The sequence below is a fragment of the Astatotilapia calliptera genome, chromosome 1, assembly GCF_900246225.1.
Source record: "Astatotilapia calliptera chromosome 1, fAstCal1.2, whole genome shotgun sequence".
Taxonomy (NCBI): domain Eukaryota; kingdom Metazoa; phylum Chordata; class Actinopteri; order Cichliformes; family Cichlidae; genus Astatotilapia; species Astatotilapia calliptera.
This window is the reverse complement of record NC_039302.1, coordinates 12,336,810-12,394,156: the sequence shown is the minus strand read 5'-3', so window position 1 is coordinate 12,394,156 and position 57,347 is coordinate 12,336,810. Positions and strand designations below refer to the sequence as shown.

At 39.4% G+C, this 57,347-nt stretch overlaps 5 protein-coding genes across 7 annotated transcripts in view; 1 reads left to right on the top strand and 4 right to left on the bottom strand.

The window, feature by feature from the left end:
• Positions 1–2,221: 2,221 nt before the first annotated feature.
• Positions 2,222–6,287, bottom strand: mnx2b (motor neuron and pancreas homeobox 2b). The gene is made up of 3 exons (XM_026163085.1): positions 5,489–6,287; positions 4,143–4,303; positions 2,222–3,263 (listed from the first exon to the last, which is right to left on the bottom strand). The coding sequence occupies exons 1-3, from the start codon at positions 5,919–5,921 to the stop codon at positions 2,847–2,849; spliced, it is 1,011 nt and encodes a 336-aa protein (XP_026018870.1). The 5' UTR covers positions 5,922–6,287; the 3' UTR covers positions 2,222–2,846.
• Positions 6,288–27,245: 20,958 nt separating this feature from the next.
• stk16 (serine/threonine kinase 16) lies at positions 27,246–35,345 on the bottom strand. Its single transcript, XM_026164592.1, has 8 exons — positions 34,602–35,345; positions 34,106–34,231; positions 32,909–33,128; positions 32,692–32,825; positions 31,372–31,459; positions 30,671–30,799; positions 30,431–30,552; positions 27,246–29,025 (listed from the first exon to the last, which is right to left on the bottom strand). The coding sequence occupies exons 2-8, from the start codon at positions 34,189–34,191 to the stop codon at positions 28,887–28,889; spliced, it is 918 nt and encodes a 305-aa protein (XP_026020377.1). The 5' UTR covers positions 34,192–34,231; positions 34,602–35,345; the 3' UTR covers positions 27,246–28,886.
• pcnp (PEST proteolytic signal containing nuclear protein) lies at positions 34,720–37,579 on the top strand. Of its 2 annotated transcripts, none has more exons than XM_026164611.1 (5): positions 34,720–34,782; positions 35,369–35,595; positions 36,307–36,381; positions 36,476–36,531; positions 36,618–37,579. In XM_026164611.1, the coding sequence occupies exons 1-5, from the start codon at positions 34,737–34,739 to the stop codon at positions 36,727–36,729; spliced, it is 516 nt and encodes a 171-aa protein (XP_026020396.1). In that variant the 5' UTR covers positions 34,720–34,736; the 3' UTR covers positions 36,730–37,579. The 2 variants fall into 2 exon arrangements, with proteins under 2 accessions (XP_026020396.1, XP_026020388.1); XM_026164603.1 differs by having other exon boundaries at positions 35,366–35,595.
• Positions 37,580–38,791: 1,212 nt separating this feature from the next.
• On the bottom strand, positions 38,792–53,975 carry LOC113020531 (interleukin-18 receptor accessory protein-like). Of its 2 annotated transcripts, none has more exons than XM_026164568.1 (12): positions 53,757–53,975; positions 53,425–53,617; positions 51,644–51,794; positions 51,394–51,562; positions 44,923–44,985; positions 44,664–44,775; positions 44,417–44,577; positions 43,880–44,017; positions 43,537–43,644; positions 43,318–43,458; positions 43,127–43,242; positions 38,792–39,214 (listed from the first exon to the last, which is right to left on the bottom strand). In XM_026164568.1, exons 1-12 carry the CDS (start codon positions 53,836–53,838, stop codon positions 38,990–38,992), a joined length of 1,659 nt encoding a protein of 552 aa, XP_026020353.1. In that variant the 5' UTR covers positions 53,839–53,975; the 3' UTR covers positions 38,792–38,989. The 2 variants fall into 2 exon arrangements, with proteins under 2 accessions (XP_026020353.1, XP_026020362.1); XM_026164577.1 differs by having other exon boundaries at positions 38,792–39,142.
• Positions 53,976–56,300: 2,325 nt separating this feature from the next.
• Positions 56,301–57,347, bottom strand: part of LOC113028555 (uncharacterized) — an 18,596-nt gene continuing 17,549 nt past the window's right edge. Inside the window, exons 25-26 of the mRNA XM_026178976.1 lie at positions 57,345–57,347; positions 56,301–57,246 (exon numbers count right to left, since the gene is read on the bottom strand). The exon at positions 57,345–57,347 is cut by the window's right edge and continues 150 nt beyond it. Coding sequence (XP_026034761.1) covers positions 56,888–57,246; positions 57,345–57,347 — 362 coding nt within the window. The 3' untranslated portion in view covers positions 56,301–56,887. The remainder of the gene's footprint in view (positions 57,247–57,344) is intronic.

Genomic DNA, 57,347 nt, shown 5'->3' with positions numbered 1-57,347 from the left:
TATAGAAAGACGCGGGCTCTCTGCGCATTATTGGGGAAAAACAGAGAGAGGCAGGAGCCCGTCAGCACTTTTTGTTGCCGGAAAGTGACAGCGTTATCAGCGGTGAGTGTAATTTACGCGAGGGGGGAAATTTTTTAATCAACACGCACAGTGTATTCAGATTAAATTAGAGGAGAAACAGAATCAATGACCTCCATATATTCCTCCGCTGCCTTATCAATTAGCTGTGATTTTGTGTGTGTGCGCGCGCGTCCTGTGTCAGAGGGCCCTCTGTCATAAAATGGGCCAAATGGCATTCGTCATAGAGCTGACAAGTCACACAACTAAATGAGCTCCTATTGATTCGTGAGATTTTTCATCAGCCAAATTAAAAGCTGCGGTTTGATAGAGGCTCACTCTGCAGGCGTGTTACGTTCACTCCTATTAAATCAAGTCAAAGTTAAACGAAAACTTCTTTGGAGTTAAACACTGGCTAAATAAATAAATAAAAAAGCGGATTTGATGCTGCTTCAGGTTAATCATCATTTCGATCTTAACCAGATTTGTTAAAGCCCTGACCACGTGTTAAAACTCGTATCCTTGTGTGCTTCCACCTTTCTTTATTTGATCCCTTTCGTTATAAAACCTTTGATCTTCTGTGAGGTCTCTCTGAGCAGAGATTTCCGCTGTATTGCCACTAAGAAGGTCCTCATAGTTTACCACAGCCTCACCTCAGAAGCTCTGGAGGTCTTTTTTTTTTTTTTCATGAAATTGATCCTTTACTGTCACTTAAAATAAAACTTGCACAAATGGCATGAATGCTTATGTATTTGCACTGGAATATTTCAGCAGAGGTCTCATAACACAGTTTTATGAATATGTTATCAGATTTGTTTCGATAAAGTTTGATGTCAAGGTGATTCTTTGTACTTGATGTCAGCTGTAATTATTCTGTTATTTATCCTACGCAAACATATACATGATTTTCATATTAAAAGTATATTTTTTAACAAGTGATGCTCTTAAGGGTCTCTTAAGTTTCTTATATATATAAGACAGAACAGCCAAGAGCCTCATAAGGGTGCTAAAAGCACTGCTAAATCACTGCCACCAGTTAAGAATGCATTTAATCACTATATAAATATGTGACCGTGGTCTGAGAGAGGGTTAAGTTTCACCACACTGCATGTCCTCCAGTCTGCTCCTTAATCACAGCCCTTACATAGGGGTCCAATAAAAAGCCTCTTGCGGTTGCACAAACTCATCATGCCGTTGCTCTTGGAAATTAAAATGGGCCTATGTGACCGCTCCCCATCAGGCTTTTGATTGCTTTACTTCCTATTCATTAGCTTAATTATTTGGCCATCAGTAAACCTCACCAAGTAATTAATATCTGAGAGCCTCTGCAGTAAATTAAAACTGTGAAATGAGGCGTACTTGTGCTTTGGTTTACTACCAGAGGCAGCAGGGATGTGAGCTAATGGGTGGGAACTGAAAAAGACGCAAACATGAACAGTGAATTGCTTTTGTAGCCAAGGAGCATTTTCACGGGAGTGAGATAAAGCTGTTTGTGTTTTTTTCCTTTCTTTTGCACAACAACTCTCAGAGTGGTTATCCAGCACTTTGGTCCAGACTGAAAAACACATCATAATTACATTCTTCTTGCTTTCTGGATTAATTTTAGTTGTGCAAATGATTCCCTGATTTTTCAGAAAGAATTCCATAGTCTCTCTCTGGGTACTCCAGCTTCTTCCCACAGTCTAGAGACTTGCTTGTTAGACTGATTATCAATAGGTCTTAGGTGTGAATGTGAGCACAACAGGTTGTCTCTCTCTCTGTGTATTAGCCCTGTGACAAAAATTGAAATTGAATTAAATAATAGAATAAATAGAAGTATATCTTATCCATCCACAGCAGCTGTTAGCAGACGTTGCTTTGTAGACTTCAGCTGGTAATTTAATCACGAGGCAGCAGGTAAGCAGCTCCTTCAACGCTCAGCACCATCCCTGTGTGAGTTCTTTTATGTATTTTAAAAAACAATTGAAATCAAATGTATTTGTCCATATATATATATATATATATATATACATTTCTATCACATCAAATGGAAATAATTCACTTCTTTTGTTGCCATTTTCTTTATTTCACATTTACACCACACAAGTTTGAGATAAATACACGTACGATTCATCCTTCAATCATTCAAATAAATTAAGTTCATTTATTTACATGTAAGTGACGACAACCAAGTCATAAATATTATTGAAAAAAAAATCTGAATATTCACATTAAATGCACAAATGGAAATGCGCTACATGGGATGTTGTGCAAAGTCTGGGAGCAAAAACATCTGGAACTGCAGCTGTTTCTGAGCCTTTGTCCGTTCTGTCAATGGTCACACGGCTCGTGCGCCTCCTGAACCTCATCAAACTGTTTGAATGTGTTGTAGTTCACTCCTCTTAACATTTAATTCCTAAAAAATGTGTTCACTGAGTGGAGCTCAGGCTGTGAGTGGATGGAGGAAACAAGTTTGCCACAGAGGACCACTGGCGCATTAAAAAAGAGCAAAATTAGGGAAAGAAAGAAGCAGTTTTTTCCAGCATGCTGCAGCAATGTAAATTACTTAGTGATAATTCTATTCACAAATAGTTTAAGCACTATACACGCGTCATAATCCTGCATTTGTTTATGTGTGATTGTGTGAATGAGTCCAACAAATGTCTTGATTGGAAAAACCTTCTCAGAGCATACGAGGTGAAGCTCTTTAGGTTTGTCCTCTCTCACAAACACAGACTTTCCTGTTGTGACTTTGCTGAAACACTCAGGTAATTCTCATGTGTTTTTAAAACCTTTTTCTGGGTGTGTATTCACAGTCCTGCCCCAATTTTCCTGTCACCCCCACCCACTTCCACCCCATCCAGCTCATCATCAGAGAAAGGGCTGTGGGAGCTGTAGCCAGCTTCATTGTTACGCTGCAAGAAGTCCGTGGTTTGCTGGATCCCAACTAGGTTACCCGCAGAAAGAGGAAAGCCACGCTGGGGCGCCTCCGCTACTTCTTCCTCCTCATCCTCTCCATCTTCTTCCTCTTCTCCATCCTCCAATTCGAGAGCTATCCTTCGGTCGTCCGGGTTCAAAGCTCGTCTGCTCTCACTGGATTTGTCGGAGCCTGTCTTTCCCGAGCTGCGTAGTCTCTCTGCCTCAGACTGGGTGGAGGCAGTGGCCTGCTCCTTTGCCTTCCGACTGCGCTTCCACTTCATCCTCCGATTTTGGAACCAGATCTTCACCTGCGAAGTGATCATAGTAGAAGAAGAACGCATGTTTAAAAGAAGAAACGCAACCTGGGGTTTGTCTGAACAGAAACAAAGACAAATTTAGTCACAGCTCCAGAAGCTCTCTCTTTCCTATTTCTTTTTTCTTTGTTAGATAAAAGCTGCTTTATAAATTGTTTATTCTATTTTACCTTCATTTTTAAGGTGATATGTTTCATATTGCATGTCAGTGTTGGGGAGGATAAAAAGTGTTATTTTGGGGTTCATGCTGTGGTCATCATTAACGACATCACTCTTTATTATCACAAATTTTTTATCCCTCCTCCTCCTACCAGAGGTATTAGCATTCATAACACTGAAACAATCAGCGACAAATAAATATTAACAGAAACATAAGACATGTGAGTCTTACACACATGAATATATGAAGATAGGTAAACAATGAACACTGAAAACTGCCACAGATGATTGACAACACAACATCTGTGGACATGAGAAGCAGTTTGCTGATCAGCTAACTGCAACAAGAATGAAGATACTTTAGTAAAGTGTAACATTTAAAGCTGATCTAATAGAGTGCTGCTGGCTGTTTTCATGGTATAAAAATGGTTTGGTCTTATTTAAGGCTACAATAAAAAAGAAAAAGGAAGATGAAATCTGTTGATTGGTTGTTTTCTTTTTATTTTCTCCCTATTTTGATATTGTGGCTCATTTAGTGTTATTAGGTGATGGGTTTCACACTCCTTTAACTCTACCGAGTTATTCTTATTAAGAAAATAAAAAATAGATATAAATGTTATAACTGCAACTACACACATACAGTGTGCTGGCATCTGTTGAGCGCCGTGATCTGGAGATGTAAAGAGGAGCTCTGCAGTCTCTGGTCTGGCTCACCTGTGTTTCGGTCAGCATGAGTGAAGTGGCCACCTCGAAGCGCTTGGGCCTGGACAGGTATTTGTTAAGCTTGAACTGGTTCTCCAGCTCCAGGAGTTGCTGGCTGGTGAAGGCGGTGCGGGGCCTCCTGCATTTCCCCAACAGGCCTGACTGAGCACCCGCTGGAAGAGGAACAGCAAAGTTATCAGTTTGTGTGTGGTCCCATGCAAGATGACTATAAGTGTATATTTTAAAAACCTAAATCACCTAAAAACAGGATGAATATGTGCATATTAATATTAATATTATAAAGTTATTTCCTAATTATTTGGATTCCTTTAAGGCTCTATCCAGGAATATTTGCTCACTGGCTGCCACCACTCTTATTTATATACTGTAACATCAAGGACATCAGAAGTTCATGGTAATGTTGTGGGTGGGAACAGACGCACATATGCCGGCACTCTCCGGCCATCATTAACTATAATAGCTTTACTCCAGTTTATTGTTGACGGGCGGGACACGGCAGAAGCGGGCGCAGGGGCCATAAAAACACAGGCATGCCATTAACTTAATGAAAATTCAATGAAGGCTTTTGGGATTTTATTGATGAACTACAGAACGTTTTAGGTGTTTGTTTATAGTTTCTTCGTCACACAAAGACAGTTTTCATCGGGCTGGCGTTTATAGAGAAATAAATGGGGCAAAATTAAAATATGACAGAGACGCAGTAAAACAGGTGCCACTGTACTGTGAGGGACGATGTATGACTGCCATTAACGCGACATACAGGACTTAGATAAAAAACAACAACAACAACAACAACAACAACAAAAACAACAGAAGGCGCACAAAGCAAAGCTAACCGAAGGCTTTAAATTACGCTGCCAGTGAAATGTATTTATGAATAATAAATAAACAAATCAAAATGCTGCCCGTTTCTTTCTCAGATTATTATTAAATATTAAGGTTTTTAAATGTAATAAAACTTTGGAGAATAGAAAAAAATCTATGTCAGAATCGTTAGTCCGGTTTGTGATTTAAACAATAAATCTGTGCTGTGTGCTTGATATCATGAAAAAATAAGCAAACATAAAAACCCCGAAATGACAACTATTTAGTTATTAATTAAGCATAATAATAATAATAATAATAATAATAATAATAATAATAATAATAATAATAAGATTAACTTGACCAGTTCCGCCTAAACTCTTTCTCTTTTAGTGTAACACACAGCTGTCTGAAAATAAAATAAATTAACAGATAAATTCTCCTGTGAAATTAATTTATTTTTATTTATATATTTATTTATTTTAAAGTTAGATTATTCTGGACCTCTGCTTATCTAATGTCATCACACTTACAGCTGTAATCCGGCAGTCGTGGCACCATGAGCCCAGCGCGGATCCAGTGCTCCAGGGGCAGAGATCCAGCCATGGTAGCCACCTTCAGGTGCTCTGGGTAGGTCTGCGATAGGTGCGTGAAGCCAGTGTAGGCGAACGCAGGGTGTTGTCCACCCAACGCCGACAGTGGGTACATGGGTGCAGGATACATGCCGGGAATCGCTCCCTGAGGCAGCGATGCAAGCCCCGGATGGGGCAGATTGAGGACACTCTGCTTGGGGATTATTCCGGTCTGAAGGTGCGCTCCTCGCGGGGACGGAGTGTCCCCACGGCGGCATGAGACCGGGCTGCCGGCCGGGCTGTCACTGCTCAGACCGGGTGAGAGGTCTCGACCACACCGATTGGTCTCATCGGCGAGAAGAGCGTCGATTCGAAAGTTTTTCGATTTCTCCATGATGGCTTCAGCAGCAGCAGAGAGAGAGCGAGAGAGAGCGGGACTGAGGAGTCTTTAGAAAAAACAAGTCGAGCTCTCTCCAGGTGCGCACCTGTGCCGTGCTCTTCAGTCACAAAATCATAAGCTCTCCTTTCCCCCTTTTATAAAGAAAAATAACCCGAAACCTGTATATTCGTTTAAAAAACACATTGGCAGGTTTTTCCCTCGTTGTACTTGTTTCAGCTAAATGCCACTCTAACTGACACCCGCGTGTGCGCGCGTGCACCGGTTTCTTTAAATTGCGCCTTTATGTCAGTCCGCACCATCGAGTCTCTTGGAAAACTAACCCACAGAGGTATTTTTCCCTCTACATCAGCCGTCCTTCTCCACCCCTGGAGGCCTCTGCCAGCTGGGGATTGGCTGGAGCTCGAGCTGCTCTGACGGGCCTCTAATCAGCTAATTACTCGCTCGTTTCTCCCCCCAGAAAGCATTCAGAGTGAGGTAATGTCCAACCCTTGTCCCGCCTGCAAACACCTTCAACTGCATCAAAGCACCGAAGTACATTAGAAGATTGGGCAATTGTATTTTCAGTATCTATCTTACTGCCAGCTCATCGTACTCTCCACAGATTGCGGCTACCTGGCTGCCATAAACAAAGAATTATACGCTGCTTTCATTGTCCAGACTAATTATTAGTGCTGCTAATATCCTCCACACCTTAGAGCCAAATACTGGCCTGTTTTCCACACTAATGTTATTGGTTACCTCTGATTGGTGTGACGTTAGAGACGTTGTGTACGGTATTTAAATCATTAGTATTAATGGTTTGTTTCATTCCTATACCAAGGCCATACCGATGCTATTAAAGTTTACGATCAGGAATTGCACACAAACCGTATAAAAGTGTAATGACTTGGCAGAAGAGGCTATAAGTTAATTGGCCCTCTGCTTAATGTGAACTAATGCAGTTTTAAGACTGGAGAAAGGCGGCGTACATCCGTCTCTCTTCGTCTCTGGTACCACAGACATCGATAGAGATACAGTTTATCAAAAATTATAAGTCACAGAATAATAAGTGGAATCTGCATGTTGCTGCACCAGAAGGAAAACTCCATCTTTTGATAATGCGACATTACAGATCTCTATCCAACCCAACAATAACTATAAATAATGTGATTTTTTCCTGTGCAGTTGTGGCTTGTGTAATACTAACAATCTAATATTTATATTTATTTGTTTTATGTGTTCCCAAGAATATGTTTTAGGCTCTAACACCTTCACTAACAAATAGTCATCTTTTCCTCATGTCACAATATTACATTTTCCACATAAAAGCACACGTGGGCCTTTGTGTGCTTCGTTCTGCTGATGTGAACAAAAACGCCACCTGTTTGAGGACACCCCCTTCTTAAATCTGTAAAATTGTGCGCACACGTGTGTATGTGCGGTGCAGTTGACCTCCAGGAAATTGTTAGTCCGCCCATTTCTCACTCTCTCTTTCTCCTTTACCGTGTTACTGCGGTGTCTCTCATCCTCAGCTCTCTCTCTCTCTATCAGGCAGATTGGTGTCTGTCTCCGGGGCTGATATAGAGGTAATTTGCTCCTGGGTAATCAGTGCTACCTTCTGCCTGTTTCTCGCAACCTCTCCCCTCTTTTCTTTTGCCTTTATTATTTGAAAGTATTTAAATAGCCAGGCCACCGCTAAACCTGTCACTTGAGTCTGCCAACAGAGGTCCACGAATTAAATTAAATCAGCGCCTGCTTCCAGTGTCTGGTGCATTCTTCTGACGATGGATGGTCTTTTCCTCCTAAAAGATGAAATTTTGCTGCTATATGTACATAAGTCCTGCTAATCCTAAATAAGTTAATAATTGAATATAACAGCTGGAGCAGAAGCTTTAAGAACTTATAATACAAATCTTATTAATGAAGAGAAGACTGATTAATATAAATGTCTACAGACAGAACAGGTGGAGCTGGTGTAATTGAGATGGGGTCTAAAGAGCTTTAATAGTTTAGAAGAAGAAGCTGTTGAGGTTAGCTCAGCAATTTCTTAAGTGCCTGTTTGATGATATAAATTTGAATGTTGTTGGAGAGAATGCTATGATTTTTATTTTTTATTTTTGCAAGATGCTCATGAATTTAATAGTAGAATAAATCAAAAGAAACTCTAGTGATTCATTGAGGTTTCCAGGCATTTGTTCATACGCAGCCCTCTTAAGGTCCCGCCACAGGGTTTCAATCAGGTCGAGGTCTTTGGCCCGGACTTTGACCAGGCCATTACAAAACTTTGATTCTTTTCTTTTTTGGGCAATCTGTTGTAGATTTTCTGCTGTGGCTCATGGCTTCAAAATAAGCCCCAATCGTCATCCCTCCACCTCCGTGTTAGACGGTTGTATGAGGTAATTTGTGTTCACCAAATATACTACTTTGAATAATAGCCTAACATCTTCATTTTGTTCTTGTCTGTCCAAAGGACATTGTTCCAGAAGTCATGTGGTTTGTTCATGTGCAACTTTGCTAACTGAGGTTTGTAGAGTTTGAAATGTAGCTCTTTCTTGCAATTTCGAGCACTGATTTCAAGCACAAATTCTTGGTTGCAGATTTTACCATCTAGCTTACAGTGCTGAATATAGTCACATGGCTTCTTGTAAAGCTGATGGCTTCTTCTTCTTTGTTTACTTTGAAACTATAAACAGCAGATATAGTAATGCGATCTGTCTTGTGATTAGTTATGGGCAAACCTCTCAGAGGTCAAAACTAGGTAAAATGCAGGACAATGGGAATAGCATGATAGCTTAATTACACTGTTGTTAAAAATGAGTCAGTAAGAGCAAACATTACTCCAGGCTGCAGTTTGCAGGTGAAATATCTGACAGCAGGTGTAGCTGAAAGTGTCTTATTTTAATGTGGTGGAAGGCTTAATAATAAATGTTTTCAGATCTAAACTATCATTACTTCCTTTCCCTTCTTTCCTTGTGACACATGTCCTCACATGCACATGCCCCCTTGAACCTTTAGTGAAACTCTCCAAAAGCAGTGCACACCCTTCTCTCTGTGAGAGGACAATTGGTTCAAAGGAGCCGCGAGCCCTTGACTACAAAGCCAGAGTTTATCGACGAGTTATGCGTCAGTAAACCTAGCGGCTAACAGGAGTTTACTGAAACATTAAAGAGCTTATCAGCAATTACAGGCATATTTTTCAATCATTACCACAGCTCTGAGACAGCTCACCCTGTCCTTAAATTAAGTCAGGTGTGCTCTTGTTCTATCTGCATGCTGGACCAGTCATTATGTTTTTCACCTCCACTGGGTCAGTGATTCTTGGCGGTTTGAGGTATTGATAAGATCTTTCCTGCTGCTGATAGAGCAGAAAGTTCAGGCGCTTCTATAGTTCGTCAGAACAACACAGAACATGGAAAAACATCAACAAAGCAATGTAACGGACATTGAAAGATATATTTTCTTTGATTCGCTGTCATTGATACAATACCTAGGCACTGTGATTAATCCTAAACCAGTTTACTTTGATTGTGTGTGCACATTCCTGGATCTGCCCTCTCTTCAGGCATGTTGTGACACACAAAGGTTTCAGGGACGCTGTTGACCAACACCACCTTTCCCACCAGGCCTGGAGTACAACGACCAGACTGCTGCTGTGATAAATGGTTGTGGTGCACAATGGGCTTACTGTGAAGTGAAAATCAGCTCTCCATAGCTCTGGTAATTAGACTAATTCCCACAGCGTTAAAGACAGATGATAAATCAACTCACTTTTCTGCCAGACCTTGAGACCAAAATTAATGTTGTCTCATTAAGGAGATAAAAGTAATTTATTACTTTTACTTCTCCTCCTTGTCTCTGTATCCTGTCCCCCTTCATTTATTAACCAATATTGAGCTTTGCCATATGACATCTAGCCTGCTGGATGTGAATCTTTCGTTGTCTGTCTTTGCTACTTTGGCCCCTTCGCTCTCCTCTCTCTCTCTCTCGCTTTCATTGTGCATTAGCATGTTTATGAGCGTCTAGCAGAGAGATAACACAGGTGTTTGCCAAAGCTGGAATGCACTGCAATGATAAAAAAAACTTTGAACTTTTGGATGTTTCTGTGTGAAAGATTTGTTTTTATGCAAACTAGTGTACACTTTATATACCATTAAGACAAGAGTAAAAGAAGCCAAATGAAAAGACGATCACATCCTCGGCTGGTACAGAAGGTGCAAACTGACCGTAATTGGAAAGTTAGCAGGGCGAGTGTGTGTGAGGTACTTCCTGCTCGGGAAACCAGGAAATTTCCCCAATTCTGCAAATGTTTGACAACCAAAAGGCTTACAATAACCTAAACCTCTTGAAATGGTAACCAATTCAAGTATTTTCTTTATTAATTTATACAATATAAAGTCTTTATTATCAAGCTAGGTTTGCTGTTAGCCAAATTTACATTACTCATGTTGGTTTGCTAGCCAAACTCCTGACCAGTGTTGGTCAAGTTACTTGAAAAAAGTAATCAGTAACTAATTACTGATTACTTCCACAAAAAAGTAATCCCGTTACTTTACTGATTACTTATTTTCAAAAGTAATGAATTACTTAGTTACTTTTTAAAAACAAGATTTACAACCTGAAGAAGTGATAAAGCGATAGATCTTTCAGCCCAATTCTACTTTTTCTACATAATCCATCATACAAAATGTAATCAGATGGAAAAGTCTCTTTTTTTAACTTGTTTTATCAGTTTTAATCTTTTAACTTTATGCATGAAGCAAAAATTTAATTATATGCACCATTCTCTGACTTGAATAAATTAGTTTAACATTTAAACCTATTTTCTGCACATTCCAGCACATAAAATAAAATATTTTGTGTGTTTACACTCAGTCTTTCAAATAGATGCAAGTAAAACACAGCAGAAAATAAATAAAGTCAAAGACTCAGCGGTCCTTTTGCTCTATTTTCACCTGTAAAGCAGGAGCAGGGTAGGCGGAGGTTTACCCTGGTGCAGGTGTGCCGCGGTCAGTTGAAGAATCCGCGAGTTTCTCTGTGAATTTCCCATTACATCATTGTGCACTTGGTGCTTGTTTAGGGTTTTTTTCGCTGTAAAAAGAAGTTTTCTTCCCACGCACGATGGACGCTAATGTTTTTGTCACTTTTTATGGAATCAAACTCAAAGTAAGGTCAGTACTTCCACGCTTTAAACGCTGCACGCTCATACTCTCTCCCACAATCGATATGTGATGCATTGTTGATCTGCACACAGCTGTTGTCACTAACAGCTCACTCGCTTACATCACTGTCATGAGACATTCTCGCAAAAAAATCACGGTTTTAGTAACGCAGTAACGCAGCGTTCCTACAGGAAAGTAACGGTAATCTAATTACCGTTTTTGCAATAGTAATCCCTTTACTAGTTACTTGAAAAAAGTAATCAGATTACAGTGCCCATCTCTGCTCCTGACTAAAGCTAACTTGGTCAGTTTCATTCATCACACAAACAGACCCAAAATATTTAATGTGACAGCATGTACGGGTTTGCTTTGAGCCCTATTATCTCTCTGATAAGTGCAATAAAATGCTCTTAATGGTACCAATACCACAGTTCAGAGGTTATATAAGGTGAGATTAAGAACTCTGGACAACTAATGGCTTAAAATGCTGACCTTACACCCTAATATAATTTGACCCAGGGAGTTGTAAGGTCATATATTTTTCTACTGTATATTTGTGCATTTTTAACACATGTTATTCGGTGTTGGCCTGATTTTGGAGATCCTCAAGTAGCCATTAGCAGAACTGCATCTTTTAGCACTTTCACATTTTCTTAAAATGTTCAGCGTCAGAGGATGCTGTTAAGCTCCCACTGAGAAGAAAGATCTGCATTAACTATGACAGGTGCAAAGGATGAAAGTGATCAACAAAGTCTGCATAAGTAGGAGGCTGCGCTGGAAGCCAAGCTTTGTTTCATGTTACCAGACGACAGTATGCCATCACCATAACTGTTCCCTAGAAAAATACTTATTTTAAACCCCTGCTTTTTCTAAACTGATCCATTGCTTTAAGGCCTGAGGTCTGGGTTATGATCAAAACTAGTTTATACCAAAATTTTTCCACAGGTCAATGTTTTCCAGTGGGCAACATTTAGACTGATTTGGGATGAATCACAGTGCAATTATTGGCTCTGCTCTCACCACTTCACAGCTGACCAATCCCAGCACTATCAGGTTAAGAAAAGTGTGAATGCAATCACATTCAATCCACTGTTAGAAACTACCACCCATCTGGACCTGGATAATGAAAACTCTCCATATTTAGATATAATCAGTCTACAAGAGGCCTTAAATACATGGACCACAGATTAATATGATTTGACATGTGATAGCTCTAACACCATTATCTGGCTTTTAGGTTAGGTAACACCTTTTGAGCACCACATATGCAAAATGTGCAACATAAAGATCTCTAAAAATAGATAATAATAATTACAGCCTGATCTGAATAGCCCCTTTGCACCATTCCAGTTTGATCTTAGGCGATTAATGGCTTGAAATGCGGAGATATCTGATAAAACAACAAGAGACATCGGCTTCAGAGGCTTAATTCATGAAGAGTCTGATTCGGGGAATTCCAACCTTATGACTCTTCAGTCTGTTTCCCTGCTCACCTGTTTCATTATTCCACAATGGAAAACAAAGCTTCCTTTCACATTATCCAGTCCAGTGCGACTTTTATGGCCATTTAATGGGTTGTTCCATCTAACAGCCCCATGTTTTACTATCACCCATACAAGGGCCCCATTGTGCATAGATATGGGAGATAGGAGATAAAGTCACCTTATCAGCCACAACAAGACATCATTACTTTCACCCTGCTATCTCACCAGCCCTCTCCGCCGTGCATTATCAGGCCACTTATGAGGATATTCAGCTTTGAAGATCTCCGCCAGCTGGCGGTTTGTGCTTTTGGTTTTCCGCCTCTACAGATCAATTCAGTTTCAACTATGTTATAAATTTTTGTGTCTTTACCACCACTGTAAGCAATTCTCTGTTGTCGAAAGTGACATATAAATCTACATCTAATTGCACTTTTAGAGATGCAGCTCATTGCTCCTGATAGCAATTCTTCTGCCATTCTTTCCGCTGTGAGGAAGCCGCCTGCTGCCATTAACAATCAGGTAATAGCTTCTTATTGCCCAATTTGCATGTTAACTGTAACCAAAGGTTATTGAAGGCGAACCGCAGAAGAGCAGCGGGAGATATGAGAGCAACATACCGGATACTGAAGGTTTTTTCATTTGCAGAAAATGTATTTGAAATATGCTAAAAATATTAAGTTGACTCTTTTTTTTTTCCATCATGCTCTTTTTTTCGGTTTAGATATTATGAATATTAAGCAGTAATTCTGCTGTTCCCCTCTCAGCTGTTAAACCATTTGTAAATGCCAGCGTCCCATAAACCACCAACAGCCATAAGCGACCCTACACCATGTTTGACAGAGGAGGTGCTATTTTCTCAGTCAGTTGGCCATAGGATTGGAAATCCCCAATTCAGACTCTTTACATTCGAATTCCACACTGACATTAAAAGCACTTTGGAAAGAGGTTGTATGTGTGAGAAGTCTGTTTCAAAAGAAACTTCACAAGACCCAAACCGATTTTTTTCTGGTTTGCATATAGAAGAACAGAATTCAAATGAAAATGAACAAACATAAATTACTGTCACCTTTTAAGTGCCATAAAGATAAAGTCAACCCTCTTTTTAGATCAATTTATGAGCTTGAATAATCAACTTTGACATTTTTTTTTTCCTTTAAAAGGATGTGGCCTGCAGGCAGCACGATGGTGTGATGGCTCGCAGTGTTGCCTCACAGCACAAAACTCCAGAGATAGACTCCACCGTCATGCCTTTCTCTGTGGAGTTTACATGTTCTGCCTGTGTATATGTGAGTTCTTTCCAGGTACCTTCCTCCCACGGTCCAAGGACATGTAATTAGTGGGGTTAGGTTAATTGGTGATTTTTAAATTGTCTGTGGGTGAGAGTGTGAATGGTTGTTTGTCATTATGTGTTATTGTCAGATTTGTGACCTGTGCAGGGTGTACCTGCATCTCGCAGGGAAAGGCTCCAGTGCCCCTGTGACCCTGATAAGGACAAGAAAAAGAGAATGGATGAAAGGATACAGGCTGCCTTTTGTCAAACAAATAGACTGTCCATCCATCCTCTACTCCCATTCAGGGTTACAGGAGGGCTGGAGGTTATCTCAACAGTCATAGTATAAAAGACAAAGTACATCCTGGAAAGATCACCAGTCTGTTGCAGGGCCAACTCACAGAGACACACATTTGCATTCACAGTCAGTTTAGAATCACCTAACCACATGCAGCCTGGGAGGAAGTTGGAGTAAACCCCACAGATATGGAGAGAAAATGCTCCACACAGAAAAACTAAAGGCAGGGCCCAAGACTAGATTTGAACCCAGGACCTTCTTGCTGTTGTTGAGGCCACACCACCCTCCTCCTTGTTGTTGTTGTTGTTTGTTTTGCACCACATTTGACACGATACAGACCTCAGGGCTTTGGCTATGGACGACGAACTCTTCCAGTTTTGAGAGGTGGGTCATGCCAGATTCAGGCCATTACTAATAATGATGCTCAACATGAAGACCTATGTTAAAATCCCATATGCAACTGGCAGAATGGCATGCCCCACAGAGTGATCTAAATTAAGCATTGTGGTGCAGAGGTCCACATGGAGACGGCCTTAAAGGAAATAGAGGCCAGGTGTAAGTTTTGCTATTTCATAAGCATGCATACTAAGTTTTTGAATACTCTGTGTAACCCGGACAACAAATTAGACCCTGCATGAGGGTAAAGTTTTAAGTAAATGCGTTTCTGTTGACTAATACTAGGAGAGTCACCTCCCAACACATGATTTCTGTGAGGACAAAGTTAATATTTCAAAAAGTGAAATGAATTGATCGGTCACTTTTGACTGTTCAATAGACCTGTTTAGTCTATTGACGTTGTCAATTGGCTAACAGGTCACTATCAAGATTGACCAATCTTTGAAATTGGAGTAGAGGTAAATCACAGCAGCAAGGTATATTTTAACGGCTCTGAATTGATCAAAATGTTATCAGAGGTGTGACAAAGAATGGTCAATAGCACAGGCCTGATGAATTGGCAGTCAAAATACTCCCATAAATTCCCACTTGACAGATCTCTATAAATTCAGCTGGAAATACAAGATTAGATAAAAAATTGAAATCAGAAATATCTACCTTAGCTTTGGCCCTTTTTGACTTTAAGTAAATTTTCATTCAAACCAAACACTCTCCTGGTTAATCTCAAGTTTTATTCTTGACAAACACAATACCCGTTTTGAGGGAGCAAGTAAAGTGGTTTAAATACAAACATCTGTGTGTGTGTGTGTGTGTGTGCGTGTGTGTGTGTGTGTGTGTGTGTGTGCGCACCTCATTGACTCATCTCGCCTTCACTCTTTGTACTTCAAATTTGTTGTATTTACTGCCCAAAGGTTAGAGAGGTGAATAGGTGGCCCGTCCTCTCAGTAAATTACACATGCTCAATATTTAAGGTGGGCTAAATCACTTTTACACAGCCTGTCACAAATAACTGGAGACTCTGTGCTTTTGAGTCAATGTGTAGGATAGTTAGAATTTAGCATGACATTTTTCCACTGCCATGGCAAGGTCAACATACTATAGAGGCCAAATTTTAGGAAAGTTTGTGGAGAGGCCCGAAGAACAACCAGACTAGACTCCAGGGTGCGTCTGGATTAGCTTTGTTAAGACACGGCATTGCCAGAAGATGCACCTGATTTTCATCTATAATTTTGGAGGATTTTACAGATACATACTAGCAGCTATCAGAACTAAACCCAGTAATGACATGATAAATTGCTTGTGAGTGAACTGTCCATTTACTTTTGAGCCTCAGAAAAAGGAGACCTGCACCAAAATTGCTGTAACTCCTAAACAGTTAATGAACTTTTCATAATCCCCCTGAATTAAAGCTGAAAGTCTGCACTTCAATCACATCTTGATTGTTTGACTGAAAAAACTTCACTGTGGTTGTTTGGAGGCAAAATTCCAACATTTACTTTTTTCCCAACAAATGATTGATCTAACTGTCCCACTGGTTGCTGGTTAAATTTTAGAACAGATTATATGGTTAACTTACTTGTATACTTTCATATTGTATCCTGTGTTTCACTCTTTATGATTCTATCTCATGTAAGTTGTATTTTAGTGACGTGTGGTGTAAATTTTAAATCCAGCTGTTTGTGTGCTGATCTGTTTATATTCTAAAAATGATTCTGGGAAATGAAAATGTACCATATTTACATTTCAATATCTCATGTTTGTTGGCATTTGGTTTTGTACAAATAGTCTTATGAGATTAGTGCCGTTTGTTATATTCTGTTTGCTCTTGGTGTACTGACGTGTTGCGACTCGGGAAATGTGCCATGGTGGGACTCGCTCAGTGTGTGAACTAACCGAAATAGTAACTGCCCGGTCTGTTAGAGGTTCTGACCTGATGAGAGAATGAAATTTGTCTTCTGCTTCGTCTCACACTGTGTCTCGAAGCAAAGGTTAGTCTACAATTAAAGGATTTGTTGTGTCTCACTCTGAGGCTCACACCACACTCTACACATACCTTTAAAGTGTCATTAAAGCTTTGCTGGGTCATTGCGGCAGTGGGCTGCAATGCACACAACAGCAACTTGACAGTGACAACTAAATAAAGTTCTAACATCATTAATTTATTTATTTAGGTGTATATTATTAGCCTTTATGGCAAGCTTTATGCTAAGCTATGGTAGCCCTGCTTTCATATTAGCACTTGCAGAGCACCGACATGAACATGATATACCTGTATTCTAATTTATTTTTAAATCACTATACAAATTGCAATATTTATTGAATTATGACTTAGTAAAGATGTTCGAGCACATCAATAAAATTCTTCATTTGGGAGGTTTTGGTCAGTTGTGTATGTCAAAGATTTTGAGAGAACCAGGCTAACTTTTACATGACTTCATATTTCATGCTGAACTAGGCTAAATGGCTTCTGGGGAAAGCCAATGAAGGGTTTATCTCCTTAACCCCTAGTGTATCATATTTATATGATATACATACAGTTTTTGAGACTCCTACATCATCAGCCTGATTTTTTTCTCTCTGAAAAACCTAAATAAATTGCACAATATGTGTTTGGGAATAAATTGCTGGCTAAAAAAATGCCAGATGTAGCAAATATGATAAATTAAACTTCATATATGCATATTTAAGATTTAATTTAATTTTCTTTTGTTTTAATTTTTCAGAATTTGTCATATGGCTCCCCTTTCACTATTTCAGGTTTCAGGTTTTAAAGATTAATGACATGATAATTTCATTAATCTTCTTCCAACTAAATGCTCGTATCATTTTTATTTTTTATTTTTTTGTTCCTTCTGACATACAAAAGCATTTCCACTTTGAAATAGAAACAGTCTTGTGGCCAAACATTCAACTTTTGCATTGACTTAAGACTGAGTAGAAATATGAATCCATTGTATAAACGTACGGATACACTTACTAATCTTTTCAGAACTGTTTTTAATGTCCTTCACTATCTTCCTATATTCTTGCAATAACTCCCTTTCCTGCACTAACCCCTATCTCCTCTGCCTCCCACAGGCTTGACCCTACAACACAGCTGTATTGAAATAAATTCTTCCATTAGGTACTTTGTGTTCTGCTATCAGGGGAACCACGCTAAGCTATTATTGGACACAATATTTGCTTTGAATAAAAAAAAACAAAAACACAATGCAGCCTTTCACACTATCCTATTTATTCACTGAGGTGTGTTGAGTTTAAGAATGTCACCAAACCTTTGACAGGTAGTGTCAAGGACACTTTTCAAATTGATGTTTTTTACTCAGTGAAACACCTGATGAAATCTCAATGATGGCCAGAAGTCTCAAGTTCAATTATTTCAATTCAATTTCAGTTTAGTTTTAATTATGCAGCACCAAATCACAACAATATGCTTTATAGTGTAAAGTAAAGATCCTACAATAACACAGAGAAGACCCTGGAGGAGAAGATGCAAACATCTTAGAGCCACATGAAACGGTTAAGAGACAAAGACCTAGAGGTAGAAACTTGCCTCTGACCTTTTGGGTATTACCAGCCAGATTTAGCCTAAACTGGGTTCTGACGTTGTAAGACGAGGGATCTTGCGACTGACCCTGTTGCATATGTGTTTTTGGGAAATCCTTTCTCAAAGTGCAAAATATAGAGAAGAGAATTTTTAAATCATGTGTGCAAACTAATTTCCTAACATTTGTGACACACAACTTAGTGCTAACTGCACAGACATTTAGGGAGGAATTTTTTTTTTAGTGCTCGATATTGAAATGAACAGGTTTGGGGATTGACAAAAGGAAAACATAGGATAGGATCCCCATAAAACGGTCCAAGCCTATGAGCATTTGGGAATTGTACGCGCGCGCTGTTTTGCCCCGCTCAGGAAGTCTGGACCTTAATTCTTAATTCTTCAAGATAATGTTGAAATTTGTCATCATTGACCTATCCACGCTTAGGTTATGGGCAAATTTTTTTGTGAAGTTGTTAACAAGATTAGAATTAGGTTTCGAGTCTGAGTCCAAATAACTCATTAGATAAACAGAAGGAAGCCATCCCCGATCCGGAGGGTTCGAGGGCACTCTAAAGGTTCTGGAAATCCATCAGAAGAACATTAAGTAGCTTTAAAGAGCATCCAGGCTTGTAAAAAATTTGCTGGCTGATTAACATTTAGTAAATCCACTTAAGTGTCTTCAAATCCAGCAGGCATACAAACTGGGATTACCACTGACCAAGCCTTCAGTAATGCACTAAGATAAAAGGCTTAACGTATTAACCTTAAGCATAAAGATAGATTGAAATTTAAAATCTGGTTTCAATAGGATCCAAACACAAAACAGGTCATTGCTTAGGTGAACGCAGTGTTTGAACTACATGCTATTTCAATATTTGTATCATCACTCATTCTGTTTGTATCATACAGGCCTTAGTCCTCTCCTCTCCACAGCACAGGTGTTTGTATTTGTATGTGTGTGTACAAGTGTGACTGATCCCATTTATCAGGCCAGTTAACCCTTGGCAGCAAATAGTAATTCGGAGGAGGACACCAGAGGGGGATGCAGGCACTTGCTCTAATTAAATTCCCCCTTTCTTACCCACTCGAACCTATGCTGACTGCTTCCCTTCCGCCGGCAGCGGAGACACTGACCTTCCAACCCTGCCTTCCCTTCCCTCCTACCTCAGCGCTGAAAACTGCAAAGTGACACAAAAATGGTTTTATGTTCTAAAGAAGTGTTTGTATCTCTAACTTCATGTCTCTTACTCTTGCAAAAAACAAAAAAAGGAAAAAAAAACCCATTATAAACAACTAATCTGAATGAAACAAATGAAAAAAGAACCACTTTTAGCAAGAACAAACCCGGTGGTCGAACCAGGGTCACGGAGGACAACCATTTGCCTCGAGTGGTTGAAGTGATTAGGGGAAGGAGAGAAAAAAGCAAACCTCTGAAATACAAAAGACAACAAACACTGAGCAGGTTGGTCAGGCCACTACCTGCAGCTCATAAACATGAAACTCCCATCCACAGACATCTGCAGAAACGTGCAGTGACAGAGAGGACAAAAGCATTGTTGATGACATGCAGTTGTGTCTTATAAAGGCATGTGGAGTGTAAGGCAGATGGATGAGCTGGCAACTCTTAGAATAAAAGGATATTATTATCCTTATTATGATCTGTAAGCAAGGGAGTTTTTTTGTTGATGTAATAAACATACTTTCCCAGGTGTGTTTGGCTAATCAACATATGATGATGATGGTTTTCTCCTTTCAGCTATGGATACTTTCACTGAACTGTTGACCTTTTCTAATTCAGCCTGCTTTCAGTGTGAGTGACATATTATCTAAATAATGACTCAGAACAAATGTGTCCTTCCTCCACTTGTGAAGTAACGACAGCGAATAAAATGGCATTAATGTGAATAAGTGTTTGCACTGGCATGATGGTGTACTGCAGGCTTTTGTGTGGCATGCTTAGTTCAAAAGATGGTTAAAAGCAGGGTAATCTGTCTGGCTGACAGCATCAAAGAGGCTGGGATCACTAACAGTGACAGTCCCGGGCTGAGGCGTAGCCGCAACGGCTCCACTCGACTGTTTGTGAAGGCTGAACCTGCGTGTTCGCATGTAGGCACAGGTACTGGTATTTGAATATGCACAGAAATAAGCACAGGTTAGCAGAACAACTGCAGCCTCAGCTGTTTTAACTACACATTGGAAGACTGATGGAGATGACCCTTATTAAATTACTTATCCATGTTACTGTAAATTATTGCAAAAGCTGCTTTCAAACGGATGTGCACCGTTTGATCAGCTTGTGCCCGTGTACGAGCTAACTAGTAACTAGCTTTTGTGTCTGTACACAACCACAGTGCATTTTTAAATCAAACATTCCAGCTGTGTTTGAAGTCCCAAGAGATGTTGATGAAAGTGAGGGAGCCCATTATTAACCTTAAAAAACAAAAAACAAAAAAACAACAAAAAAAAGAAACCTAATACAGCTAAGACTATAAAAAACAAACAAACAAAAACCTAAGGGGTGGCCAAATGAACGACCTGGTATATTGTAAAAAGGAGGAATGCACGGGTCACCTCTGCCACAAAGACCTGGAAGATATTTCAAGTTGCTGATTGTAAAAATCTTTCTTTGTTTAAGAAAAACCAAATCAAAGAAAGCTCTAGAGGAGGCAACGTGTAAACTTCTGGTTACCCTCAACAACGGTATGTCGATATTAGACTTTCCATCAAAACAGACTGATGAAACCAAGATCAACTTGGACCAGATGATGGGATGTGAAAAAAGAAAGCATGGAGAAGGAGAGAAACTGCTCATGATTGTCTAAAAACTGGATTTATAAGACCTTTCTTCACTGCACTTGTTGGATACTGAATGTTGGGGAACTTTGTGACTTTGATGCTGTTTGTATGCAACACAGAGATTTTAGGTCTGACCAACGGTCTCAGTCGCAGGCAAAAGATGACAGTCAAAATTCTAAGAGATCATTTATTAATACAATGACTCAAAAATGAAGGATAAAACAGTCCAGTGTCCCACTTGAGTACAGAATAAAACACACAGTTCAAGGCCAGAGCAAGCTATGTCACAAGCCAGTTGCACTTCACATGTTGACTGCTTTAACAGGGATCAGCAATTGTCTTCCAAGACCCACCACCCTGTAAGAAGAATGCCAGTAATCACTGTGCCTCAGCAACTCAACTCTGCCTTTAGGCTGTGGCATGTAGTAGGTCCTGGCCTGCACAGAGAGACAATATCACCCAGTTTCATCATACAAGTTACAGAGTAACAAGCTATCCATCATAAACACATCAGGTCATATCACATACCTGCACAGAGAGACAATATCACAGCAGTGTCTGCAGTGTGGGCTATAAGTAGACTAGAGTATCAGTGCAATCAAATACACCTGCCTTCAATTAGTCCAACCCATCACAGCCATAGGGAAACAGCAAATGTGACACACAAAACCACTCCCACTTCACACAATAAACATGGAGATTAATTGATACAGGCAACATTGGCAACATTAGTCCACCACCATGTTACAAATACCTCCTCTTTCAATGTGCATCCCCTGTGGTGCTCGAGGGTGTAACTCCCACACAGTTATGCAAACGTTTTGCAAAACCCCTTTAAATGAAAGCTAAAAGTCTGCACATCTTGATTGGTTGATTTAAAATGCAATGATGTAGTGATGGACAGAAGTATAAGAAAAAGTGCCATTGCCTAAAAACTTTTGGTCCTAACTCTAAATATATTTGCTGCTTGTAAACCTCTAACTTTTGTATTAGTATACATTCTTTTGTATTATAAGCTTTTCTCTGAAAATACTTTACAAATAGCCAAAAACTACACAAGACGATAATCTCGGCCACTAACCCAATTTTGGTTTAGGACTTACACTTAAAACAAACAAACAAAGCAAAACAACTTTTATAACAAAAGAGATGTTTTTTTTTTCTATTCTAGGCTCGTTTACTATTGACATAAAACTAAAGCGACACGGGTGAGTGTATCTGCATGCATGCATAGAAAGGGTCACGCCAACATCTCATTTATGTAATGGCTCCACATTTATCGCCGCTGACATGACTGACGGGTGGAAATGACATCACTAACATTTAAATTGTTGTCCTTCTCTCTGCAAAGTAATACACGCTAAGTGATGCATATTCCACCAACAAGCTATTTTCTACTCTCATTCCCTATGTCTTTACTCCATGTTTCATACACACACGCACACACACACTCTCTGCGTTTCATTTGGCTGTCCCCACAACCTCTCTGTGTCTCTGTGATATCCAATTGGCATAATTGAGCCAGGTCAGATGATAAAGGGACCCATAACAATCTATGCAAGTAAAATAAAAAGCAGCTCCCACTTATTACTTTTGTACTCTTCCTGTGCCAATCACCAATCAGCCTTCCCTTGCACAACAGCAGATTTAACAGACTGACATGTCTGCATTCATTAGAAGAAAAAAAGTGTGACATCCCAGAAGAAGTAAAGCGAAACGAGGAGAGGTGAAGGCAGCAAAAGTTCAGCAGAGTGTGAGCTGAGATAGATGAGATGTGACAGGCTGCCACTCTTCTCAGCACCTTCTCATCAGCATGACACAGCTGTCACAGCCCTATTTCAGGAAAATTAAACGGCCTTACGGTAAACTGGCCTGCCTTGGGAGGAGGGGCTGGAGGAGCAAGGAGAGTATGTGTGTGTGCGAGAGAGAAAATGAATAAGCTTATAGTATGCAGATGGGCTTTCAGTGTCTCTCCTCCCCCAATCTGTTCCCCTCCAGCAAGTGCCACCCTCTCCTTTTGACATGATAATGGCTCCAAATTGATGAAGACACTTCACTCACTCGATGACAACTCTACCAGCAAGCGACATGAACGCCTCCTCCACGCCCCCTCGTCCATCACTGTGAAGGCCTTCCTTTCTGCTTGCATGACACAGGCTGGGTGGGAAGTTGTTTAATCAGCTAATTTGCTCTCCTCTGGCCACCTTTAATGACCATGCCACCTCTGGATTATCTTGTCATCCTATCCTCTTAATTCTCGCTGATGAACTGCTCATCAAACTGTTAGCCTCTTTGTACCTTTGCCACACTTAGCAAAGGTTATAGGCCTGCAATTAAAACTAATATGTCAGAGCACATTCTTCTCTTTAATTGACAGAAAAGGAAGCATTTCTACAACAGCCAAGACATCCCCCAGTTTGGAGAACATAGTTGTGAAGATGATGTCATTGTGTGTCTGAGGTTGTGTATGTCTGCCTAAAAACTGAGCAAACACAGCTCCTCATAAACAAATTTCCCACGTGTGGGACTAATAAAGGTTATCTTATCTTATCTTATTTAAAGACATCAGAAACTAAATTTAAGCCCTTTATCTGTGTGGCCTTTGCATGTTGAGGTGGGAACATGCTTAATTTTGATGGAAATGCAAACTGTACAATGCATGTAAATCAAATAATATGGCTTTAGCAGTGATTCTAGATGTCATCCCTTTAGATTGGAACCACGTTGTGAGGGCTAAAACTAAAAGTTCCTACATTTAGGGTCCGCTAAGCTACAGTGAGTTTGCTTGAAAAAAAGAGGAAGAAAAAGTAGCATGCGCACTTGTAAGGGGTATCTCTCCAGCACTTTAAAAAGAGTCAACCTAGCTCTGTGTCCTGGTTTGCTTGACTCGGGTAGCCTAACCTGCCCCACATGTCTCTGTTATGAGCTGAAGATCAGTCCTATAGCTGCCCATTTAAGCCACTCTCTTGCAGATTCAGCACAACCACAACAAGGTGGCCACGCTGCCGGTGAAGGAGTTGTGATGCCTTTAAAATAATTCATAACATCCGACCTGTGTTGACCTTATACAGCAAATAAAAACTATCGATCCACCTCCCCCAACTCCCACTTTAAAAGACTTATTGTGGAGCTCCATTTCATCTAATCACTTGGCAAAAGAGTCCAGTGTCTAGATAAAAAAAGAATAAATAAAAAAGTCCCCGGGCCAACGTGTTGCTCTCACCTTTGCAGATGAAATTACCCGAAAAGCTGTTACAAATCAATATAATCAATGCAATCAGCTAACTGACACAGGCAATCTCCTGCCAGTAAGTAAAATACCCCCGGCGGAGATCTTTCAATCTCTGGTGCCATAATTGCCCCCAAGGGCGACGTTAGGGTGTACCGTTTTGTACACTTAATTAAATTAGTGAGCTCTGTGGACAGGGTGGGTTGCCGGTCTCAGGGAGAAGGGATAGGTCTGGCTCTGTGCCAGTAATTAAGCCAATACCTTTCTTGATTACGCCAATCCCCCTTAATGAACTCATTATGCATTTTAACCCAAACACTCCCATGAATTAATGAGCGCACAGAAAGCTCCTTCTTCAAAAGGACGCCCCGATCACAAGCCCGGGCTGTAACTCATCCACTCTACGAGGGAGACGTAATGTCCATATTTCTCCCTCTTTCAGCCGCAGCCAAGACTAATCTGGACTTGAGTGACAGCAAAAGTTTTCAGTCTGTACACATAAAGCTTTAAAGAAACACGGGCCCTCATCTGGCAAGTGGCAACAGGAACTTACTGGGCGACTTTACAAGGTCTCCCCGGGATCGTGTCTGAATTCAAGGTCCAAAACAAAGACCACGTGACTTCTGTGTGGTCATTTTTGCAGAGATATGATGACGTGCACATACGCACACGGGTCCCAAACATATGTGCAAAATGATTTAAAGAGACCCAGGAGCACTGCGGGGTGGGAGCAGCCCTGCACTGACCCATAATGTTTTGCTAATTAAATAATTCACTAATTGATTCATCGCCAAATCAATAAAGCCTGCAGATGGTTTATGGTGTGAGAGCTAAAGTGTGCTTGTGATTCAAGTCTTGGAAGGAGGAATGCAGATCACTCAGGCACACACAGCATCCGAACCAGCGGTGTGGGTCCACTTAATGAGTGATAACCAAAAGCATGTGAAACTGTGCTAAAACGCAGGCGGCCGCTCTGTTGACCTTGCACTTGTGTTGTATGACATCATTCAGCCCCTCACATGGACATGATCGTGAATATAAAAGGTAGGCCCAGAGTGTGTCTGTATCCCTGTTGAACCCATAAAAACAGCTCTGTCCTGAACCCAGCACCCCCACTCAGGGGAGGCTGGGATTTGTAGGTGGGCCTGAGGAAAAAATTAGATGGAATATTATTAATTCAAGTGTAATGATTCCTTAGGGTGTTTGTGTATAAGAGGGCATACGCACTGTAAATATGCGAGGCGGGTGAACTTTACGGCTGGTCATATTTGTGTGTTTGCGCCCGCGGAGGTAGACATTACCTCTGAAAGTAATTGGGGCAGCCGTGAAGTGTGACACCTCAGTGATCTGAGTGGGTGTTAAGGCTGTAAATTCAGCTACATGTGCGATTGGATATTTGTTTGCGAACATAAGCGCAGGAGGAAAGATGCAGAGAACGGCCACCAGCGCTCGGTGCCATCAAATGAAGGCTGTGATTGTCAGCCACTGGATACAATTTAACGGAGACTGAGACAGCTTGATTGAAATATAGAATTCTTTTAATTTAAAAGTGTGCGCAAAAAAACAAAAACGTATTTGAAAACCACATAACACCGCAGATTAATCTTTTAAAGGCCGGGTTTTGGAGCCAGGCAGCAGGCATTTCCTTCTGTTCAGCCACTACTTAATTTATACTTCTGCAGTGAATATGATGCTTACGGGAGATTTATGCTTCTGCATTAAATCTACATATAGGTATATAGTAACCACGACTACACCACCATCAAAAACACTGGTATAAATACTTGGTAGTGCCGTTGGCCACTTTAATCATTGATGCATTGTAGTCACTACATGGATTCACCACAGAAGTATGCTGGCCAGATCCCCCAGAAAACTAAATGTGAGGTAGACAAATGTGTTCCTGTGGGACAAATGGGACACAATGTTGTAGTCTAAATATTTTGATTATATTTTGGTGTTATCTCAGCTGCTCTTCTGTCCCGTAACAAATTTTGCCCTTCAGTTTAGGTGTGTCCAAAGATTGTTACCCTTACCCTTTTTTTAAAGCTATATCTGACAATTTTAGCGATTTTCATAACCCGGATATTCTGTGCTACGCCACATACACAGTTAATTTGGGCACTGTCATGTGATACCTCAGTGATTTCTGTAGCTTGATAACCAATATAGGTAAGATGTAACCTCAAATGTAGAAATTAGGTTTTATTCGTCATTAGCTCATTTGGCTAAAACACTGATGGGCTCATGGTAAGGCATCTGTCCAACTGCCCACAGTTCACAAGACCCCTACAGTACTGGACACAATGACACCTAATGCATCATTACCAAAATTGTGCTCAAGGTCCTATTTGTTGTTTTTTGGGCACTTTTCCATTTCATAGCATAACATCCCTTCCTACTACAAGCTCATCAGATTCTCACTCCTGATGTATCAAAATGAGATTCAAACCATTTAGCAAAGACGTTAACATACTGCTGATAAAATTACGCATGCAAAAATGATAAAGGAAGAACTTAAAATATTGCTTTGCCACACAGTGCATACCACTGGTGTCGTGTTAGGTGGTGATGATCATGGAGGGAGTGGTTGACTCTCACATTAATTAGGCAGGGTTGGGGCTTTCATCAGTAATATGTAATCAATGCTATGACATGCTGATACATTCACGTATTTTCATGCTTTTTGTGTCCATGGTTACTACTGACCACATGATCACATAACACTCCTAAACTCACACACACTTTAATTTGGTGGTGAACGAGATTAACCTTTTACTGGAGGAGACTGTTTGTAAGCAAACTAATTTTAATTCTCATTAATTTGTAGAGCCAACTAATGACACGGAAATTGATAACTTGCTTTCTGTACATCATAAATTACTATTATCTGCGAATTGTGATTGATCATCCACCATAATATCACATTTACAAATAAAATTTTATAGGCTGCAAATTGATGCTGCATCACAAAACATCAGGTTATCAAAACAATTGAAATGCAAATATCTGATGATCCCCTAGGTTGAATTTATGAAGTTTAACCAACTAATTAATGCTTTCAGAATGCTTTATTTGTTTGTTTTTTTTTTTAAATTGGGCGATGTGTCGTAGCGGTAACTATACTTAAACACAGATTCACATAATTTATTTGACAGACTACTTTTAAAATGCCACGATGCCATTTTATTTCACAAGTATATTAAAAACTGTGTACATAGTGCTACAGTACATATTTACCACATTTATCCTTTTACTTGACAGTGAATAAACACAACTTCAAAAGGATTTTACAAAATCAAATAACACACTCATCTGTGATCTTCACCACTGTGTCTGTAATACAGGAGAGATTTCTTACTGCAGGCATCAAGCCAGTTTGTGCGCCATTAACAGCCACACAGAAGTTCATAGTCAGTTTACATAGACAGGCTTAGTAGGAGGTGGTGATACAGTTAAATGCTGTGTTAATTACTGTTCCAGTACATACCAACAATTAACTGGACTTCTTAGTTTTATTATAATGTACTTCATCACTGCAGGACAGCCAAAAATGAAATTTAAAACGCCTAAAAATTTACTGTGTCTAGTAACCATTTAAAAAGTATCATTAGGGTCTAATGAGAAACACCATCAGACCCTTTGGGATGTTTGCGTACCCTGAGAAAACAAAAGTGTCAAACTAATCACTCATGAGTGAAAACGCAGGATTCAACACAAACATAGCTGGAATGGAAAATATTTAACTGTTAAAACACAATACAGTGAAAAGTGAAGTTTAATAAAAACAAAACAAAAACCAACCCTATAAGGTCACATAAAATTGCAATTTTGATGACAAGCATGCCATGAAGTGATTCCTCAGTGTCATTAAAATTTGAATTTACCGTTGTAACATTAGAACCTGACATCTCCAATCATTCTCTTTTCTTTTTTGTGTGTGCAAGTAATTGAATATGTGGAGAAATGCAGACGAGGAGACTCCTGCCTCTTTTCTCCATCTCTGCTAAAACGAGAAAGCTGACGATTACGGTACACACGTGTAACTAAGTGTTACACATAATAAGGAATAATAAGGAATTAAAGGGGGAAAAAGAAAGAAAGAAAGTGGAACATATTCCTTCTTGCTAGGGAATGTCATCTGGGGCAGCTTTCACTCACAGGAAATTTTGGCAAAGCTTTTATGTTTATCTTTTATCTTTACACCATTGTCATTAAGAAAACAAAAAACAACCACACTATAACTGAGAAAACAAAAAGTTGAATATCTTAAAGTATTATTATAGAAATATGCTTATTTTGTAAGGCCACAGCCAGTAGCTAGGCAGCTTTTCTTCATAACTGAATTTTAAGTTAATGTACACCGATTTTAACCTTCATATAGAGTAATAAAGCTAGCCTGTTGCCCTCATCATAGTCCCAAACTAAAATTCCACCCTGCTAGTTCCAGCCTCAAACTGAATTGACAGAGTGGTGTCCTCTTTATTCTACTCTTGGAAGAACGTTGAGATTACAAAACAGACCCACTTCATTATCAGATGCACATAGCCTCAGCCATAATTGGCTTCTGGGTGTAATTACATGTAAGGCTTCTCTGATTCTTCAGAGCTTTAGGAGGACTATACAAATGTTTTGTGATACCCAAACTGAACTGGAACATTCAAACTAAACTCATGCCAAGCTCCCCAAGATGAGTGAAAATTGGTATATTAGAGTCAATAAATAAATCAAAGAATTTTAACCTGGAACTAAGATGTTCCTTTCAAAGGTCTACATGACCACACATTTGGTTCACTGTGCAGGATCAGACCATGTTGGTTTGGGTGTTTGGGCTGCGACTCTGCAGGTCCTGTACTTGATCAAGAACCCAGTTGATGTTCGGTCTCTCCTGAGGATTTGACACCATTATGGAGCTCAGCAGCATCTGCAGACCCTCTGAGTATCTGGGTACAAGACAAATACCAACTTTAGGTTTGATACAGTGCTGTCAAAGGTCTTGAGTTACCCCCTCGCTTCTTTAGATTTTGGTTCCAAGGAGTCAGAATTTCTTGTAAGCTTTTTTCACTCATTTTCAGTCCAGTCCTTGTACCGAGCATTTTCAGAGGAATCTTTTTTGTTTGTTAAGCAACTTCACACTGACATATGAATGATTCAAGCAGAAAAAGGCACCTAACTCAAAGGATGAACTAGTGTCTATAGATGACAGACAACTCGGCACAGAACCCATTCTAAATGGTTATTTTAGGCACTTTGTTAAGAGCAGCATGTCACAACTTTAGTTCAAACTTCAAAAAAGAAAAAAAAAAGTGTTCACTGAAGCCTAATCAGAAACGGTCTTTGGGGAAGGATGGCTGTCAAGAAGCCATTGTTAAAGAAGGGAATAAACATGGAGAAAATGTTCAGGGTGACCAAATTACACAAGAACTGGACTGAAAATCAGTAGGAACAGGTCTTATTGGGTGATTAATCCAGATTTGATAACTGTGGTTCAAATCTTAGTCAGTGTGTTTGGAGAAGTACAGGTGAGAGGTACAATAGAGTGTCCACACCAATCTATGACGCATGGTGGAGGCTCTATCATGATTCGGGGCTGCATTTCAACCAGTGGTGTTGGAGAACAACATTTGTGAAATTATCAACACAGAAAAGTGAGGTTAGATACACCATACAGTGCCATGAGGAAAGCATCTGGTTGGCAACTGCTTCATTTTTCAGCATGTAAATGATCCTAAAGCTCAAACTTCAACATTACTGAAAAACTATTCCTGAAGACTACTTTTAAAAAAATGACAGAAAGCTTGTCTAAGAGAGTTCAAGCTGTGTTGAAGAATAAAAGGTGGTGATACCAAATCTTGACTTTCAAACTTTTGAAAGAACTTCAAAGAACTGCAATACCTTTTCCTTCCTATGAAAATATGATGAAAGGAGGGGTAGCTTAAGACTTCTACACCGCACTGTAAAGCATGTGCGGTGTTAAGCATGCACAATTTTTATTAACAGTGAAAAGGTTTCCAGGGTGTAGCCAGGCTCACAGCCACATAGCTTTTTTTTTTAAAAATGAAAGAGAAACTAAACTTAGTTTTTTTGTACTACATTTGAGAGGTCAGTGTTGTGTTAGCTTAACTGAACAGTACCAAAGAAAATTCAAGCATACAAAAATCTTGGTAAGGTACCTATTCCTGTTACTATCGGTCCTAAAATCAGTTGCACGCCATTTGAACTGGAACATGCTTTTATTCTCCAGGGCTTCTCAATTCAAAACAACTGTTTTTTCCTACTACTCTGCAAAGCAGTAACACAAACATTTAAATAAATAGGAAACTTTCAAGCTACAGCCTGAAGACTGACCTGCAAGAGGGAGGGATGGATACTGGATTCTGGACAGCCAGAGCAACACTGTCTCCCTTCTGAAATATCAGATCGTACGGCCCTTCCAACATCATCATACAGTAAAGCACACAGCCAAGTGACTGGAACGGTGGGGACAGCAAAGCACAAGAAAGAGGTTTCATCTGTGAGTGACATTTACTGAGAACAAACATACGCAACACAGACAAGCCAAGAGGAAAAAGGTCTACACAGCTTTACCCAGATATCAGTGCGCTCATCTATAATGCAGTGGCTCTCAACATTGAAGAGTTCAGGAGCCCTGTACGAAATGGTGCACCGCTGGGCGGCCCAGTCCTGTATGGTCATGGCTTCTCTGGATCCTTTTACCTGCAATGAAGTCATTTTTATTAAATCCATTGTGGGTTAAGTAGTTTAGGGGCTCTAGCGGTAAGACGTTGGATGGATGTGTTAAAGAACCACAAAGTAGTTTCAGAGACATACAAAAAGCAAATCTAACAATAAAAGCTATGGAAATGTTAAAAGTCACATGTGACATTGCTCATTACACAGTCAATTATGTTTAAAAAGAAAAAAAAAGAAAATCTAGAAAGAAAACAGCTGTGTCCTGAGAAACTAAAGACAAAACCCAGACATTTAGCTGTATAACCTAAATATGAGCTTCACTACTCTGCCATCTAGTGGTGGAGCTCAGCAACATTTAAATTCAATAAAATTGAATTGAATTCAATTAAATAAAAGCCTGAAAATTACTTTTCAGTATAAACAAACACAAAAAAAGTAGTGAGGACGGCACTTTGTTCTTACACATTCAGAGCACAAAAATGCTGTGGTGACCAGTCTCACCTCAGGCTTCAGTTAAACTAACTAAGTCTTTTTTTCCACAAAAAAACCCATAAAGTCACAAATCTTAAAAATCCTTCTTAGACCCTGGATTTTACCTCAATCCTGGCACGGTTCATTGAGCCAAGGTCCATCAGAACTGGCCTGTCATCCTCATCAAGAAGCACATTTGTGGGCTTTATGTCTCTGTCAAATTATAGCACACAGCAGGCATTTAGATGTAGACAACTCTGTCGGGTTAAAAACAAAAAACACAAAAGCAGGTTGACTGTTGCATCAGTCACTCATGCCTGGAGGCCTGTTGCTGACCATCTGGCAACAACCAGTCACTCGGGTAAGCTGTGGGACGTTGGACAAGAAGTAAAAATGCTGTGCAGTCCCACATAAAGAGGAACATCTGGTCACTCGAGCTGAAATTGCCATTTTGATGATAACCAAACTACCTTTAGTTTGTTTTTCAAAAGAAGTACAACTATTTAGACAAATAATCTTGAGACAATGTGCTACATTTTGACTGGTTCTTCAATACATGCACTTTTCTAAAGCCTGGCTTTTAGTCAATGTGTATGAAGGGAAGTATTTTTAGCATAGTCACATTGGGTATAACATTAGTCAGGCTAAAGTTCCAAATAACCAAAAAGTAAGAAGCTTTGCAAATTTTTGTGAAAATGATAGAAACTACAACACAGAAAATGAAAAGGTAGTATATAGTGAGAAATTTGTTTTTCTAAAGTTATTTTTACATTTTGCACAAGAACAATTATTCTGTGAAGTGACATCGTCTGTGTGCATGTGCCATAACTTGTTAAAAATTACTAAAATTGTCAGATATGAGATATACAGATGCTACTGACAACTATTTAGTAAGTTGGCAAGAAAGTTTAAAAGGTTACGTTCAAATATATTGCATTTGAACACGTCCCAGCATTGTAAACGTGTCCCACTTTGACCCACACAAACACTGTGTTTGTCCCATATGTTTGTTGGAATGTGGTCAAGCTATTTGCAGCTGACCATCAATAAAGACAATATGGCAATGAGCTGCAAGACACACAACTGGTTCAACTTATTTAAGTGGTGAAATAATGTTTTTGTTTCTAAATGCATAAGTATTGTGGAGCTTTCTAAAAGATAAAAATTATGGATTTCCCCCCTTTATGGGAGTAATGAATCTGAATATGGCAAAATAATCTGGTATTTCTTTTGAAATGTGTGAAACATGATATGCATGTAGTGCACTCGCTTGTCATTTCTGCACCACCATGCACTGCTGCTGAAAAACTGCATACCCCAAGTCAAAAATAAACAGATCGGAAGTAAGATTAAAGTTTTAATCAAATAATGCATAACAGCACAATGATGTTTATTCTTTTTTTCATATAGTTTCTCATTCAACATCTCAGATGGTTAGGGATTACCTGTGTGCATAGCCTTTGTCGTGAATGGCCTTGAGTCCAGAGCAGATACCACGAAAGATTTGCAAAATTTGTTTTTCAGGCATTGAGCTCCCCTTGTCTCTCAGCTTCTCCAGAACAGACCACAGACTGCCTTTCTGTTTGCATAAGCACGCAAGCATATCAGACCAAGATCATTTCTCTCAAGATTATGCTAATGATAACTGCTGCAAAAACTTACTCTCATATATGGCAGAAGTAGCCGGGCTTCAGTCTTGCCTCCATGATCAACAAAGGAATGTGCAACCAGGCTCAAGACGTTGGGATGGTTAAACATCTGGTGCATCTCCACCTCTGTCTGAGCCTCCTGGCGACCCTCACGGTCATGACATAGGATTCTCTTCAGGGCATAGAAGTGCCCATCCTTTACCCCTTCAACCAGATCAACGAAACTGAACCCACTGAAAAGAGAAAAAGGTTTATCAATGCAAAACTGACTTAAAAGGAAAGGAACAGTGACATGCCATACATACTTGCTTTGGTTTGAACAAAGGAGGTGAAGAAAAGTGTGCATGTAGTGGGTTGGAGTTTGTTGAGACAACTATCAGGGGGATTTATGACAAAAGGATAGCAAATTAATCAAAGTTAAGGTTTGCAAGATGGTAGTGAAACCTGCTATGATGTATGGCTTGGAGCCTGTGATACTGCCCCCCCCCCAAAAAAAAACACCCACAAAAAGAAACAAAATAAAAACAAAGAGTGGGCAGAGTTGAAGATGCTAAGATTTTCACTGGGAGTGACCTGATTAGACAGGATTAGAAATAAGTAGATCAGAGGGACGGCTTTGGAAACACAGGTAGAAAACAAAGATTGTTTGGACATGCACAGAGGAGGGATAGTAGATATGTGTCAGACAGCAGGAAAAGAGGAAGGCCACAGAGAAGACTCATGGATGTAGTGAAGGAGGATATACAAAGGGTTTGTGTGACAGAGGAAGACTATGGCTAAGGTGAGACAAAGGGAGATAACCACTGTTATCCTAAAAGGGAACAGGTAAAAGAAGAAACTGGAGCCAAAAAGTTTTAATAATCAACAATGCATTAATCCATCTTTCATTGCCTTATGATTTCCCAGCATATCTGAGGTTATAAACTTGATTCGTCCCTGTTAATAAAATAAAATAACGAAGAGAGTGTATAGGATCTGTTTACAAACTAACAACCAGTGCCCATGTTCCCAGTAAGTTGAGATGCGGTCACCAAGTGCAGCTATGAGACTCATGAATGAAGGTCACAGTAATGAGCTACATCGGGATAACTCTTAGAGGATTAATTATTCATTTGTTTCTTTTTCTAATTTAGGATTTGGTGACAAATATAAAATCTTATGATATACTTCTGCGTAGTTAAAGTCATACAGTGTGAAAATGTTTTCTTACCCTTCGTCGAGCTTCTGGACAAAATAATACTTTTTGTTATCAATGGTGATGGAGGCACGGGAGCATACGCACATTGTCTGTCCCATCTTGACTGGTACATTGTCTTAGGGCAAGCTTTTAAAGGGACTGGGAATTTAAAAAACAAACAAACAACAAAAGACAGAAAGTTATCCAAGGGTGACAGAAATGCATAAAGTCTATCAATTGTGTTAACTATGTAAAATAACCGTTACTGGAAGTAATCTAAAAGATATCGGCCGTGTATATAAAACACACTGGGTCTTACAGCGCTAATGAACTGTAACATAAATGTTAGCCAACACAGCATTACATTAACACGTAGCATAGCTGAGGATAGCAAAGCTACAACAGGTAATATTTCACATTAGGGTCAACTTTTAATATTAACTCAAGTCGACCTGTAGCTTTACCTAAATACCTACAAGCTATAAATAACACGCTATGCGATTAAACTCGTTAAGTTCCTTATTCTTACCAGTTTCTGTTTACCAGGTTAGCTCGCTGTCATATTGCTACGTCCATTTTCCTCTTCTTCTATTATCAGAGTGGGAGGGTTGTACTGCTAACAGCGCCAGAAGACGACTAGCGGTGAAATTGAGTGGAGAAAAAAATGGCGGATAACGAGCGTAAAAGGAGGGGTAACACCGACGACAGAGGTGATATGTGTGCTGTTTTATAGTGTATAATATGGTTGAAAAATATAAAGTAGTCAGTGTTAGCTTGATATGCCCCCTGTTTATTAAAACTAAGAAGAGACGTTAGCAGAAGGTGTCTTAAGACAACTTCATGCTAAGTAGATAAGCTTGCTAATGACAAGTTAGCAGTTAATATTGTGTTGACGTTAACCTATTTAGGTGCGTGTCAGATGTACTATTAATTAACAGTTGATAAGCCAAAGGCATCACTCTTTACTACAGTCCACTGTTTTGTTTTTAGCTTCATAACTCGCCGGAATAGCTGGTGTGCTATTAGCTAACTAATGCTAGTTAGCGCTGGCATCTTAGCTTGGGGTTACCTGGTCTTATACATCATGTAGAGTGCTTCAAACACCAAATTCTGATAAGGTTGCGACTTACTACGCACACAGTCGTCACGTGGATTGATAAAGCACCAAATTAAATGGTAGAGTGGTACTTATGTTTCGTTGCTTCATTAATGGCTAGCCATACAGGTAAAGATGATGGATTTAATAACGCCCAGGAAACAGTTGTTCACCTTGGTGAGTTGTCTTGCCTCAAGCAGGGCCGCAGGAGGAGGGAGGCAGAGTGAAAACTAAGCCTGTCTCTTGTAGCACTGTGGGGGGAGAAGGGACCGCAGTCAAACGCACATCCCAGCATCTCACCCACGAAGATGAAGACGAGTCTTCAGCAGACCCACCAGCACCAACCAAAGTCTCCAAAATAGGCTTCAGCATGAGCAGTCAATTGGGGAAGAAAACAAACCCCATATCTATTAAACTGGGAGCACCGGTGAGTATGTGAGACTGTAGACTAACACTGTGCAACGCTGTTATTTAAAAATCTGTACCCTATTAATATAATGGGTGTTGTAACACCCATGAAATTGTTGTACACAGTCTCTGAATAGCATAAAAGTTAGAGCATGGGATTGTAAATGATCATGGCACACTGCTCAGAAAAGTCCTAAAGAGTTTTTAAAAAGTAGTAGTGAAGTTTTTAAAAGTTTTAAAAAGACATGTCATTTGAATCTGGCCACCAGTGTGAAAGGTGTTGAAAGAATAAGGAATTTACCTCATCCAAGATTTGCATGTTGCTGTGTTTATGCTTCCAAAAGACACTGTGACTGCAATCGCAATTTATTACCTTGAGTGAAGTTCTTCAAAATTGTCATTAACAGTCAATAGACCATAAGAATCAAATGACTAGTTTTGGATGATCAGCCATCACTATGACGGTTGCCTCACAAAACACATTTCATCCCTATTTTCTCCATTTTATGAATGTGTTCATATGCATGTTGGTGTTGGTAATATCCAAAATATCAGAGGTCAGTTTCACGTTGACCTTCTGTGTTGTTACATAAACTTCTTTATTCACTGCTATAATTCAGAAGCTGAAGGAAGGATTGTGATTTCTGAGCATGGAGGTGTGATGCTTGATGCTAAGTTGTGGTGTTTTATTTTGTTTTCCTAATTGTCATGTCCCCCAACCTGTTTTTAGAAGCCCAAAGAGACTGCGCCATCACTTCCTGCAAAAAAGCTGGGCCTAGCGTCTGTTTTTAACGAAGATGATGATGTAAGTGTCTGTGCATGCAGGCATGTCACGATCACAAAAAATGCTTGAACAGTAGATGTTCAGAGGCTGATATTAACTTTCTTTTGTCATGTAGAGTGAACCTGAGGAGATGCCTCCAGAAGCAAAGATGAGGATGAAGAACATTGGGAGGTACAGACTGTACTTTACAATTTTGCACTTGGCTTCTGTGGTCAGCTTTGAAATCTTTAATTTCTTTACTTCTGTCACCTTTTTAGGGAAACGCCAACATCTGCAGGACCTAATTCCTTCAACAAGGGCAAACAGGGATTTTCCGATCATCAAAAGCTTTGGGAAAGGAAGCTCAAGTCCCAAGCAGAAAACTTGTAAATAACTACAGCAAATTTTGTCACTACTAGCTAATTTTGTATAGGTTAACCATGTTAAATATCAGTGAAGGCTCAGATAATTAGTCATTAGAGTCCTAGTTTTTCCAACTTCTCTGTGGGTCTGTGATGATGAATACTTTAAGCCTGCTTTGATTGTGACTGAATTTGTTTCCACTTTGAAATACTGGTTGACCTCTGTGTAAAAGGTGTGAACTGGTGATGAAAAGAAATTCCCCAGTATGATGGCTACAATTGTATTTGCTTTTTCAGGTTAATGAAAAAAACAAAACTCTCACCTTACGCCCCACATTTTCCTTTGCTCCTCTCCAAAGCTGGTGAGCAAGTGTGCTGCTTGCTTAATTTCTGTGTAAAAATGTAAATAGGAGTGCCACAGTGTTTTATTTTTAAAATGCCACAAATCAGAGTGTGAGACCTATGCTGTCTTGAGTGTGAAGTACACTAGACATGGCATGAGTTTGTCAGTTCCAGATCCTTGGTTTTCACCGGCTGTGCCACCTCAGTGTTTATGTTATGCTTGCTTTCTTTTACCCATTCAGGCTAATTACTGTAGAAATATGTCTGATTTCATTTTTATGTCCAAAACTAATATGTCTGTAGTTGACCTCTGTGTGAAACCCAGACTGAATGCGGCATGATGTGGATACCAGGGTGCGGGTAACAGTGCTGTTGATATGTTAATCAGGCCCATTTTAAGTTGCACCTCACTGATATACATTGTGCTTTACAGTCTGGGGGAAATCCATCTTAATGAGAAATATGAACTTTGAATTTCTGTGGGTTGAGTGTTCTGTTAACGTCCCCTAATAAATTCAATCAACGTTATGCTGAAATCTGTTTCCATTAAATATTTCCTTTTTTAAAGTGTGTATTTATAAGTCAGTCTTTGTAACATGTGAAACCAGGTACATACTCACGGACACTAATAAAGTCAGTATAGGAGGTGACTATAGTATAGTAGGGCTGAGTTTCGATAATCGATTTTCCAATTAAAATCAATTTCACCTTGAATAAAGCGACATCGATTCATTTCTCACCCGATGGCACGTACACGCCGTTGGGGCTGAAAGCTGACAGCTCACAGATCCTGATGCTGCAGATTGTGTCACTCTCCATCCAAAATTGACTGAACCAGCAGCAAAAGAAGATCCAAACTATGCTTCACATTTCGCTTCACATAAACATCATTGTGAATTTCCTCTTACTTTTGCTTTTTTTGGCTTCTACCACAATAAAATCACACTTCCTACACAGCTTTCTCTCTCTGTGTTTTTCAAGAACAGTTTCTCATCTCAAATCTCTTTTTTTTCTGCATTCGTTTGCTTATTACCCACCAGTCTACTGTCGTTTACAGCGGTAGACTGGTTTAAAAAAAAAAAAAAGAGACATCCAACAAGAAAGCCTCATTTTTTTATGTTCAATACCAAAGAAATGTAAATTTTTTTAAATTATGCCAAATTGCAAAACGCTTAGCTGTGTCTCTAATAAAACCTCTAACATTGCTCTGCTTCACTTCAGCAGCATTAGGTAATGATCGTATGATTCATGTTTTTTTTTTTTTCGGTTTTTGTTCTACTGCAGAATATTTTTAAGGTTATCTGCTTTAAAGCCAGGCCAGGAAAATCTCCTTCATGTTTTTCTGTGTTTTATCCTCAGTTACTTTGACACAAAGGCATCTGCTGTGATGCTCACACCTCTGATAAAGTCTTATAGGTGTCAGTACTGACAATTGATCAGACTTATAATATTTCTGACTTAGTCAAAATTGACTGAATCGAATCGAATCGTGAGATTATGAAAAAGAATCGAATTGATTCTAGAAATAGGGGCGATACCCAGCCCTATAGTATAGGAGGTGACTCACCCTTTTTTCCCTCCCAAAATGTTAAAATGATAGCTATGAATCTACATCTGTGTCATGGAAATTTCCTTAACGTGTGTTTTTGTTCTGACCTTGAGAATCAAAATACATTATTAAAGCCAGGAAGAATTAATTTTTTTATTGCAGACACTCAGAAAATAAATATGAATGATAAATTGTGAGCTCTATATAAGAAAAATAAGTACAAAGCAAAACCAAGGTGTTAAACAGTATTTCAAAGTTAAAAAAATACTATGCACAGTATACACATGAAAATATTTCATTTACAGTACACAGTAAATAAATATAATGTACAGTAAGAAAAGAAGAGTAACCTTATAAATTCTATAGTTTCTTCCAACACCAAAAAAAATCAGTAATGCTACCTCACTGAAACTAGCTTCACTTTGTTTTTGGGCATGGTCTTCCTTAAAGATCTCCAGAAGTTGCTGTGGGAAGGTTCCCCTGACCTCCAATCCAGGCTGGGTAGCACTCCCAAGGCCCTTTGCACAAGTGTGGGCAGGGGGGGATCAGGCTGGATAAGAGATGGCGAGGCTTTAGTGGTCCATAAAAGCAGGAGTTTTAGGACAGAGTTTTGCAGCAAAGCCTAAAAATGTGTAAAAAACCCCAAAACAAAACAATAATGATAAATAAACGATAACAATCTAATTGTTAAGAAATTATAAATATTTTCTTGTTTAAAAAAATTGCACCTTCATCGTAAAAGAAGATTCACACAGCTATTGGTTTCAATTTAAGTCACTGAAGTGATTAAATGAAACTTACAGGATTGTATTCGGGTTGTGCTTCTTGCAAAATGAAAGTTTTCCACTGGCAACTTCTACATAGTCATTATTTGCTAAACATAAGTGTGAAGTTTGGAAGGAAAATTGCATGTTTTCATAATGTGTCCAGGGAAAAAATAAAGCTTTAGAAGGTACACTTAACTGCCAAAAGTATTCAATTACCATCAAAACATTTGTTAAAATGAAGTCCACAGCCACAGGTGTATAAAACCAAGCATCTAGGCATGGAGACCGCTTCATCTTCCTCCAAGAGACCTAGAAACACTTATTCATGCCTTAATCACCTCTAGACTGGACTACTGCAACTCACTCTATTTGGGTCCTTAACACTCATCTCTCCATCGCTTGCAGTTAGTCCAAAATGATGCTGCACTTCTTTTAACAGGTGTTAGAATGCATGAACACATCATTCCAGTTTTAGCAAATTTACACTGGCTTCCTGTAAAGTATCGTATTGATTTTAAGATTCTTTTACTTACTTTTAAAGTTTTAAATAATATGGCGCCCAGTTATTTAAACAAACTCCTCAACATGTATGACCCCAAAAGAGGGCTGAGATCACCTAACCAGATGCTCTTAGCACAACCGAGGCCTTGATTGAAGCATAGAGGAGATCGGGCCTTCGTAGCAGCAGCACCCAGACTCTGGAATAATCTGCCAGTGGAGATTCGTACTTCAGAGTCTTCAGTCTTTTAAGTCGCGTCTTAAAACTCACTTTTTTACTTTGGCTTTTAATTCGAGTTCAGTTTGAGTACCTGTTTTATGTTTTTAATGTTAATTCATTGTCTTCTCATTTATCAGTATTTGTTTCTAATTTATCTATATTTGTTTCCTATTGCTTTCTCTTGTTCTTAACTGATTGTGAAGCACTTTGATTAACTGTTAGTTAACCAAAGGGTTAGTTGTTTTTAAATGTGCTATACAAATAAATTTTGAATTGAATTGAATGGAATCTGGAGCTCAGTGAACTCCAGTGCGGTACCGTGATATGATGTGTATAAGAATGTCTTTTATTTATGTATTATTCACATTATTTTATTGTATAATGCCTTAGTGCCACTGGATTTTAGCATGTCTCACACTCAAGCAGTTAGACAGATGGTGGGGGTCTGGTAAGGAAGTTGGGGGGAAGCAGACAACTCCACAGGAAGAGTCTTTTGTGTCTTCGAGGACTCTGGGAGGTAGCAAGGGAGTGTGAACCTTAAGGTGTGAAACAGCTGTGTACTGCCTTTTGTTCCTAGAGAAGGTATTTAACTGAGAGCCATGCAAGGCTCAGAGAGGGACTCTGCTGACCGTCTGCCCCACGGTCATGCATCCTCTCCACCAAGCTTAGTTTTCTGTTCTTTGATTTGATTAAAGAATGTTAGCTACCGCTCACCACTTGTCTGCAGGCTTTATTTAATGGAAAACTTCCGCAATAAGATGATGTCACAAACAGGATGGTCCGTGTGATCGCTGAACAACGGTTCCGTGGACGGGCTGATCACCCCTGAGAGAAAAGGTACCGTTGGGGGTGTCCAAATTCATGGGCTGCATTTGTAGGCCGATTACGCCACAGCGATGCGACAAAGGCTGCCCAAATTCGTAGACTCCTCCGAATGCAGACAAATGCGTCCTCCTTTTCCACGAATTTTAAGGATGGGTCGGGTGTGTCCTTTATGGCCCACCATATCGCAGAATTCATAGCGTGGATCAGCCAATTCCAGTTTTCAACAATAGCGGCCGCTACTAAGTTTTTAATATTACTCTTATTACTCTTTCTGGGTCACAAAATAAACTTTTAACATATTTTCAGGGGAGAACGTAGCTGTGTAAACTTCAAATATCTACAAAGCTGTTGAAGCAAGTAAGGTGGCCAATTTTTGTATGCGATTGCAGAAGAGATTTAAAACTGTGACCTAGAAGTGTGATTGTGAGAGTCGTTTTTGCCACAGGTTATCCCGGGGGGATCAGTAATCAATGAATTTTAACCTGTCTTACATGTAACAGTCCATCTGGTCTGATTACTACTAGAGATGGACCGATCCGATATTACGTATCGGTATCGGTCCGATACTGACTTAAATTACTGGATCGGATATCGGAGAGAAATTAAAAATGTAATCCGATCCGAAGTATCACAAAATCACCTCACAAAACGCGCTGATTGGCGTAACCCAGCTCTGCGCATCGGAGCAGTATGTGTCACGTGATAGAGCGGCTGTTGTCTGCCAGACCTGTCGGTGGTCTGTTGGAGCATTTGGAGCCTCGCTACATGCTTCCTAACCGCGGCATTTCATCTTGGCGAAAACTATCCCAGAGAAGTAAAGCAAGTGTGTAAGTTCACCCCTGAATGTTTGCATAGTATTTCCACGTTAAGCTTAACAACTGATATATGGATCCACAGCTGGACTGGCCATCGGAGTTCCATATTGAGGTGAAAAGGAAGCGATTTGTCCCATACTTCAGCTAGAATTAAAAAATAGACACAAAGCTGGAGTTATTCTGTCTTTGCTGTGCAGTTGCATCTTCTTCTCTCATTCACTCCCCCTTCCTCTCCTGTTATTACTTCAAACATGAAACTGATCAATGATCAGCTGATCGGCTTTTCTGCAGCAAGTCCCGTCTTTCAGCTTGATCAGCTGTTGTTAGAATGTATTTAATATCACTTTCTAGTATCAGCTGAGGTTTGCTGGAGCCACGGCTGTAAAAGCTGCTGGTCATGATATCCGTTTGGATATGTGGTGAGAGGGAAACATGAAGATGAAACCAGGAGATGTCTTTACTGAATCATCAGAGCTGAACAGGTGATGGAGAAACAGGTTTACCTTTTAGGTGACATGAATGAGTTGAAGGGAAGTTATGAACTGTTTCTGAGAGATAACACCAGGATCCTTTTTTAGGTAGCTGACGGCTGGTAACTGTGCAGGGGCGGGTCTAGCAAAGTGTTGCCAGGGGGCCAGGTAGGGCATTAACAGGGAGAGGGGGGCACAAAGAAATACTTTTCTTTGTTATGTCATTTGTTAAAAACTTTGAACAAATAATTATCTGAATCTTACAACAAAAGTGGTCATCTGATTAAATGTATAGAAATCCATTATTGTATATAGTAACTAATAAGTGTAATATACACCCTAGTAAGCTATAGTACGTTTTCCTTTGGGAAGGTACCATCTGTGCAGTCTGCAATTCTGTTGAAGAAAGATGTTGAATCTCTTTAAATATTGTAGAAAAATAATTGATTTCTGTGCATTTGTTTTACACATGCATTAAATTAAAGTTGATTACATCGATTAAGAGCGGGGGGTGGTTCCCTAATATTTTTGCTGGGAGTTGGCAACCCTATTAGTTAGGTAGGTAAGTACTCTATAAAATACCAGAATAGGGAGGATGGTGTAGGTTTAAATTTATTAGATTGATCAGTATTGCTGAACTATAAAATGTTTTGGGTGGAGTGTATTTTTTGCATACAGGTATAACAGAATAGCTTTAGTCCCTTGTTTTTTTAAAACTTGAGTATGAACTTCTGCAAAATGCAGCAAGATATTTATTAAAAACTGTTTTATTGATTACAAAATGCGCTGTATCGGATTCATATCGGTATTGGCAGATATCCAAATTTATGATATCGGAATCGGTATTGGAAAAAAAAAGGTGATATCGTGCCATCTCTAATTACTACAGAAACTATACAAAACAAGAACAAGTTCTGCTTTGTGAGTATGTAATCCTACCTGAACTCCTGATTCCAGTTCAAACACAGCATTACTGTTGGTGAAGTAGTCATCTGACAGGACACAGATAAGCATTTGGCTTTTCTTTAATGCAAGAACCACGTCATTTGTGTATGCTGTAGAGAAAAAAGAAATTAGGAACCCTTTTGGGAAACATCTCTCACACAGACACAGATATATGATCTTTTAACCTCCTCCAGGAATCACATCCCTCTCCAGTAGACAGAGGCGATACCCCCACTGGTCCTCTAACACTTGGGGCAGCAGCACCTCTAGTGGCTTTTTGGTAGCTTTAACTTCCTCGTTAAGTAGGTCGGTGATACACAGGTCTCCTGTCAACAAAAGAAACTGTTACTTTATGTTTTTTAAAAATGTAATAGGGTGAAAAAAGAATCCTTGCTTTGGCTTACCTTCCTCATCATTAAGAGGTGATCTGGAGGAAATGATCTCACCTCCCAACACTTCTTCTGATGCAGGGCTCCACACATACGACAGAAACACATCAAACTCTTTCTCATCTGGTAGAGGTGTCAAGTTGCGAAAGACAGCGTGAGAAAAAAAATACATATGATAACAGTCTTTCTTTGTGGAGACAAAACAATATATTGACTGCCACTACTACAAAAAGTGACTATTTTAAAGCATTGACACAGCGTTTCAGTTAGCCTATGGATTTAATGCCCATCCTGAAGTAATGCCATGTCCTATAAAGAGGAGAGACAGGTGTGCCAGTCTATGTGCATCTGCATTAACCTCCATTGTGTTTTCCATTTTTAAAGTAGCATCTGTAGATGAGCTGTATCTCCAGCCATTTTACACGCACGATGATTATCAGCCCACCCACCGGCAGGAAGGCTGTAACTAGATACCCAACCAGTGATGGCCATTGCACTGCAAGAAGAAAAAAGCAACAACAAAAGAACAACTTTTAGATTGTATTACGTCTTCAAAGCAGGAGTGACCGACATGGGAAGCTGGATGGGTAGAAGCTGGAAGACAAAACTGAAACAGTTTAACTACACATTAAGCAGACACAGAGCAACCCTCGCGTGCTTTAAGAATTTTGTTTGTGATGAATATGAGTTAAATAGCTTTCTCTTTAGCTTTAGATTGGATTTCATCACATTTTTTGCTTGTTTGGTGATTAGTTTTTTTGTTTTTTTTTTGCAAAAATATTGTCTATTGCAGCAGACCACAACAGTGACTAAAGCACAGTGGTATAACAGTGTTATTACAAATATAGTCTGACTAAAACATGAACACATGAAGTAACAATAAGAACATTATTACCTTTAATTTTCCTTTTCAGCTTGATTGTGGCGCTGATGTTTCCAAATGTATTACTGGCGATGCAGGTGTACGTGTACGTCAAGTGATGTGGTGTCACCTCATTTATCGTAGCTACCTGTATGACCTCGTACTCTTGCGTGTACTTTTTCAAAGACTTCTGTCTGCATTACAGAAATGATGTTGAGAGCTTTGCATGCTACATGAATGGATTTTATAACATTAGTAGTAAGGGACTGATGCGACTTACTTACTGTCTAGTAGAGTCATGTTACCATCATTATTCATGTACCACTCTATCTTTGGTGAAAAATTTAGTTCAAAAGGAAAAAGTGCCTTACATAAGAATGTGTAAGGCTGGCCTAAATTGAGTGGAGGAGAAAAAAAGCCATTAAAAGCAGGTCACTAGAAGTGACACAAACAACTAATGGGCTGCTTGATTTTGTGTGTTCACTTCCTGTACATGTTTTTCTTTAAAATAAGTTTTTCAGAATGATGTAACTAATCACCAATTTCCACTTCCTTTGGCTCATTATCAACAGGAATCCTGGGAGGACTGCGTGATGGCGGTGCTGTGAAGGCGATTGGAAATAAAGTCAGAAATGTGTACCTAATTTACTACAGAAACAGTCATACACATATAGATCTGAGCTCTACTTTGAAACAGCCACTACAACAATTCAAATGACTCCTTGCAATCTGTGTATATCAAGACATACCGACACCTTAAAATTCAGCAAGAAACAAGCAGAAATAAGCCAAGATGCAGGCAGCTCTGTCAGGCTGATTTTTGCATCACAACACTTGTCAGCAAGCTACAGAGGGGCTCAGAGCACAGTATGTTTTAACTGTAACAGCACTAACTTATAGCTAGCTGCATACCCAGAGCTCTTTTATAAGACAAATCTACAGATAAATGAAATGTACTATCACCATATGTATTTGCATGCATTCTAAGTTGTTCTTACACAGGAAAGCAATGATAGCAACAACCACACAAACAGTTAACCACTTAACCACCTACTGTGGGTTAGGCCCTGTGGTATTCAGTTTCTGAGCAGCATATGAACCAAATAATATTTTTTGGTAGAGTGTGTAATGTACAAATTGAGTCTGGGATGTAAATGGTTTTCTTATAGGGCAGTGGCATTCAGGTGTCCCTTGTGTAATTGTATATTTCTTGAAATTGGATTGGAATATGGATGAAATGCCATTGCATCAGTGTAAATGAATACACTAATGACATACTGGTGAAAGAACAAATTTGTCTGACCTGACCTAGAAAAAAAATATTATTGCAATTTATAGAATCTGACTTTTCAAAAGTGTGTTAAAATGGATGCTTAAATTTGGGACATCTGTTTGACGTGCAAATGTGTAAATGAGTACGTACAGACATTAGATCTTGCAAGATATGGCCATGCTGTTTTATCCGGTAGTATGCGCTGGCCTACTTTAGTATTACTTTTTTTATCTTATTAGACTGTAGTATCAGATTTCTAATTGGCCAAACTATCTATTAAAAGCAAGTAAGAGGACGCACATAACTTTGTCTTATATACATACATACATGTGTGTATATATATATATATATATATATATATATATATATATATATATATATATATATATATATATATATATGTAAATCTTTTTGCATTTTTTTTGTTTGCTAGCCTTTAGTGGCACAATCTTTTGCAAGACGACTGCAATAAATAACCTAACAAAACAAAACAGAAAGATGCAAGTTGTGTAACCAATGTGTTTTCTTCCACTGAGTTACATTATGTAAGGATTATAATAAAGCATTATATTAAAATTCCCTTTTTAATAACCTTTAAGAGTGGTGCTGCAGCTGACATGAAGCATGGTATTGGAGCTTTCAGAAAAAAAAACTGTTGTGAATAAAACAATTGGTGCAACTGGTTATGAGTTTAACTTCACAGTTTAGCAATTAAACTGGGAAGCTGGAAGGATGGAAACTGTGACATTAAACTGAGCAGGGCGATAAGATAAGCTCTGTGTGTGATGTCTGCTGTTTTGCAAGTGCACTATAAGAGATCAATGTGGACACTCAAGTGTGCAATAGCAAGAGTACAACAAGATAAGACAAGACACTGTTGGGAAACAACACGCATTCGCCATCAAAATAAAAGACGTGCACCAGATAAGAAGTTGCAACGCGCATTTGCGTACATATAAAAGCCACTGTTTTTGTCTGCTAGAGTGGGATTTTCACAGGATATTCTGCACCATATCTCTGTGCGTTCATCTTTTATTTGAAGCCAGCTCACCTCCTGCAACCACTTTTCCGAGAATACGTGCTCCTTCTTACATTTATTTGGAGGTGGAGGAACACCAAAGTAATTGCTTAAAGGAGCTTGCTTCTTCGACATCTTTAAGAATTCTAAACAAATGTCTGTCCTCCTCCAGAAAATCTTATGTACGCAAACGCGCGTTGCAACTTCTTATCTGGTGTGCGTCTTGTATTTTGACAGCGAATGCGCACCTGTGGACCACTTATGTGCACCCCTGTTAATAGCTATGGATCACATAGCAATAGCAGGAATGGAATAGTGCAGTCGCTGAATGTTAATAGCTAGACTATGTATAGAGCATTAACCAGATAAAACATCTGGCAGCTATTGATGCTGTGCCAATCAGTGTTTCAGTGCAGAAATGTTTTAGTGAATAAATGAAAGCTTAAAGATGCTGGTGTTGAGGCTCATGATTTTAAGCGGAAGAATTATGGGCGAAAATGAATGTTGTGATTGGTAGCTGCACTGAGATGCGCAGAAAGGACGAGAAGTCTGTGCAACTGTGTATGTATGAATTGGACTATGTAATTTTAAATGCCCAGCAGTTAGGTGAAGATTAACAACCCTAGAGTTACAGTTAGGTCAATACCACACAACTTTTTGTAGTTTTGCTTGTTTTTTTGCCTGCTGTTCACTATTACAGTGGATTTTAAAATCAAACAGCCAAAATGCTATTGAAGTGCAGTTTCAGCTTTAATTTAAGGACTTTGACAAATGTGTTACACAAACTGTTTCGGAATTACAGCCATTGTTATACATATTCCCATACTGTTTTTTCTCATATTTGGATGCTGTTCACTGGAACTCTTAGTGTGCAGTCCAAAGAGGTGCAAATGAAGGAGGCCATCATGTTGAGTCTTAATCATGTGCCAAAAACCAGTATGGTAGATTGTAAAAAATAAAAAAATAAAAATGAATGCACTGGCCAGTTCAGCAACACCAAAACATCCTAAAGACCATTGAAGACAACTAAAGTTCTTGATCACAGAAGTTTTAACTTGGTTAAGACAAACAAACAAAAAATTAAAAAAAAACTTTCGCAACATCCAGCTAAATTAAGAACTTTGTCAAGAAGGTAGGCATATCACTGACATCTACATTCAAGAAATTGCCTCATGAATGTGCGTACAAAGAGATTACAAAAAGTCGCAATCCACCGATTGCATTTAAGAACAGGAAGGCCAAATTAGACAGGCAGAAAACTTCATGATCCAAAGCATACTGCATTATGTGTCAGAAAAGGTGGTGCAAATGGTTACGGGCATGTATGGCTGTGAGTAGAAAAGGTAATTAGTGTTTACTGATCATGTGACTGCTCGTAGAAGTAGCAGGATGAAGTGTACAGGGCTATACTCTTTCTCTGTACTCTGCTCAGGTTAAGCCAAATGATACAAAACTGATTAAACTCCACATTACAGTGCAAATGGATAATGATGGAAAGCATAGTGCAAAAACAGAGATGGGATACTATTTAAGTCAGTCAGCTGATCTGTAATCCCAACAGAGCATGCTTTGTAGTAACTGAAGAGAGAGACCCCAAACGAGCAGCACCCAAATATTATTATATTCATATTTACAAGCATCCTGTTTGTTGCGAAGAGCTCATGATTTTAAGTGGACGTAATCTTGGGCGGAAGTGATTGGACTAAGTGCAGAAAGTGTATGTATGAATTGGACTATCAACAGTCTTTGTGGATATGCACATTCTACAAACTGCCTGTGAGAAGCTGGAGACATTTCTCCTAAAAAACACAGTGCAGCTGCTCATGTTTGCATTAGGTTTAAGTTAGCATCACTGCACACATGGGTGTCAGCTCATTAGCTGAGTGGCTAAATATGTAGAAACTGTGAATATTCATCAGTTAGTTAAGAGATGCCAAGACAACCTAGAGTGCATGTGATACTAATACGGAGCCCGCACCATCTTTGGATGTCTGCCGATCACTCTTCATTCCTTGAACTGACTGAGAGACTAGAAGCTAGAGGTGCAGAGACTTTTACTGCCAGATATCTTCCAACAGCGAGTTCTTTTCCTCATCATGCTCTTCCAAGAGCATAAAGACTGCAAGTTCGGCATTATAGGGTACAATATTTTATGTATTTTTTCGTCTTTGAGTGAAGTGACCATCACGTTTTGGGCCACACTGCTCCCAAGCATCACTTCAGGCCTGCAACAAGTTTTCATTTCTGTTGGTGTTATTTTATTTTAACATATGCTGGCTTGAGTGTGTGCACAGAGAGAGTGTGGACCCCCCTTTGTGTTACTGAAGTTGAATTTGAGTTATCCAAATGACCATACCAAACATAATGAGACATTTTAAAGTAATTGTAACCCGGCATTTTACACAATTCTCTGTTTTAGTTTTCAAGATAATTTAATTCAACTCAATTGTTTCTGAAACTGGTCCGAGTCATTTTATTTCCTTAGTTACTAAGGTTGGGGCATTTGATGACTAAGTGTTACATTAGCGATTTGTAAGTGTACTAAATTTGTTACTTTTACAATACCTGCATTTGATAGTTTTAAATAGGTATCCTAGTATTTTAAAGTTCATCTAACAACACTCAAGACACTAAGTAATATTTGACATACTCTTATTGGATTAAAGTTGTTTGGTTTAAAGAACCCAAGGTGCTTACCTGGCACGGTAAGTACGGGTGGGCTACACAATGATTGCAAAGGATTTTCTTCCATATTTTTTAAAATCATCATTGTATTTAAAATTCTGTTTGGGTGCCCAGTTAGTTTTGATCCTCTTTAAATAGGGGGTTATTTATTTTTTTTAAAAAAAAAATAAATGCTGTAATTTACAGCTAATCTAAAAATATTGATTATTAAGCCCCTTGAATTAAAGCTGAAGGTCTGTATTTCAGTTTCATCTTGATTGATTTTAAAATCCACTGTGGTAGCACAAAGAAAAATGACACAAATTTGTCATCATCCCAAACAATTATGGTCCTAACTGTATGCTACTGTGTTTGCTCAAAATTGGTGGTACTTACAGGGAGTGCAGAATTATTAGGCAAGTTGTATTTTTGAGGAATAATTTTATTATTGAACAACAACCATGTTCTCAATGAACCCAAAAAACTCATTAATATCAAAGCTGAATGTTTTTGGAAGTAGTTTTTAGTTTGTTTTTAGTTTTAGCTATTTTAGGGGGATATCTGTGTGTGCAGGTGACTATTACTGTGCATAATTATTAGGCAACTTAACAAAAAACAAATATATACCCATTTCAATTATTTATTTTTACCAGTGAAACCAATATAACATCTCCACATTCACAAATACATATTTCTGACATTCAAAAACAAAACAAAAACAAATCAGCGACCAATATAGCCACCTTTCTTTGCAAGGACACTCAAAAGCCTGCCATCCATGGATTCTGTCAGTGTTTTGATCTGTTCACCATCAACATTGCGTGCAGCAGCAACCACAGCCTCCCAGACACTGTTCAGAGAGGTGTACTGTTTTCCCTCCTTGTAAATCTCACATTTGATGATGGACCACAGGTTCTCAATGGGGATCAGATCAGGTGAACAAGGTGGCCATGTCATTAGTTTTTCTTCTTTTATACCCTTTCTTGTCAGCCACGCTGTGGAGTACTTGGACGCGTGTGATGGAGCATTGTCCTGCATGAAAATCATGTTTTTCTTGAAGGATGCAGACTTCTTCCTGTACCACTGCTTGAAGAAGGTGTCTTCCAGAAACTGGCAGTAGGACTGGGAGTTGAGCTTGACTCCATCCTCAACCCGAAAAGGCCCCACAAGCTCATCTTTGATGATACCAGCCCAAACCAGTACTCCACCTCCACCTTGCTGGCGTCTGAGTTGGACTGGAGCTCTCTGCCCTTTACCAATCCAGCCACGGGCCCATCCATCTGGCCCATCAAGACTCACTCTCATGTCATCAGTCCATAAAACCTTAGAAAAATCAGTCTTGAGATATTTCTTGGTCCAGTCTTGACGTTTCAGCTTGTGTGTCTTGTTCAGTGGTGGTCGTCTTTCAGCCTTTCTTACCTTGGCCATGTCTCTGAGTATTGCACACCTTGTGCTTTTGGGCACTCCAGTGATGTTGCAGCTCTGAAATATGGCCAAACTGGTGGCAAGTGGCATCTTGGCAGCTGCACGCTTGACTTTTCTCAGTTCATGGGCAGTTATTTTGCGCCTTGGTTTTTCCACACGCTTCTTGCGACCCTGTTGACTATTTTGAATGAAACGCTTGATTGTTCGATGATCACGCTTCAGAAGCTTTGCAATTTTGAGACTGCTGCATCCCTCTGCAAGATATCTCACTATTTTTGACTTTTCTGAGCCTGTCAAGTCCTTCTTTTGACCCATTTTGCCAAAGGAAAGGACATTGCCAAATAATTATGCACACCTGATATAGGGTGTTGATGTCATTAGACCACACCCCTTCTCATTACAGAGATGCACATCACCTAATATGCTTAATTGGTAGTAGGCTTTCGAGCCTATACAGCTTGGAGTAAGACAACATGCATGAAGAGGATGATGTGGACAAAATACTCATTTGCCTAATAATTCTGCACTCCCTGTATATATATCATGAACTTTTAACCATAGTGATAATATCTTGATCATATAAGAAAACAAAAATACACATACATATGAGAACATGAAGACAGCACTTACGTATAACTATGACCTCAACCCCCGTCCTCAAAGTCCATGTCACTCCTCCCTCAATTATTTGTGTGTGACAGAAAAATACTCCATCATCCTTTTCATGGACTGGTTCGAGATATAACACCTCTCTGACTTCCCGGGACGGCCTGTGTTGGTCTGAAACCTTCTTTTTATTCTGTAAGAAAGCACACTTGTTTTGCTGTGATTTCAATGTTTAGATTGTGAAGTGGTTACTACTATCTTGTATGGAACTCACCTTGTACCAAGTGACATTTGTGTTGTTACTACAGCCGAAGCCTGGGCAGGAGATTTGACCACCAGCACACACAACCAGGATTTTAATGCTTTCATTACGCCAAAGGCATCTCATTTTCTCCACTTGCAGACGGAAGAACAGCTTGTTGCCACTGGATAGCAGCGACATGAACATGTAACAGAAATTTGTGAAGCAGCAAGTCATTTACACTCATTGAAAACAATTTATTTTGCATTTGAAGATAGATTTAAAAAAAGGTTTTAAACAAGTTTTGATTAAATTACTGCACTCAATGAACTGGGCCGCATTCAGATTTGTGAAAGGTACTATAAATGTGAAGTTTCATTGACTAATGATAACATTTAAACATCTCAGAGGTGTGATTCACACTTTGACACTTTTAAAGTGAAAACAGGTTTCGCATTCTCATGTGTATATCTGTTAGTGGCTGAGAAGAGGTGTCTTGCTGAAACACCTACGGTGAAAATGATGAGGGTGAAACCCACAGACATCTTTCTATGCTAATAAACTTCAATCTGACATAAGATGACCACTGACAGGAAAAGTGAATAACACTGATTATCACTTCATCTGTTAGTGGGTGGGATATGTTAGGGAGCAACAGTTTGTCCTCAAAATTGATGTTAAAAACAGGAAAAATGGTCAAGAGTAAGGATTTGAGTGAGTCTGGCAAGAGCCAAAGTGTGATGGCTAGACGACTGGGTTAGAGCATCTCCCAACCTGCAGCTCGTGTGGAATCACTGGTAAAACCAGCGACAGGGTCCTGGTCAGAAGAAGTCGAGTCAACAGAGGCAGTGTGATGCATTTGGATATGTTTTGCTGGGAAACATTGGATCCTGTCATCCATGTGGATGTTATTTTGACACGTACCACCTAACTAAGCAGTGTTGCAGACCATGTACACCCATCTGGGGTGGCTGTAGCTCAGGTGGCAGAGCAGGTCAGCCACTAATCAGAAGGTCGGTGGTTCGATCCCAGGCTGCATCCTGGCTGCATGCCAAATATCCTTGGGCAAGATACTAACCCCGTGTTTGCCTACTGGTGGTGGTCAGAGGGCCCGGTGGCGCCTGTGTCCGGCAGCCTCGCCTCTGTCAGCGCGCCCCAGGGCAGCTGTGGCTACAATGTAGCTTGCTATCGCCAGTGTGTGAATGTGTGTGTGAATGGGTGAATGACTGAATGTAGTGTAAAGCGCTTTGGGGTCCTATGGACTAGAAAAGCGCTATACAAATGCAGGCCATTTACCATCTGTGGGATGTGCTTGAAAAAAACAGTCCAATCATTGTAGGCCTTACCTCATAACTTACAGGACTTATATAAAGACTGTGACTAAAAAGAGAATGACAAGACAAGATCCATTAATTAAGTTGTGCAGAAAGGTGGGATGATTTGCAGTGTGATCCACTCAGAGGGAGTCATAGTTTAGATTTCTAAATTATGACTTAAAAATAAAGTTAGTAAAATAAACCAAATGTCAGACAACACTGCCAGATACCACAACCCACCTTCAGGGGTTTAGAGGAATCCATGCCCTGGTGGGTCAGGGAAGGGATTCCTTGATTAAACAGTGATTTTTAGTAACATTTGGCATTTTGTGCTATTTTTATCTGAGTCCTCGTTAGGGTCTCTATGGGCAAGAGAAACAATTACAGCAGCAAAAAACAAAAAACTGTTCCGGGGTGCAGTGTCTTTAAACATACCTAAAATAGGAACAATATATCACTGTATACAACATATCAGTACTTGAACTTAGCATTATTTACTTTGTGAAACATGAATAATTTCCAGAATGCTTAGCTTCAGCTATAAACAGTTTTCCACAGTCTAGGAATTGCTCTTCATTTCCTCCTCCTTCAGCACTGGAACTTGTACTCTTCATATCCACCATCTTTGAACAGTTACAGTATGGCATCGTAAAGTTTTGTCCCTCTGCAGCTTTGTAGTGCTTCTGAAGATCTGGACACACAGATGAGTCGTGTTGTTGTCATATTTCAATCTAAAATAGTCACTCTTCACACTTCCTCTAAAAAAAATACAACATTTTAAAACACTTCTGCTGTAATGTATGATTTACAATTTGTATTATGATAAATACCTGATTTGTTTGTTTGATGATTTGCTTCACAGTATCCCTTCAAGGAAAGGTGTAGAAAAAACAGGAAATATGCAGTTTCCATGCTGCGTCTTCGAATCTGAGAAAGCCGGTTGTTGGTGTCAGGCGTCGCAGTGATGGAGTTCTTAGTATTTCCTACGTTTCATGTTCTTTCTTCTTCTTTGGTGGAAAATCTTGCGGTTGAAGCAATTCACAGGACATATGTTGCAGCATGTGGTGTCATACAATTTCCTGTTTAGTTACACCCGAACATCATTTCACTGGAACTCACTCTAATATTTGAGTTCCTGCTACTTCTTAGCCACTTCCTGTGTGAACAGCAGAACAACATTTGTCTGTAGGCTTATATTTTACTTGTGTTTTAAGGGAAACCCTGTTTGACAGAGGTAGGGGACCCTTTCAGGATTTAGTGCAAAAAATAAATAAATACATAAATAAAGCAAACCCCAAACACAATTTTATATATATAATTACCACTGTATGATCTTTTAGAACAGATGTGTTAAGAACTACACATCATCTGTTGAAAACGGCAAAATGGTGTGATCCAGTCTCATTGTTGTTGCGCTGCTACATGCACATACAAGTTTATGATGGTATCTGCTGTGTGGTGGCATGCATATTTATTGGGCATCATAGTGGAGATATATGTGTCAGGGATAAGGATAACCTTGAAGCTTTAGGGAAAACCTAGATGACAAGAATCACATCCAAAAGGACTTTTCTGTTATGTGTGCATGGATTCTTGAAAGCGCTGGAAACCGTTCGCTGCTAAAAGGCAAGCCGCAGCCAATATCTACTTGCCACAGAGATTTAGGTAAGATCTGTGGTTAAAACGGGAATTCTTTTTTTTCACATTTCTACCTGAAATACACATTCAAGAAATTTGACTGTAAATTTGACTGTTACTGTGAACCTTGTACAAACTTCGAAACTAAAATTATCCTTGCATTATGTGCGACAACAATTGTAGTAATTATTTCCTCCAAACCATCAATGTATCTTTTAAACCCCAATCCTACAAAACTGCTCAAAGACGTCTTACCATTAATTAAAGCTTCAATCTTAAATATGATCAGCCATTCTCTATTCTGTACCACAGGTCTTCAGGCTGACAGTAGTTAAACCATTACTTTATTTGAGCACTTAAAGCACTTTATATAACTTGCGTCATTCACCCATTCATGCAAACACTTTTTTCTACGTAAGTGCTTTCTATCTAACATTCACACACATTCATACTCCAATGGATGCATCAAAGAGCAACTTGGGGCTAGTATCTTGGCCAAGGATATTTGGCATGCAGGAATCAAACCACCAACCTTTTGATCAGTAGATGACCTGCTGAGCTACAGCCACCCCACAAAGACCTCAATCACCTTTAATTTCTTGCTTTTAAATTCAGACAAAACTGAGGTTATTGTACCCAGCCCTAAAAACATGTTATCTAACTAGATGCTTATTGTGGATAGTATTGACCCTAATCTCCACATGCCACGTTCTCAGTAAGAAAATTTAAAATGGTCTAATTCATGGACACTGGCTGTATTCAGAGTATTTTATGACCACCTTTGTAGACCTCAACCTGACAATAAGATTATTGTGTTATTAAAAGAAACAGGGGAGCAGTAGAGGTTTTTGTGTGTTTTTATTCAGTCCTTTAATTGGAATTTTGTGCTGTCAGCGTTAATCTCGTTAATGCCATAACCACATTAACGCGGCAAATCTCCGTTAGTGAGTTAGCGCGGATCGCCTCGTGGGTGGGGCTGCAGGGCGTCACCAGGTTAGTGTGGTTAGCTCGTTAACGCATTAGTGCCATGCAGCCCCACGCACGGGGTGAGCCGTGCTAACTCGCTAACGGAAAATTGCTGCATTAATGCAGTTATGGCGTTAACCTCATTTTAACAAGATTAACGCTGACAGCACTATTGGAATTATACTGACTATACATACGTTGTTATGTGACGGCTGTGTGCAGGCAGGAGAAGGACCCAAAGTGCAGACTCCGGAGACAGAAAGTAACTCAAAACAGCTTTAATGCTGAACTCAAAAAGGTAACAAAAACTAAGAATACAAAATACACCAACACAGCAAGATGACGGTAGATCGCAACAATGACAAACTGAAACACAGGGCTTAAATACATAGAGGGAGCAATCAGGGAATGGACAACAGGAGGGAAACACAGCTGCGGCAAATCAGAACTGATGAGACAAGGAAGCGTAAATTGAACTCACTGAGATAAGACAGAGACCTTCAAAGTAAAACAGGAAACACATAACACAGACTGAACAAAAGACACAGACTCACATGCAGGCACTACAACAGAGGGAACAGAGACGTGGGACCAGGGCAGACACAGACACTGACTGGACACGGGGATATAGCGGACAGGGGAGACAGCAACTAAGGGTTACACAGGGACAAACCATAAGACATAACTCTAACAAAAACCCAAAGACTAAAAATTATAAATAATATAATAAACTCAAAAACCCTGGGTCAACGACCCAGGCATCCTAACATACATAAGGTAGGATAAAAATACATTTATTTTAATTTTATTAATATATAAGATGAAATGTGCTTTGAACATATTTGGCCAAAAGGCACTATGTTTCAGTAAGTGCAAGCAGTATGTACAAGCGAGGAAGATAAAAACTGGACAAAGAGTAGGATGATATGGCATTGGTAATAATAAATGAGAAAAGTTCAAGTATGGTATGATGAAAACTAGGAGTTACATTCACTGAAACATTATGAAAACAGTACTTGGACTGAACTCATCAGGAGGAACAGCCTAAAGGCTGATTTAAAGATGCCTAATAACACAACAAGATGAAGCAATTTTACACATAAACTTCATACATTTAAATTCTCTGTAGCTTACTAAAACAGTTGCTGGTATTGTCATACTGTACAGAAGAAATGTTTGCAAAAACAGGAATAAAATTGATTAAATAGAATAAAATAACAATGCCGAATTAAAAAAACCCCCCATAAATATTAATTTGTCTTAAACTCAAAATATAAGCTCTTGGTGACGTGTGTAAACTTACTCATATGTTAAGACCAGATAGAAGTTATTAATTCTGACTTGGCTAAACATTTTATCATGAAGTAATATCCTGGATTGTGTGTGGTAAAAGCTTTACTGTTGGCGCCTGCTGTGGTGCAGGAAGGTAATATCGTAGCTGCTTCCAGAAGGAGGAGGAAGTCAGCATGGAGCTTATGCCCTTCCAGGTGACGCAGTTCCCAGCCTTACTAAGAAGCTGTAAAGCCTCTGGAAAGGAATCCGATTTTGAAGCCATTGATGTCTCAGTGGTGATGAAAACCAAGCGAGTCTGCCGCTCCACTAGGGCTTCGTGGATCGCACTCAGCAGGCCAGATTCTGGATCAGGGTCTGGAGAGACGGGAACCAAAACTACCGCCCGGCTCTGCTCTACGCAGTCTAGCACAGCGTCTGCGATTGCTGCAAACAACCAGATTTCAGAATGCAAATCAATTCATGAATTTCTATCTTTATTTATGTAAGTAAATGTTCTGCAGAGGATCCTTCTCAATCCATACCTT

Coding starts and splice junctions, on each gene's coding strand:
- mnx2b (XM_026163085.1), bottom strand. CDS start 5,921: ATGGAGAAATCGAAAAACTTTCGAATCGACGCTCTTCTCGCCGATGAG. Junction 4,304..5,488: donor ACGACTGCCGGATTACAGCT/GTAAGTGTGATG, acceptor TTCCTCTTCCAG/CGGGTGCTCAGTCAGGCCTG. Junction 3,264..4,142: donor TCATGCTGACCGAAACACAG/GTGAGCCAGACC, acceptor ATCACTTCGCAG/GTGAAGATCTGGTTCCAAAA.
- stk16 (XM_026164592.1), bottom strand. CDS start 34,191: ATGGGACAGACAATGTGCGTATGCTCCCGTGCCTCCATCACCATTGAT. Junction 30,800..31,371: donor TGAACCGTGCCAGGATTGAG/GTAAAATCCAGG, acceptor ACTTCATTGCAG/GTAAAAGGATCCAGAGAAGC. Junction 30,553..30,670: donor ATGAGCGCACTGATATCTGG/GTAAAGCTGTGT, acceptor CCACCGTTCCAG/TCACTTGGCTGTGTGCTTTA.
- pcnp (XM_026164603.1), top strand. CDS start 34,737: ATGGCGGATAACGAGCGTAAAAGGAGGGGTAACACCGACGACAGAG. Junction 34,783..35,365: donor GGGTAACACCGACGACAGAG/GTGATATGTGTG, acceptor TCTTGCCTCAAG/CAGGGCCGCAGGAGGAGGGA. Junction 36,382..36,475: donor TTTTTAACGAAGATGATGAT/GTAAGTGTCTGT, acceptor TTTGTCATGTAG/AGTGAACCTGAGGAGATGCC.
- LOC113020531 (XM_026164568.1), bottom strand. CDS start 53,838: ATGGAAACTGCATATTTCCTGTTTTTTCTACACCTTTCCTTGAAGGGA. Junction 44,986..51,393: donor GGTTGAGGTCATAGTTATAC/GTAAGTGCTGTC, acceptor TCGCCTTCACAG/CACCGCCATCACGCAGTCCT. Junction 44,018..44,416: donor GCTGAAAAGGAAAATTAAAG/GTAATAATGTTC, acceptor TTCTTCTTGCAG/TGCAATGGCCATCACTGGTT.